Source organism: Benincasa hispida, chromosome 9 (assembly GCF_027475165.1).
Source record: "Benincasa hispida cultivar pf3 chromosome 9, pf3_genome.v1.1, whole genome shotgun sequence".
Lineage (NCBI taxonomy): Eukaryota > Viridiplantae > Streptophyta > Magnoliopsida > Cucurbitales > Cucurbitaceae > Benincasa > Benincasa hispida.
Genome location: NC_143486.1, coordinates 71,950,278 through 72,022,366, shown reverse-complemented (window position 1 = coordinate 72,022,366; position 72,089 = coordinate 71,950,278). Strand labels below are relative to the sequence as shown.

At 34.4% G+C, this 72,089-nt stretch overlaps 4 protein-coding genes across 17 annotated transcripts; 3 read left to right on the top strand and 1 right to left on the bottom strand.

Annotated features, from left to right (window-relative positions):
- Nucleotides 1-15,003: 15,003 nt before the first annotated feature.
- On the top strand, nt 15,004-16,308 carry LOC120086121 (uncharacterized). Its single transcript, XM_039042575.2, has 2 exons — nt 15,004-15,584; nt 15,718-16,308. The coding sequence occupies exons 1-2, from the start codon at nt 15,286-15,288 to the stop codon at nt 16,109-16,111; spliced, it is 693 nt and encodes a 230-aa protein (XP_038898503.2). The 5' UTR covers nt 15,004-15,285; the 3' UTR covers nt 16,112-16,308.
- A 4,529-nt stretch (nt 16,309-20,837) lies between these two features.
- LOC120085845 (pentatricopeptide (PPR) repeat-containing protein / CBS domain-containing protein) lies at nt 20,838-38,652 on the top strand. Its single transcript, XM_090318221.1, has 12 exons — nt 20,838-21,118; nt 21,498-21,680; nt 21,813-21,945; nt 23,230-23,327; nt 23,486-23,647; nt 23,759-23,827; nt 28,437-28,572; nt 28,656-28,888; nt 30,103-30,180; nt 36,763-36,834; nt 37,583-37,759; nt 38,350-38,652. The coding sequence occupies exons 1-12, from the start codon at nt 20,927-20,929 to the stop codon at nt 38,599-38,601; spliced, it is 1,785 nt and encodes a 594-aa protein (XP_090174347.1). The 5' UTR covers nt 20,838-20,926; the 3' UTR covers nt 38,602-38,652.
- A 2,975-nt stretch (nt 38,653-41,627) lies between these two features.
- Nucleotides 41,628-46,060, top strand: LOC120085870 (uncharacterized). Of its 11 annotated transcripts, none has more exons than XM_090318170.1 (9): nt 41,669-42,025; nt 42,920-43,015; nt 43,105-43,185; nt 43,324-43,381; nt 43,489-44,675; nt 44,751-44,801; nt 44,904-45,002; nt 45,132-45,296; nt 45,752-46,060. In XM_090318170.1, exons 5-9 carry the CDS (start codon nt 43,518-43,520, stop codon nt 45,893-45,895), a joined length of 1,617 nt encoding a protein of 538 aa, XP_090174296.1. In that variant the 5' UTR covers nt 41,669-42,025; nt 42,920-43,015; nt 43,105-43,185; nt 43,324-43,381; nt 43,489-43,517; the 3' UTR covers nt 45,896-46,060. The 11 variants fall into 11 exon arrangements, with proteins under 11 accessions (XP_038898038.1, XP_038898040.1, XP_038898034.1 ...); XM_090318171.1 differs by having other exon boundaries at nt 41,812-42,020; XM_090318166.1 differs by lacking the exon at nt 43,324-43,381 and adding an exon at nt 42,323-42,454 and having other exon boundaries at nt 41,822-42,075.
- A 2,088-nt stretch (nt 46,061-48,148) lies between these two features.
- On the bottom strand, nt 48,149-51,005 carry LOC120086522 (uncharacterized). Of its 4 annotated transcripts, XM_039043221.2 has the most exons (3): nt 50,489-50,861; nt 49,251-50,206; nt 48,149-49,115 (listed from the first exon to the last, which is right to left on the bottom strand). In XM_039043221.2, exons 2-3 carry the CDS (start codon nt 49,969-49,971, stop codon nt 48,715-48,717), a joined length of 1,122 nt encoding a protein of 373 aa, XP_038899149.1. In that variant the 5' UTR covers nt 49,972-50,206; nt 50,489-50,861; the 3' UTR covers nt 48,149-48,714. The 4 variants fall into 4 exon arrangements, with proteins under 4 accessions (XP_038899149.1, XP_038899147.1, XP_038899148.1 ...); XM_039043219.2 differs by having other exon boundaries at nt 48,149-50,206; nt 50,489-51,005; XM_039043220.2 differs by having other exon boundaries at nt 48,149-50,326; nt 50,489-50,832.
- Between the last annotated feature and the right edge of the window lie 21,084 nt (nt 51,006-72,089).

Here is a 72,089-nt window from a genome sequence, read left to right as displayed (position 1 = left end):
CCCTAGGCATGTGTTGAGGAAGAAAAATTTGTGGGTAAAGAAAAAAAAAGGAGAAGAAAGGAAAACGTGGGGAAGGAAAGGAAAGTGAGGGAAAAGGAAAAAGTGGGGAAAAGGATTTTTTTTCTTTAAAAAAAAATCACTTTGGCTCACGCATATTTGCGTCGGGCTAAGTCCTCTTTTGCGTCGGCATATGTCTACAAAAGAAATGTATACATTGCTCCATTTGGGTCGACGATTGAAGCTTCATTGGAGGAAATATTTTGCCGACGAAAATGTATTCATCGAGAAAAAAAATGTCGAAACAGGTAAAAATTCTTGTAGTGTTATATAACTGGGACAAGTTCCACGATAATTATCGCATAGAAATGTTATTGATTATAATGAGACATATTCTCCTATGGTAGATACAATATCATAAGATATCTAATTTATCTGGTTGTGTATGAAAAGCGTAACATACATTTTATGGATGTAGTTATTATATATTTATATGTTCTCTTAATAATTATATCCCTGAAGTGTTAAAGGTACCAAATTCATATTATTCAAATATTAAATAATTATATAATTTTATATATGTGTATGTATATATATATATATATATAACATTCTTGACAAATGTGATATAATCATTTATTGAATATTTGTTGATACGAGGGTATATAAATGACCCCTATTTGTCTATATGTTTTTATAAATAAATCACAACATGAGATTTACTATATATTATTTATATATATTGATAATTTGAGCATAAATTTTTGAAGAGATTTCAAAGGCAATTAGAGTTTCTTAAGAAATAAATTGAGATGATAAGTTTTGCCTTAGCTTACAAATAAAGCATAAAGCAATGGAATTGCATCAATTTATGCATATAAAATCTTATATGGACTAGTTCCACCATTGAACATTTCTATGATGATCCATCACTTGGTATAAAATTTTGTATCATCTAATATCGTAAAGATAGTAAGAACTTTAGGTCCTAAAGAACAAATTTTTTTGGAAATAAGTGCATTTATATCTTTACTAGTTTATACGCTACGTGTCGTAGTATAAATATAATATTTCCCGAAAGATATTGGAGTAGAGTTAAACATATGCTATATTTTTATTTGAGAATTAATTTACACAAATTTATTTTATTCTCATAAATCTAATTGTGATCTAGTTGATTGTGAAGATATAGCTTATAAAGCAGATCATAACAACTACTTTAAATTATATTAAAATCTTGATGAAGTACGAGGCTAGTCAATAGTGTTCTTATATGAAGATGATAAAACATAAAGTACCGACATCACTATTTAACGAATTTCTTCAAAATATGACTTGGTAGAGACTTATTGACGAATGTGTTACATGCTACAATATTTGAGAAGTTAACACAAAACATTTGTATGTGACAACCAAGAGTATCAATTGATGTTTTCATGAGGAGAGTAAATGTGTTACACTTTTTTCCCTTGACTATGGTTTTATCCCATTGGATTTTTCTAGCAAGGTTTTTAATGAGACAGTTATTAAAGTGCATGAATGATGTACTTTTTTCCTTCACTAGGTATTTATCACATTGGGTTTTTTTAGTAAGGGTTTAACGAGGTGGATTCTATACACTATGGACATCTAAGGGAGACGTTATAAATATTTCAAATTAGATATAGATGTCAATAGATTATATATCCCTAGATATTATTTTCAAATATATTTCCCATTATCTTCTTTATATATTTACCTTTTTCATATCTTGTAAACTCTATAATAGTGGTCATTGGAACGTTTGAGATATACAATTGAATAATGAATACATTCGCTCCTTACTTTCACTTCTCCTTACTTCATTCTTTATTCTATTGTTTTATAACAAATAATAATAATAAATAAAGTGGATTTTTTTTTTCTAACACATTCACTCTTATCCGTTTTTTTTTAATTATTTAACATAATAAACATCTAAAATTTCCCACAAACGGACAAGGTGTATCAATAAAAAATTTATTGATTTAATTTTCAATTAAAATATCTTTCTAAAAGAATAAAAACGAGATATAATAAAAAAGAATTAAATACATAGTTTAAAATGAAAATAAAGAAGGGTGTATTCCAAAAGGAAGAAAATAAATAAGAATTTATGTGCGGGCGTGCATAAGTGCATGTGTGTGGAAAAAGAAAGGTTACAAAAGTGAAAAGATAATACACTCAACACAGGAATCCACGAAACTCAACCCATGTTTACATAGAACATCCAAAACTCTCAGATGCCCTTAATAAGAGTATCCAAGGATATCCGAAAATTTTCTAGATGTTCGGATATCTTACACTACTACAAAATAGACGGGATAATTCCACCAAACAAACAACCCCTTAAACTTAAATATGCTATGACATTTATCTTAAATTTAAATGTTTCTGACATTTATCTTAAATTTAAATAATTATTGTAGTTTTTATCCTTTTAATAAGTTTCATTTTGTTAAAGAAAATTCCAGCCATGTTATGAATTCATATGTTTAATGTAACATTTAAATCAAATAAAAATATGTTTAATAGAAATTGATACGGATTTAGAGAACGACATTTAAAGTAGCTTTCTTTCAAAATATATATATATATATATATTAAAGTTTATGAGCTATGGGTTTCCCGTTTCCGACTATGGGTGTTTAAATTTTCCGACTATGGGTTAAATCTTGACGTTGTTTCTGATGTGGTTTCGACTATGGTGTTTAAAGTTTCCATTTTTTCTCCCTGTGGGCAATCCTCTTTAATGAAAATATGGACGAATTTGACTGAATTTCTCATATCTTTTTTGGATAGTTTTTTCTTTGAATTTCTGAATTTGAACCAATTCTTGATCCACCCCTCTGTTTCATGCAACCTCTTAAATTTCAGTTCCGCATCTTTTCTTGAGGAATGGGCTTGACCCGGACTCGTAATGCAAGGATGTCTTTTTTTGTGTCTCCAAGAGTTACACAACTCGAGCCAGGTTTTGATCCAAGGTTTCCGCCTTTGCCTCTAAAACCACAAACTTTGCCTCCCCCTCTTTCTTAAGAGACTGAGGTCGAGGTGGACTTAGGGCAAGTGGATTTCTTGTTAATCGTCTTGATCCTCTTTTAGGGTATAGTTCTTGACTCGATTCTTTGCCACTATGTCTGTCCATCTCGTTGTAACCTTAAGTATTTCTTTTAAGTTTGATAAGGTCGTAAACTTCTTCCTAATAGACGACGCCAATTGTTGATGGTAAAATTCAAACAAGATGACTCATTTGACCTTTACGTGCCTTCGACAGAGAATTTATAGCTTCAGGGAAGGAAGATAACCTTAAAAACAAGAAAAGAAAACACTGGTGTGGTGCTTGCCACAGAACCTCCGATGCTTAAGTCAGTAGTTAGCAAAGGGTTAGAGCAAACTAAAGATGAGAGAGAATAACTTACCTTTGAGTGTGCTTATGACCCCTATTTTATAATGTGGTGGATTTGGATCCTAAACTTAAAAGGGATTAAAAAAAGTAAAGGAGAAAGGAAAAGTATATTCGGGTCAGCCAAGAGGACTTGGACCTCTTCATCGAGTAGGGGGCAAATTGGGCCATTAGGCCCAACCCGCCTCGGTTGACTTTCCTCGGCCTCAGTGCGTAAGTTGGGCCTTTTGGCCCAACACCTCTCATTTTCTTTCTCCCTCGGCTCATTGGTCTGTTTCTCACATCCTTTACGTTTTCTCAAGTTCGAGATTCTTGGTCCAAAAATAATACATAACATTAACTTTTACCTAAGTTTTCTTATTGATATTAGTTGATAAATTAGTAAAAAAAATCTACATAACAAAAGGAATTCCAACAATTATTTAAGTGTTGTTGATATCGAATTTTGGTACCAATGGTAAATCTGTAATGTTTGGGAGGACTCAAATGATCATTTGGCACAATAGAGAACTTTGAACTAGTGTGGTGTTTGGCCACCAACACTTTAATGATCCAGTTAGTAATTGTTTAGAGAATTAAAAAAAAAAAATAGCAAACCACAAATGTTTCCAACACTTTTGATTATATAGAAAAATGGTTTTTTGTCACTTGGCTAAATAATTTTTGGATAATTGATTTGACTATTGCCCTCTTAATTTGATCGTTACAAGTGGATCTACACATAGTTGGCTTAATAGACGAATGTGGGTTGACTTCCTGACTTAGACATTATTTTTCTCTCACAGTCGATCCTATAAATCGTCTTTCGTGAAGTCTATTGAATCGGCCAATATGGTATTGTTTGATTGTTGGGATACATTATATATAAGGATCGAATACATTGTCAAACTGATTAAACTTCAACTAGAAACAATACATTCAATGTATAATTGATATTCAAACTCAAGAGAATGTCAGATGATATAACAAAGCTTATATATGAAAATAATCAAATACTTGAAAAAAAAAAAACCTCAAGACCTTTGGAGATTCAAAACATAATCGAGACACGCTTATGATAAACGTTACTATGCGATTGTTTCAGTAGGATAAAATAACAAACTTTAGTAGAACTGCAATCGTAAACTACTCAAATCTGGCAAATTGTTGGATACTTGCTTCAACTCAACTCAATAACAAAAAAAGAAAAAAAGAAAAACGAGAGAACTCTTCAATCTTGGAATGAGATGCTATAAAGGAAGAACCAAGTTGCTATTATAGACTAGCAACTTAGTAACTCTCCGAAATACAAAATAAAATAAAATAAATATAAAATTGAAACATTTGGCCAATCAAACTCGATTGAGTTGTTACTTGATCAAAATCAAACACAACTCATTCAAATTGAATAAATTACAAATTTAATTTTCATACATGTTAAATTTATACATGAAACGTCATCTTAATTTTATTGAAAGTTTTTTTACCAATGAATTTAATATACACTATTAAATCCATTTTTATGTTTCAAATAATCATGAAAGTTTCATGTTCTTTCACTATGAGTACACATATCTAACATTGATTGTCATTGGCCAATAGCCGACCCTCTCAATCAGCTTTTATGGTTCTTGTTGACCTTATGATAAAAATTGATTTATTTAATTCTAATGGTTGAGTCTATGGGTCAGCTATCATAGTTAACTAAATAAAGACATTCTCTTGGTCGGGGTCATCCATAGCCATCTTTTTTTTTTTAAACCCCCAACAAGTAGAATTTTTAATTCCAATTGAGTTATAAAATTAAAAACATTTCTGTAATGTATTTTTAAAATGATAGTTCAATTTTCAATCATAAAACGTGAAACAAGTGTGTGTGTAACTTTGTATATATCATTAAATTTTTGCTGGAATTAGAAGTAATGTTTTTACGTGATCTTTTTTCAAGTGATTTTACGTGAATAAGTTAATTATTTAAAAGGTAATAAAGTCACGAGTGATTTTTTTTCCTCCAAAGAGCCTACTGATTTTTAAATGATTGAAGTATATATTGTCACGGTCAAATATTTACTCTCAAACGTTAGGGAAATTCTTATACATAAACAAATCTAAAAATATATTTATACTTTAAATTCTAAAAGTATTTTTTTTTTATATTTAAAAGGGCCTCCAAACATAATTTTAATAATTTAAAAAATAAATTTAATATTTCAGTTTACACTTTCCATAAGATTTTCATACAATCAAAATCAGTTTGAATCATTTATAGCATGTTTGAGAGTGATTCTAAGCAGGTTAAAATCACTTTTATCATTTTCAAATTTGCTTATGACATGATTTTTAAACCTAACCTAATTGTTCGGGTTAATTTCTTTAACACAAATAACCTTATTAAAAAATGAACCCAACTATGAAATATTTTGGTTGTGTTGATTCGGATTACTCAAGTTATTTATTTAATTTTTTTAAAACAAGTAAAATGTGAATACATAAAAATCTGGTTTAATTATTTTCATATATTAAATTAATATTAACAACCCAATTTCAATTTATATAATAAAAATTTACTTTTCAAATTATTAAGAAACTAGTTTTAAGAGTTGTTGGAGAATAAATTATTCAAATAATAATAAAATTAAATAAAATTAAAATTGATAGACGTATACATAATTGTATTATAAGTAATAAAAAAATATATATTTTAAAGTTAATAATAAGTTCGGGTTGGTTTGAGTTATATTAGGTGAAATCATGAATCAATTAAATCCATAAAATTTTCATTTACTTGAAGCCAATCCGACCTAAATGAGTTGATAACTCAACCCAAATAGGATTGGGTTGATCCGTTTTTTCAAATCATCGGATTTTTTGATCCCCTAATTGTATATTTGAGAATGATTGTGAAATTGTTAAAAATCACTTTTACTATTTTCAAACTCACTAAAAAAAATGCTTCAAATCATTCAAAATCACTAATAAATATATTCTGTTTTTTCTACTCAATCTTTGACTTTTTAACGTGATGTGAAATTAAAAATAGAAATGGACTATTTGGGAGACTGGAATATGGAATATAATCAATATTACTAAGAATCAGAGAAATGTTAAAATACATGAGGAATCAAGGATGGAATAAAAATGAGATCGTGAAGCGTAAAAATGATAAGAAAGAAGGTTGAGTTTAAAACGGTAAAAACAAAATGAGTTTTGTATTGTAAATTAAGTCCAAAACGCTCCATTCAGACATGATTTTTTTTATTACATTTCATTATAATCCAATTTCATTACGGTACCTCGAAAAGTGTCATTGAAATGAAGCTTTTTAACAGTTTATAGTGATAATTAAAGGTATGAAAATGGCCAGACTTTACGTTTTCTTTTTCTCCGGTTATTAACTTAAAACTTTACCATCTTTATTTAGAATGCAAAATTAAATCATAGAAAATAAGAAAATTGACAAAAAAAGAAAAAAAGAAAATAGAAAAAAGAAAAACAAAAAACAAAATAGTTTAGTTCATATTTTATTTACAATAAGGTTGGATAATTTTGTCAGTGACATGACCACTCCAACCTCTAGTTTTTAAGGTAAATATATAATATCTTACCGATTAACCTACACTCAAGTAATTGGTAAATTTATTTTTTATCACTTTAGTCATTGATTTTAATTGACTTTGTCATAGAATCAATTCAGTTCTTTTTTTTAGTATAATTATTTGACCGATTTAGTTAGCTTAAATTTGAGAAACTAAAATTTTAACGTCAGGTATTTAAAAATTATTTTTAAATGATTAATATATTCAATTATATCTTAAGACAAGAAAATTAACCCAAAATCAACTTGTCTGCACCTTTAGCAATGTCAATAAAATATTATCACAAAAAAGAAAAATCAATAAACACTATTTTCATCCCCTATTGCAGTCTCAACTTCCAAAATAAGAAAAAAGAAATTATTCTCTAGATATTCTCCAAAGATTCTTAAAACCCAAACATATAGGGAAAAAAAAATGGAAGCAAATAATAATAAAGTTTTCAAATAAAAGGAACACATTAATTGGGTATATACCAATAAATATGCCTTTGTTTTTTAAAAGTTACAAATAAATATGCCTTACCTAACCTTACCCAGCTCCATCCCCTTGACCATATATTGTCATTATTAATTAAGACTTCACCATTAGTCTAAAATATATATTTCTCTCTAAATTTAGGGACATTATTTTTCATCTTTTAAAACGTATCAAAATTACTTTTGAAATATTAAGTATTTCATTAGAATGTTTGATGAAATTTGAACCTCCGAATACTGTGATACTGACTTTAAATGATTGGATCAAATTTTTGTTCCAAGTCATCGTGCGTCACCATTTTAAGTTCTAGATTTTATTTAATATTATTATGAATAATTATTATTCAACAGTCTTGAGAAGTTTATGAAAGGTCTACGTCTATAGCGGTATTACAACTATATATATATAAAAGGTATTATGAATATTATAATAGAAAATAGATGATCACTGCTTAGTGTCACAAAAACCATATGCAACCCTTCATATTGTCCATGTGTCATGTAATTATTCATATTTGGTGTCACTTTACTCATAAATAGTGACATTTGGTAGATCTTAAGAACGCACAAACATTTGTGAGATTTCCACTTCCACCAATTTCCATATTATCTAATTTTATGATTTTTGTTATTTTATGTTTTAGTTATTTTATTTTATAATTTTAGTTTTTATTTATTTATTATTATTATATAAAAATATTATTATATTATATTTTTCATATCCATATTCCCATTGTGCTCCTTAATTTTTATAACACGTTATCAGCACGAGCTCTTGTCGTTTTCCCTGCTAAAGGTAGGTTCTAAAGGTATGTCGGTTTTTCTCTCTTCGTTATAATTAATAAATTTAATGTTATTTTGCATAATCAATATCTATTAGATTTCTAACATAAGTATAATATTTTATGATAGTGTTGATATGACAAATCTCACAAACTTAAAATTTGTCGCCTTGATATTAACGGTAATAATTATTTGTCATGGGTATTTGATGTCAAAATCCCCACCTGGATGCTATGAATCTTGGGGAAACTATTAAAGAAGGAAATAAGACATCGTCAGGACAAAGCAAAAGCTATAATTTTTCTTCGTCATCATATCCACGAAGGATTGAAAATGGAGTATCTTACAATAAAAGATCTTCGTATCTTGTGAAAAACTTTAAAAGAGATGTATGATCATTAAAAAATAGTTATTCTTCATAAAGCTTGTTATGAGTGGATGTACTTAAGGTTACAAGATTTCAAATCAGTAAATGATTACAATTCCGCATTATTTAAAATCAGTTCAAAATTATTGTTATGCGGAGAGAAAATTATTGATGCTAGTATGTTAGAGAATACATTTTCTACATTTCATGTCTCGAATATGCTCTTGCAACAGAAATATCGAGAGAAATGTTTTAAACAGTATTCTGAATTAATTTCATGTATTCTCGTGGCCGAACAAAATAACGAGTTATTGATGAAGAATCATGAATCTCGACCAACCGGAACAACACCATTCCTTGAAGTGAATGCTGTGAATTTTAATAATAATCGTGGTCAAGATCGTGGTCGTGGTCGTGGCCGTGGCCGTGGAAGATGAATAAATAATTATTATTTTCGTGGTGGTCGTTCTAATCATTTTAAATTTCAAAAGAACCACACAAAATGATGATCACAAAGGAAAAGCTCCACAAGATAAAAGTTCAAAGAGTGTTGAAAATAAATACTTCCAATGTAGAATGACTGGGCATTGACCACGTACCTGTCGTACGTCAAAACACTTAGTTGACTTCTATCAAACTTCCCTGAAGGAAAAAGAGAAAAATGTGGAAGCAAATTTTGCATACTAAGATAATGACATATTTGACACATCCCATATGACAAATTTGGATATGACGAACTTTTTTTAATCTCCTTAAGAGAAGACTGGCACAGCTGGTGACACGTCAAGTATTATTTTATTTTTTTTACTTTGAGAATATTTAAACTTAATGTTGTTGTTTTTTTTTTTTTTTATCTATCTTCATATTTTTTTCAGTAACTTTTGTATATTATAAGTGTTGTTCTTCTTATTGTAATTATTTTCTTTGAATGAAGAAACATGGATCATTTTCATATGGTGGGTGTTTAAAAAATGTGCAAATAAGATCTATGTCTGGCAGACAGTGCAACTACACATACAATACTTACAAATTAAAAATATTTTTCCAAATTGATAATGCTGAAAGCAAAAGTAAATACAATATCAGGTTCTGCAAACTTGGTCGAGGGTTTTGGAAAAGCAAATATTATTTTGTCTAATGAGTCTGGAACATGCCAAAAGCATGGTAGACCAGTGGGTTCCAAAGATAAAAATTCTCGAAAACAAACAATAATTAATAGTGAAAAATATTTGGTTGAGGATGTAAATACCCAAGAAATCCTCGACATGATTAGTGAGGAATGTGAAATACCTAAAGATAATAATGAGATTCCAATAAACTATGTCATGATAGGAAAAAGATGGAATCAAACTAATGTAATTGTTGACAACATTTTTGTGTATAATGTTGCTCTTGATATTATATCTGAAAATGAGGATCCTGAACCAAAATCTGTTGAAGAATGTCGACATAGAAAATATTAACTTCAGTAGAAATAAGCAATCGAGGCAGAATTAAACTCACTTTCAAAATGTCAGGTTTGTTGACTTGTAATCCGAACACCAGAAGGTGTTAAACCTGTGGGATACAAATAGATATTTGTGAGGAAAATAAATGAAAATAATGAGGTCACAAGATATAAAGCAAGACTAGTTGCACAAGGTTTTTCACAAAGACCTTGTATTGATTTTGATGAGATGTATTCTCCGGTGGTGGATGCAATTATATTAAGATATTTAATTGGCTAGATTGTGTATAAAAGTCTGGATATGCATCTTATGGATGTAGTCACAACATATTTATATTGATCTCTTGATAATGATATTTATATGAGAATCCCATAAGGATTTAAAGTACCTAACACATATACATCAAATTCCCGGGAATGGTATTCGATAAAGTTACAGAGATCACTATATGGATTGAAACAATCAGGACGGATATGGTACAATTGCCTAAGTGGACATTTATTGAAAAAAAGATATCAAAATAATTCAACATGTCTGTGTGCTTTTATAAATAAATCACAATCAGGATTTGCTATTATAACTGTATATGTCGGTGACTTGAATACAATTATAACTTCTTGAGAGCTTTCAAATGTAATGGAATATCTTAAGAAAGAATTTGAGATGAAAGATCTCGGAAAAATAATTTTGTCTTGATTTGCAAATTGAGTATTTAACAGATGGAATATTTATTTATCAGTCAACTTATACAGGAAATATTTTGAAAATATTTTATATGGACAAAGCACATCCATTAAATATTCTAATGGAATTCCGTTCATTAGATATAAAGAAAGATATATTTCGACCTGGAGAAGATAATGAAGAACTTCTTGTTCCTGAAGTACCATATCTTAGTGCAATTGGTGCACTTATGTATCTTGCTAATAATACAATACCAAATATTTCATTTTCAGTAAATTTATTAGCTAGATATAGTTCTTCTCCTACAAAAAGACATTGGAACGGAATTAGGCATATACTCTGTTATCTCCAAGGAACAAACGATATGAGTTTGTTTGATTCAAATAAATCAAATTTGGATATAGTTGGTTATGTAGATTCTGGATGTTTATCTGATCCACACAAAGCTAGATCTCAAACAGGATATATGTTCACAAGTGGAGGATGTTATATCATGGTAATCGGTGAATCAAACTATAACGGCCACTTCTTCAAATCACGCTGAAATTCTTGCAATTCACGAAGCTAATCAAGAATGTGTATGGCTAAGGTCAATGACTCAACATATTCGTGAAACGTGTGACTTGTCTTCTAATAAAAACCTTCCAACAATATTATACAAATACAACACAACTTGCATAACCCAAATCAGAGGATGATATATTAAAGGAGATAGAACAAAGCATATTTCACTGAAGATAGAACAAAGCATATTTCACTAAAGCTTGTCTACACCCATGATCTTGAAGAAGATGGTGACATCACTGTACAATAAATTTGTTCGAAGGATAACCTGACAAATTTATTTACAAAGGTATTACCAACCACAACTTTTGAAACACTGGTGCACAATATTGGAATGCAGCAACTCAGAGATCTCAAATAATGTTTTCATGAGGGGAAGTAAATATAGTGTACATTTTTAGGAATATGTATTATATGAAATATGTACTTTTTTTTTTCACTAGGGTTTTTCCTAGTAAGGTTTTAACGAGACATATTTCATATATATACGGACATCTAAGGAGGAGTATTATGAATATTATATAGAAAATAAATGGTCATTGCTTAGTGTCCCAAAGGTCATGTGTCACCATTCATGTTGTTCATGTGTCATGTAGTTATTCATGCTTGATGTCCATGTAAGTCCACATCCTACTTGCCACTTTGCCTATAAATAGTAACATTTAGTGGATCTTAAGAACACACAAACACGGGTGATATTTCCACTTCCACCAATTTCCATATTATTCAATTTTATGATTTTGGTTATTTTATGTTTTAGTTATTTTATTGGGTTGTTTTTAAATATAGAAAAACGAATCAAAATATTTACAAAACATAACAAAATTTTAGAACTATGAATGATAGACGCTGATAGACACTGATAAACTTCTATTAGTGTCTATCGATGACATTGTTAGATACTAATAGAAGTCTACCAGTGTCTATCAACATCTATCATTGATAGTTCTGAAATTTTGCTATATTTTGTAAATATTTTCAGCAGTTTTACCATTTAAAATAATTTTCTTATTTTATTTTATAATTTTAGTTTTTATTCGTTTATTATTATTATATTATTTTTTTATATCCGTATTTCCATTGCGCTATTCAATTTTCATAACATAAAGTTATTTTTATCAAAAGAGAAAACCACTTTATTATTACAATATTATCTTATTATTTAATACCTAAACCTGTATAATAGACCATAAATTGGTTTAACTCTTTAGCAAATACAACTTTCATGTCAGATATTATATTTTGATCAGTTTTTTATTCTATAATGAGAGGGAGAATATTGTTATAGTAAACCAAGCTAAGCAACTAGTTTAGATTAAATGAAATATATATATATATATATATTTTAATTATGAGTAACTCAAATTCTATCTATGCATATATTCTCTAATTATTTTTTATTCCCGTTGTTTTTTTTACTTTGTATTTTCTTAGCAATATACTAAAAATTTCACAACTACAAAATCCATTTTAAAAATTAAGAAATAGCAACCGTTAGATTCGTTTGATAATCATTTTGGCTTTTGTTTTTGTTTTTGGAAATTAAGTCTATAGACACTACTTTCACCGCCATATTCATTCATTTTTTATATATTTTTCATCAATGATTTAAAAAAACTAAGCAACTTTTGAGAAGTAAAAAAAAGTAACTTTTGAAAAATTATGTTTGTATTTAGAATTTGGTTAAGAATTCAATTATCTTACTTAAAAATTATATAAACCATTATAAGAAATGTGGAGGAAATAGACTTAATTTTCAAAAATTAAAAACAAAAAAATGAAATTGTTACCAAACAGAACATTAGTTTTAGAAATTTTGTTTCTAATGATTGTGGATATACTTTTTCATAGTCGTGTCTATTTAATATTAAGGGCAAATATTAATTTATACTCTTAAATTTTGGAAATTGTATCAATTCAAACCCTAAACTAAAAATTGTATCAATTTAAACTTCAAGCTTTAAGAATTGTATCAATTTAAACCGTAAACTTTGGAATTTGTATTGATTTAAACCTCAAACTAATAATTATATCAATTAAAACCCTGAGCTTTTATACATGTATCAAATTAGGTCTTGAACATTCACAAGTGTATCTAAATAAAACATAATGGAGGGCTTAAGTGGATACTATGAAAGTTTAGGATTTAAATTGATACATTTGTTAGTTTGAGATTTAAATTGATACAACATTCAGGAATATAAACTGATATTTGCCCTAATATTAAACTCGTTTCAATTCCGTCATTTTAATAATACCATGTCGACAATATCATTAATTACATATTATAACACTATACGATACACAAAAATAAGTAACATGAATAGAGACTAGTCAAAACGTTGAATTCCAAATATACCTTACATTTTCATTGTAATTTCTTTAATTCTACTACTTTACTTTTTTTCACATGGACTGTTTTTTTTCTTGCCATTCTAAACAATTATTTATTTATCTAATTAATACGCCACGTCATGGTCAAATGGATACTTATTTGAATTAAAATGGTTTAAGAATGTATTTAAAACATTTTTAATATGTAAATGACACAATTAAAGTTACAATTCAACGGGGAAAAAAAAAAAAAAAACAGTTACATACAAATATCATAATTTCCGGTGGAGAAAAAAAAAAGGATAAGACAGGATAAGACAGATGGCAAAAAATACTATTATTAGTTTTTTTTCTAAAGGGAAAAAAAAAATGTTGAATTGCCATGTCATGGCGAACGTGTCCAAGGCGTAGATACCTAATAAACCGCAAGCGGAGTCCACTATCCCGTCTCCCAAACACCACCCTTCATTTTTTATTTTTGTCTTTTAAATTTATTTTTGCTTTTTTTAAGGTTGCATTAATTTGTTGTGTTTGTGGGTGCAAAATGTCTGCTCGTTCCTATCCATCTCTGTATCAATGCTTTATTTATTATTTTCTTTTCATTCTAAAAAAAAAAAAGTAAAATTACATTTTAGTCCACTCTTGAATTTAGGTCTATTATTAGGAGAAAAACGTGTATTATAAACAGTTTTTTTTTCAAGATTTCAAACATACTAAAGAGAAAAAAAAACAAACATAAAAAGCTACTTATAAAATAAAAATGTGAGAATTAAAAAATATGTTAAATGTAAATGAGTGGTTCATATTGTCATAACATGCGATATCATACCCCTTGACTTAGAATCATCCAATATTTAACATGGAATAAATATCCATCGTCGAGCTCTATAAACTTGAGGTGTAATTTATAGAAGAAAAATTGTCCTAAATAAATGACTTACCGATAGATAGATGATGGAAAAAAAAATTATATTTGTTCGAAGGAAGAATTATTGAAAATAGAGTCGAAGTCTCACCACTAAATAATAAAATTATTATAAGTATACAAGTAAGGACGATAAAGTGTTGTGAAAATATGTGATAGTTCACTTTTGTCACGTTTAAAATTACAAGTAAAACATGGATTTTAATCATTTAAAATTAAATTTGCATATTTAGCTGTAATATTTTATATCATCATAATCGATTTTTTTTTAAAAAATGTCCTTAAAGTTCATAAAAAAAAGGAACTTGAAAATTAGTATTAAAATTGTAATTTGACCTTTTATTTTTTTTCCAATATATTTCGTTCTATGTATTTTTTTTAATTTCTAATTCACTAAAAGAAGAAGGGAAAAAAAAAAGGAAAAGAAACAAAAAACAAATTCCAAACCAAATTCTCCCCCAAAACTCTTAAAATATCCCTTTCTCTGTAAAGTTCATAGAGACCCCTCTTATCTCTTTACTCTCTCTCTCTCTCTCTCTATCTTCTTTCTCTCTCCACCAGAAAAGTCAGTCCAATCAGCCAACCGCCGCCGGTTGATGACAACGAACCCTAATTCTAGGGCGTCGCCGGCGAGGAGAACCACAGCGGAGGAAGGTCGGAAGCCCGCCCCATCTCACTAGTGGGACGGACTCGATCTCCCGCCGGTAACTGATGGAGGTTTTGTTCGGTCCAACGTTCAGCATCGAGGTACCGCCGCCCACGGCGTTCGCTGGCGTTTCTATTCCGCTGGAGAATCCATCCCCCCCCGAGACTCAGAATCGAGCCCGGTCGGGTTTTCGCGAGTCTGGATCTGGTAGCTCGATTGGGGAAAATTCGTCGGCGAGTTCGTCGTCGATTGGAGTTCCTGACGCCGATTCCGATGACGATGGAGACACTGATGAGGTACAGAGCAAGCCAATGGAAGGAGGATTATGCGGATTGGAATCTCTCGAAGAAGCTCTTCCGATTAAGTGAGTTTCTCAATCCCTAATTCTTAAAATTTCCCCTAATTTATAAACTAGAAACCGAAAATCGAAGGCGAATTAGCAATTGAACCTGAAAATTTCCAATTAATCACGCAATTTTAATGTGATGAAATTGCAGAAGGGGATTATCGAGCCATTTCTCGGGGAAATCGAAGTCGTTTGCAAATCTATCAGAGGTGATTCAAGTGAAAGATTTAGAGAAGCCGGAGAATCCTTTCAACAAGAGAAGAAGGATTTTAATGGCGTCGAAATGGTCGAGAAAAGCTTCATTCTACAACTGGCCAAACCCTAAATCGATGCCTCTGTTGGCACTGAACGAAGATGAAGAAGAAGATCGTAAAGAAGCGAGTGAGGAATCCGATTCAGAGGACGGAGATGGAGAAAGCGATGAAGAAGATGAAGAGAAGGAACGAAGAAGACGAACACTAGGGCAAAGATTCCATGATCGAAAGCTCGTGAATGGCTTCAAATCCAAGAGCTGTTTTGATCTGCAAGAATATGAACAACAATGACTCGTAATGAAATGAAATCCTCTAAGCCCTTTGTTCTCGACTTTTTAAAGATTTATCGTTCTGAACGAAGAGGAAGGGAAGAAAGAAAAAAACTTTTTTTTTCTAATTTTAATTTTTATGTTTCATGAGTCCATGTAGATAAATTAATAATATAGGTTTTTATCTAATTATTAATAGTAATATTATAATTATATATATATGTGTATATGTATATATGGTTGTGTCATTGTGTGTATGATTTATGATATGATTGTTTGAGGGAGATGGAAAGTGACGGTGGAAAAAGGATATAATCTTCATATTTCATTTCATTGCTATTTTCACTTTTTTTTTTTTTGGGCAATGTGTAATAGAGTAACAAATCTAGTTATAACTTTTATAGTTGAATCAAGTTGGTCTTTTAATTGATCGATCAGATATAAATTTGAATTTTATGTTCGAGAAATTTTGAACTATCAATTTTGTATCTATGAAATTTATAAATTTCAAAATATTGGATAGGTCAAGATGCGAAATTGAGAATTCGTAAATATATGAGATACAAAATATAATTTTTAAATAATTTTTTCTAGTATATTTAGAGGTAGAATGATTCAAATCATAGATCTTGTGGTTGTTAGCATCGCACGCTTTTAAAAGTATTTGACTGTTCTCTAAATTTACAATTGTTTTTTTAAATAAATATTTGATTAAATATAAGGTTAGATTTTATGTCTTAAATACTCAACCTAATCTACAATTTTAAAAGTTCCATATCTATTATTAAATACAAGTCCAAACATTTAAGACTCCTAGACACGTGACTAATAAAATCTTAGGTATAATGGAGTTGGGCAAATAATGAAAATTAAAATATATATATTGAACTACTTTTTTTAAATGATAAAAATGTTTATGTATTTTTAAATATAGTAAAATGTCACTATCTATTATTGATAGATCGTGATAGATATTTATCACTGATACTTATAGATGTCTATCTTGGTATATCATAATCTAACGTGATATGTGATTGATAGATAGTGAACAAGATAACAAATTAGAGACAACATAAACTAAAGAGTTTAATTGATAATTATTATCTGAATAATTAAATTATCTTGGAGTTAAATTGTCTGTGTTTATTTGCAGAGTTGAATTGAGTTAGTAATTATTGTTTGTGTTTGTTGTGTAGAGTAGAGTTGAGTTGAATTGGGGGATCTGATGCAGTTTTTTGTGAATGAGATTAGTTTTATTTTTGTCTGTTTGTTTTTTATTTCATTCTTTTATTTTTTTAGTTTTATGCTTTGTTATTGTTGATTAATTTTCAAATATACACTTATTTTCTCAAATCATTTATGACATAGGCTGAACAATCTCACATTTTTTTCTCAATTTGTAGAACATGATAGATTGTTTTTCATATATTATTTTTAAAAACTGTAATAGTACTAATTCTCTTCAATCTGTAAAACATATAAATAAAATACATTTCATATCGTTGCTCAATTAATTGGTATATTGTATATTGTATGTATACATATCGAAGGTAATTTTCCTAATTACTAATTGGTATATTTTATGTATATATATTGAATTTTGCTAACTTAACATTATCATTTCACATATCATACAGTTTATTTTTATATAATATGGATAGTATATTTGGAATTGAAATTGTACATGTGATAATTACCTTTCATTTGATTATGGTGGTGAGAATGTGACGTAGTACAATAACATTTTTCATAAGATCACAAAAATAACATGAATCGACCGAACATGTGGCTGTTTCCAAGAAAAATTCACAAAATATATATTCTTTTCGATACTTATGATATTCGTGTCATAATACAAACATAAAAATTACATGTCATGACGTATGCAAAAGTTATCAGTCTTTTCGACATGATAGTCCATTTTCCATTTGTTGTTATCCAAAAGAAAAAATATAGGGTACTGGTTCAAATATCAGTGGTCAGTCTACATGTTTCTTCCTAGTAAACGGAGGCAATACCCCTTCCATACGTGTTTTGGTACTGCAATGAAGCAATCTGTCTTCTAAATGTTTGTGACAAGAAGGTCAATAAGGGTGACATGATCACCCTCATGAAACAAATCATCATATCAATTTTTTGTAAAATATTTATGTAATATAACACAAAAAAAAAATCTATTAAATTAGCTACCAAATTTGAAATGAAAATCATATTAGGATGTATACAAAAAAAAAAAAATGTAAACAAAAGACAAGATAAATATGAAAACATGAGGGAAGAAATCGAAAAATATAACAAAAATTCGAAAAAAAAAATAGCAACAGAAAGAAAATGGAAGAAGAAAAGGGACGCGGAATAAGAGATGAGATGAGGGAAGAAACCAAACCGTGGGAGAAGAGAGAAGATGCTGGAAGAAACCGAACAACAGGGCATCAGAAGAAGAGAGAAGGAAAAATGACGTAAAAAACACCAGAAGATTCTTGGGGGATTCCGCCTTGGATGAAAGGAACTGAGAAATTGTTAATAATGGCGGCCACCATGGGGAACTTTTAGAAAGTGACGATCCAAAGGTTTGATGAAAAAAAAAAAGATCTGGAGAAGAATCCAGACGGCGAAAATGAGGGAAGAGAGAAAAAAAATGAAAATATCACTGATTTTTAGGGTTAGTTTTAATTGGGTAAAACAAGTGGTTTTAATAACCCACATTTTTTCTTTATGAGCTTAACAAATATGGGCCCACCCAACCCAACAACTCATACCCATTTATCAAACACCCCTAAATCAATTTCAAGACTTTCGGTATAAATCCAGTCCCTCAATGACCCGCCAACTATCTAACACAAAATTTTAAAACATCTTCCAAAGCTCAGTATACGCACGTGCATGTTTATATATATATAAATGATATATTTAAGACACCGTTTGGTAACCATTTTATTTTTTTGTTTTTGTTTTTAAAAATTAAGCCTATGAACGCTGCTTCTACCTCAAAATTTCTCCATTTATTATCTACTATTCATAAATGATTTAAAAAACCAAACCAATTTATGATGATTAAAAAAAAGTAGCTTTCAAAAAATTATTTTCATTTTGAAATTTGGCTAATAACTCAACAATCGTACTTAAAAAAATATGCAAATCATTATAACAAATGTGGATGAAATAATCTTAGTTTCAAAAAAAAAAAATCAAACGATTACCGAATGAAGTCTAAACTTTCGAAGGTACTATTTTCCTATTGATTTGAAAATTACCAGGTTCGATTATTTTACTTTATATATTATTAAAAAACGAAAATAAAAACTAATTTACCTTATAATCTTAGGGTAACACTTGTCTTTGAACTTCTAAGAATTAGTGCAAGGTTAATTGGTAAGTAATTGATTTCTTTTTTTCTTTGATTAATGCTAGTGGCTTTTGTTTTAGTTAGTGTCCCCTAGATAGAAAGACAGAGGCCTAATGGCTTAGTGACATTGATGAAGGAGAATTTAAGTTAATGTTAGAATTTGAGGATTGGTGTATTAGTGGTTAGTTTTTATTTGTTTGTAAATATTTGTAATATTTCAATTTCAATGAATATCGAATTTAATTGAAGGATTTGATCCTCCGTACTATATTTATTTTTTGTTTCCAACTTTTGTTCTCTTCGTTTGTAGTTTTTTTTGTTACATGAATTCTACGTGGATTCATCTTTAAAAGCTTAAAGGCTCGTTTGTTTCGTAGATATTGCTATGAGATTTCAGACAAATATTTAATATGTTTATTTGTTTTACAGGATTTCACTTTTTAAATACACGATCTATGAAACTTTACAAATCTTTATGACATGAATTTTTACTACCTTCCATACCTGGGAAATTTTTAACATCAATTAATCATTACTATCACGTTCAACTGATACATCTACCATTTATATTTTATGTTATTTTAACTATTTAATATAAAATTTTACCGTGGATTATTAATATTATAATTATATATTTATTTTGTTGATTTTATTAATCAAATAAAATAATTTAAATACTATTTAATACAAATATTAATCTAATAATAAGTAATTAAATAATTAATCAATATAAAAATATATTACATAATTAAAATTTAATTATGATCAAATTTTGTTTTCCCATATTTGATTAATATTTAGTTTGGGTTTTCGTATATAAAATTGGCAAATAAAAACTTTTAGACAGTAATTATTTTATATATCCATTAATTATCTCAGACATTTAAAACTTATACATTTAATATTCAAACCCAAGAAACAGTTATTTTGCTATCCGAATGGACCCTAAGGATCAATTAGACACAAAATTGAATATACAATTTTAATCTTTGAACTTTGAATTTCTTTTTATTGTCAAATTTTAGTTTTGATATTTTCAATCAAATATTGAATTTAGTACTTTAAAGTTAATTTGTATTAAAGTTTGTTTAATAATAATATTAAGAAGAAGAAATGTCACCACGTAAAGGGAATGCTCTTAGAAATTAATTTTGTTGAGAAAAATCAACAATAAACTAATAGGAACTAATTTAAGTTTAAACAATTGACTAAATTAAACAAATTTCGAAATATATAACCAAAATGTTATGTATTCCATGTTTTACGTATTCCAATTGGGCTGGGCCTCGAATTACCCACAGAAGTGCCGTAAAACGGGCCAGGCCGTATCCCGAAAGATTGGGCCGAAGGGCCCAACTCAACGACACCGTACATTTGCCGCCAATTTTACGTCGTGTCGTCATCCACTTCTTTCAGTATCTCTTTCGCTCCATGGCTGATGGTTAGTTTCTCTCTGTATCTTATCGGCAGTAACAACTACAACCGGAGAAGATGCTACGGATCACATCATTCTCCTCTCGTCATCTGGCATTAAATCCGTCCGACTCAACGAACGTATTTTCTCGTTCGCTTCCTTCTCGCACGGCCGCCGCCCGGCGTCGGAGAGACTCTCATCGGAGTCCTAATCTCAAGCGGCTGACCTCTCGTGTCGTCAGACTCACCCATCGCAAGCAGCTCCACCAGGTTTTACTTGTTTCTGTTCTCTATTTACTTTGATTTATTTCAACTGTTAATTCTTAAGAATGTGAGAAAAAAGATGAAGGACTCCAATTTGTAGTCATGTTATTGCTTGCCGTTGTATACGAAATTTCACTTTCATGCCACTTCAGGATAAAGGCGAGTTTGATAATTTTCAATGTCATCTTCATTTTAAGTATCGGTAGTTCATGAATTCTCATTGATTAAATTATACTGTCTCACGTAATGGATTTGTGTGGTATAGTATTTTCGACGTTAGAAATTAGTGGTTGGATTATAAGTGAGGGCTTTCATCGAAGGGTATCATTCTTGGCAATTAGGTGAGTTTTCGTCTTTGAGTTCTTATCGTCATTTACTTTCTCAGGTATTTAAGGAAATTGAGATCGCCAAGAGACGTTATGGAAAGCTGAATACAATTGTTATGAATGCGGTCTTGGAAGCTTGTGTTCATTGTGGTGATATTGATTTAGCTCTGAGGACTTTTAATGAAATGTCCAACCCAGATAATTGTGGTCTAGACAATGTCAGTTATGGCACGCTATTAAAGGTACTTTAGTATAGTTAAACTATTATGAGTTTTAGATTCCTAATTGAGCTACGTGGAAAATCGTAATTGTAACAGTTGGGAGAGTCGTGATTATTTATTTTTCCAGTTTCATCTTGGTATTTTCTTTGCCAGGGTTTGGGTGAAGCTCGCAAGATTGATGAAGCATTTCAAATTCTTGAATCTGTGGAGGAAGGTACTGCTATTGGGGGTCCAACATTGTCAGCACCACTTATTTATGGTCTTCTAAATGCTTTAATTGAAGCAGGTCAGTTTCTACGAGAGGTCACTTGTTAAGCAGTTTTCTGTATCGTTCCTGTGTTTATCTAAGCTTCAAGGATCAGATTAACGTCTCAAGAGTTTAGGGAGTTAGTCTATGGTCAACTTATTTGTATTTTGTTCAGATTATTAAGCTTTCAGGTATAAATATTTATATTTTACTGTATTACATTTGCTGCTGTAACTCACTCATTATCATTATAAATTCAACAGTCTCACCTTAATTGATGGTGGTGAGCATTATACCGTTCTCTGTGTAACAGTTTAGATATATGTATATTACTATGTAAGCTTTGTACATTTTAATGGAAACATGAAGCAACTAAAATCAGCGTACAATGAACATTGCAGTTTAATTTGGTTGTCAGACATGATCATGTATCTATCTATGTCATTTATTCATTTTTAAAAGGCTTAAAAGGTGGAACTTTTGACTTTCTTTTTAAGGCATTCAAATCTTAATTAAGGCCAGAACCTCCTAACATACGCATTTGTTTATTTATATATAATATATTTTCATTCACATCTCAGGTAGTAAGTGACAAGACTGCGTCATTTTCTTTAAATTAAAAAGAAAAAGAAGAAAAGAGAACAAAAAGAAAACTCTTACAATTTAAATACAATTCACTTTTATATCGAAATATTTAAACAGTGCTTTGTAGCACTACTAATAACTCAAGACATCAGAAGATTGTAACAGTAATATATATTGTGATTAGATTTCGGCATCATCAGTATGTGCGAAATTCCAAATTTGTTCTTCATACTTTCTAAATTTCAATAACAAACTTTAACTTAGAAAACTATTATACATGTAACTACGGATATATATATTTTGCATGATATATGCAGTACGAAAAAAAAAAAAAAAATCTTATAAATTTAATTTTATAAAGTTTGAACTGACCCCATAAATGGACATGATTCAACGACTTGTGTTCTAATAGTTCTACTGTTATTATTATTATTTTTAATTAAAAAATTATTGATCATCTCCATGTCAGTCTGTAGATTTGTGCATATTTATGTTAGGATATATTTTTCTTGATTTTTGATGATTGTTTGTTGCTAAATGATATATTAGAGATGCACAACTAGTTTTATAAAGTTTCTTTGGTAGTTGGTTGTTTAAGTTAAATGTTACGGAAAAATAATGTAGAATGAAGAATCAAATCAATTGTAGGGAATTTTCTGTAAAAAGATTTGTTCATTATAATTAGATATCTTTTTTAAATGATATATTTATGCTATCATGTTGATTTTTGTAGTGCAGGAGACATGCGCCGTGCCAATGGTCTAATAGCACGATATGGGTTCTTACTTCGTGAAGGAGGCAATCTCTCTATATCAGTTTACAACTTATTGATGAAGGTGTGCCCACAGTTCTAGTTCTGCAGGATAATTACTAATGAGAAATAAAAATATTTGTTGCATTGTATCAAACTATCAATGTCTGACCTGGTGTGGCAATTGGAGAAGCCAGCATTTGGATTACATTGCTTAGTAATTTTCTTCTCATGGATTTTCAGGGGTACGTATGCTCAGGTGTTCCTCAAGCTGCTTTAGCCATGTACAATGAGATGCTAAATCTGGAGTTGAAACCTGATAGGCTCACATATAATACATTAATCTCTGCTTGTGTGAAGATCAACAAACTGGATGCAGCAATGCATTTCTTTGAGGAAATGAAGGTCACAAACATGTATTGAAAGGCCAGTTTAGAGCCTCCGAATACGTTTATTAATTGGTTGAGCAATCAACCAGTGTTTGTATTTTGTTACTCATAATTTCATTTTTTTCAGGAACAAGCTGATAAGTATGACCAGGAAGATATTTTTCCTGATGTTGTGACGTACACTACTTTACTTAAGGTCAGTGAACTTTTCACTCGCTTTTCTTATCATGTAAAACAATTTATTCTCAACAAGTTACATATGCTTATGATTTTTTGTTTTTTTTTTAATAAGATCAACGATTTTTGTTGAGAAAAAATGAAAGAATACATGGGTATACAAAAACAGCCCACAAAAAAGGGGAATCCATCTGCAAGAAGGGACTCCAACTATGCAAAATCATGTTCATAGGATAATTACAAAAAACCTTAGAAATCGAAGCCCAATGAGAAACGTGAAAACGAATAAGAGACCATGTATCTCTAGTATCCCTCTCAACTCTACTAAACACCCTTCTATTCCTCTCATCTCACAACACCCAAACAATAGCACAAACACTAGCCAGCTAGAGAAAACGACCTCTCTCCCCAAATGGCAGATTGAAGATGGACTCCTCGATCATATTTCTAACGTCTCTTTGACAGGCACACATCATACCAAACGCCTGAAAAAAAGAATCCTAGACAAAGCTTGAAAATCATAGTGCCAAAGAATATGGTCCAAGTCTTCCTTCGCCTTCCTGCAAAGAATGAAACAAAAAGGAACCAACGACGACATTTTCCTAACAAGCCTATCCAACGTACTAATACGGTTGTGGAGAACTTGCTAGGTAAAGAATCTCACCTTTTTAGGAATTTTAATCCTTCGCAACGATGAGAAGACAGACTCACCCACAAAAGCAGGGTTAACCAAACAGTGAAAAAGCGATTTACACGAGAACCCTTTCAAAGGATTAAGGCTCCAGACTGTCACATTTCTCCTCCCAAGGCGAAAGGGATGACTTTCAAGAAGAGAAATGAGGTCACCCACATCCATCGTTTCCCTATCGGACAGAGCACGACGGAACTCAAAGGAGAAAGAGCAAGAACTCATTGTCCAAACGAGAAAATATCACAAAATGATTTTTAAGAGATGACAAATGATACAACCGAGGGAAAGAACTACAAAAAGGTCTCTCCCCCACCCAGTGATCCCAGTGATCTTCCCAGAAATACGTCTTTCTCCCATCCCTCACCACATAACGAACCCAAGGAACAAAAGTAGAGAGCTCTTTCGCAATATCTTTCCAAAGATTCCGATAAGTCTCATTAATCCCTTTAGCCAACCACTCAAAAGGATGGGGACCATTTTTACTAGCAATAACCCTACGCCACAAGGAATTGGGCTCGGAGGAAAAGCGCAACAACCATTTGGCTAAAAGGGCTTTGTTTCAAGCCATAAGGGTCCCAATATCAAGACCCCCCAAACACATGGGTTTCTCGATGATCTCCCATTTAATAAGATGCAAGCCGATACCTTTCCCTTCATCAGCCCCTTCCCAGAGGAAGTCTCGCATCAACCTCTCCAAACAATTACACACCTCCCTTCGGAGCTCTAAAGAGAGAAAAGACATAAACCGAAATGCCACTTAGGATGGACTTAATGAGAGTAAGACGACCTGCTTTAGAAAAGAAAGTCTTTTTCCAAGAAGCCAATCTATTTCAAACTTTGTCTATCACAGGGTCCCATAATGAAACACACTTCAAACTATTCCCAAGAGGAAGACCAAGGTAAAAAGAGGGAAACTTCCCACCTCACATCCAATCCACTCAGCCCACCTTTTAATCTTTTCATCCTCGCTATTGATACCCATGACACAACACTTACCCCTATTTATCTTCAGGCCTGACATCTCCTCAAAGAAAGTAAGAATGTGATTCAACATTGAAAATGAATTAACATTACCCGAGCAGAAGAAAAGGGTGTCATCCGCAAATTGAAGATGGGAGAGAGAAACCCTATCCTTACTCACCTCAAAGGGCTCAATTAGGTTACCTTCGACACACTTAGTCACCAATCTGCTAAGCACATCCACAACAAGGAGGAAGAGAAAAGGGGAGAGTGGGTCTCCCTGCCTCAAACCTCTCGACGCCTTCACATTACCTCTAGGGCTCCCACTGATTAGAAAGGAGTAGCTCATATTCCTCAGGCAACCCTAGATCCTCATACGCCATTTATAACCAAAGCCTTTCCTATATAAAACCTTATCCATAAAGTTCCCATCCACATGGACATAAGCTTTTTCAAAATCAATCTTAAACACCCCTTCCTTCTTTCTAGCTCTCTAGTCCTCAATCGCCTTGTTGGCCACAAGGTCTTGATCCAAAATTTGCCTCCCTGCCACGAAGGCCTTTTGCTTATCAGATGTAGTTGATAGGAGCACCCTCTTCAGACGATTCGCCAGAACCTTTGCTAAAATTTTGTACACTTGTGATGAGACAAATTGGATGAAAATCTTTATCTCTTGTCACATTCTCCTTTATTTTCATAAGTTCGTCTGGACTATTATTCAAAAGGTCAAATAATTAGGGATCAAACAGATGTAAGTTTCCAACATTAATCTATTTAATCCCCCTTTCGTTAAATTAGAGATGTCCACGGGGTGGGGTGGGGCTGGGGATGGCTTCCCCGTCCCCCCTCCCCATTACCCATTTCAGTCTCCATCCCCGTGAAATTCCCTGCGGGGATCGGCGGGGATTCCCCATGGGTTCGTCGGATGGATGACCCTTTTTCAAAGGCTCTAATGTAAACTGTGTACCTTTTTAAAAGTGAATGAAAAATGGCCTTTTGCTTGTGTCAGCACCCTGTGAATTTACCAATTCGACCTTGAAAACCATCCACGCGCTTGCAACTGAGAACACCTCTCGATGCTCGATGCACGATACACGACACTCCATGTGCTATGCTCTACACTCTATGTTTTATGCTCTATGCTCGATGCTCGATGCTCGATGCATGATACACGATGCTCGATGCTCGATGCATGATGTACAATGCTCCATGCTCGAGCATTGTGTATCGATGCACAGTACACAATGCTTGATGCTCGATATACGATGCTCCATATTCTATGCTCTACGTTGTATATTGTATGGTCTATGCTCGATGCAAAGAAACGCAAAAAAAAAAAAAAAAAGAAAAATAGGAAGAAGTAGAAATGCAGAGAAAATGAAAAAAAAGAAAGAAGAAACACAGAAAAAAGACGAGAAAAAAAAGAGAAAAAACCGAAGAAGAAATGCAAAAAAAAATAAAAATCGCAAAAAAAAAAAAAAGAGCTTTAAAAAAAAGAGAAAAAGTTAGAAGAAGAAACTCAAGAAAAAAAGAAAAAAAAAGGAAAAACGTTGCAAAACGAAGAAAAAAGAAGAATGCATTTGGGGTTAAAGTGGTAATTTCATACAATGATGACATGCATAAGACCACTTTTCATTGGTTTTAAGAAAAGAACCCATTTTTCATTTGGGCCTTTTATTTTAGAAAAATTTTGGAAATTCCCTGCGGTGATCAGAGGGGGAAGGTGGGGATTCCCTCGGGGAATTTGGGGGGATCGGGTTCCCGTCCCCATCCCCGTTTAGCCAATGGGGAAAATTTTCTCCCCGCTCCCTCCCCCATTCCCCGTCTAATTGGGGATTCCCCACCCCGTTCGGAGGACCCCGACCCCGTGGGTTAAATGAACATCTCTACATAAAACTTTTGGAACACTTTGACCAGGTCCTCCTTCACAAGGGACCAATTCTCTTGATAAAAAGCCATTGTAAACCCATCCGGCTTTGGGGTTTTCGAACTATCGCTTCCAAAAACAGCCCTTTTGATCTCCTCAACAGTAAAAGGCTCGGACAAACTATCCTTATCCTCCTCAGAAATAGGGTTCCACTCAATCCCTTGAACAAAGGGTTTGGCTGACACCTTTGGACCATATAACCTAGAGAAGAAGCTAATAACTTCCTCTTCGATCTTCTTATCCTCCATAATGACCTCCCCTGAATCAGAGACCAATGGGCCAATTCTATTCCTGCTCTTTCGGCCACTCGCCACCCGGTGGAAGAGAGTAGAGTTGCAATCCCCATCCTTAGCACACACCGACTTCACTTTTTACCTACAGCTACAAGTCTCCTTTCAGATAACCTCTGCAAAAGGACCTTAAGGGCGTCCTTTCGAATATTGTTGCAGTGTCTGAACTCGGGTAGTTTCAGTGTGGGTCATTTGGTAGGTAGGTTATTTTGTAGTGTACTAGACTTCCTTTTAGTTGATACTGGTATTAAAAAGATTATGGGTGTATGTAGTAAAGTTTCCAGGTGAAGTGTTTGGCTTGATGGGTCATTTGGTAGTATTGATGTGCAATCACTTTGACGAAGAGAAATTTTTGGGCTTCCCTATGGTCTTGTAGAGGAAAATATAATCTCAAACAAGATACTGCCTATTTGATACTGTTTCTATCCTTCGAGAGTGATGCGTAGATCTTCTTTGTTTTACCAGTTGATACTGCATCTGGAATTCTTCTTTAGTTACTATGGATGCATGCAGTCATTGTTCACAAACCATGCGAAACCTGCATCCAAATTAATTGAATATAGCCATAGGAGCATATTATTTACTGCCCCACCCCCCATTCTGGTCTGACCCACAATAGTTCTTTCATGTTCTAAAATTTTCTCGAGTGGTTCTAGGTTCTAGCTCCTTTGGGTAACTAGAGCTACAAGCTGGTGGATCTTGATTTCCTTTCATGACATGAACTTTCCATTCATTAATTACGGTTATATTTTTGTAATAGGGTTTTGGGATTCTGAAAGATGTCTGTCTTGTTCACAAAATTGTGCTGGAAATGAAGTCTTCTCATGATTTGTTGATTGATCGAACAGCATACACCGCAATGATTGATGCTTTGGTTAACTGTGGCTCTATTAATGGTATGAGTGTATACATAACTAGTAAGTGGTAGAAAATTTTGGGATTGAATTGTACTGAGTAGGTAATTTGTCCATGGTAGCAGGTGCTCTTTCTTTATTTGGGGAATTATTGAAGCTTTCGGGGTGGAATTTGGACTTACGGCCAAAGCCACATCTCTATCTCACTCTCATGAGAGTTTTTTCTAGTAGAGGAGATTATAGGATGGTCAAATGTTTGCATAGACGCATGTGGCTGGACTCCTCTGGAACTATTTCTCCTGCATATTCGGAAGAAGCTGATCATCTTCTCATGGAGGCAGCTTTAAATGACAACCAGGTACTGTCCATTTTCTTCTGAGATTTAAATGTATTGGAGAACACGTGGCTTTTTTCCTTTTAGTGCTAAAAGTTTGCTTCCTTTATATTGTAGACCACAGCATATACGCCCTCAGTAGATAGAGATGGACTGTTGATTGTTATACAAGTTATTGAGCTAATACAGTGGTAGTTTATCCAATTTACTATAGTTTTTACCACAATGAGGGTCTGAGTGGCAAAGAAACAAGTATTTTCCTTTATGTATTTGGCAAGATTTTAAGTTGCAAGTTGTCAAAAGCCACCTGGAAGCAAAAATCTTGTTTACATGAATTGTTGTTTTGGTTGTTGGTGTATGTACAGTACATATTTGGTCCTAAAAAGGGCCTCCTCCATGCCATTTTTCCAAATTGATGTTTTATGTGCAACTGTAAGGAAAAGCGAGAGAATTACCGTCCATTAGTATTTTAAGGAAGCTCATACACATTTTGGGTCCATCCCTATGCTTTTCATGAGATATAAGGAAATCTACAGTACAAAATAGGGGATTTTAAAAAATAGAAAAATAAGTGAAATTATTTACACAAAATAGCAAAATTTTAATCTTCTTTGATAGAGGTTAATAGAAGTCTATCAATGTCTATCAGTGATAGAAAATAATTTAAGTTTATCACTGATAGACGCGGATAGAAATCTACCCGTGTCTATTATTGTTTTTTTTTTTTTTGCTATTTTTGTAAATATTTTGACATTTTTTCTATTTGTGAAAACTTCCCTACAAAATATTGCATCACCATCTTTTTAAGCATACAGGTGGGATTATTTGGAATGGCTCCAGTGAGAACACGTTGGAGCTAATTAGTTCTTTGAGCTCTTCGTAGGTTTCTATTACCAGCTGTTATTATTATTATTATTTAACATAATGGTTCCTTGCTTTAATAAATCCAATTTGGTTAATTTCTTTTTGTCGGCTCCCTTGGACCTGCCTTGAGTGGGAGGATATTTTATTTTTGTCGCTTCGAAATGTTTCTTTATCCAATGAAGTTTCTGTTTCCAGTAATAAGCAGAATCATGAATGATTAGACTCGTTAGAGTGCTATGAAGGTGAACGGCAACTTTGCAATCTTGATAAAATCATGTTAATTTTAGAATCTGCATACTTTCACATTTGGTTAATCTTCTTTCATTCTTTTCTTTAAGATATTTTATGGACTTTGTGACATATGCCCTTTGCAGATTGATGTGGCAATAGAGAACCTTTCAACAATTATTAAGAAATGGAAAGGAATCTCATGGTCTAGTCGAGGAGGCAGTGTAAGTAGATATATCTTACTATCTTAATTATTAGGATAAATTTTTTGCCATTTTGCAGCGTCAACTTCCGTTGTGAATGGATTTTATTTATATTCCCTATATTTAAAAATACATTAAACATTTTTATCATTTAAAAAAATTAGTTCAATATATATTTTTTAATTTTCATTATTTGCCCAACTCCATTATACCTAAGATTTTATTAGTCACGTGTCTAGGAGTCTTAAATGTTTGGACTTGTATTTAATAATAGATATGGAACTTTTAAAATTGTAGATTAGGTTGAGTATTTAAGACATAAAATCTTTGCCCAACTCCATTATACCTAAGATTTTATTAGTCACTGTTTCTTCCACTCTTTGATAAGATTTTATTTTATTTTATTTAAATCTGTGTAAACAATTATTTTAAACGGATGAAAATAATAACAGAGGAAAAACACAATATTTACGTGGAAATCCTAGACCAGGGAGAAAAACCACAGTACAGATCTTTTCTTTTATTATTATAAAACTAATACTTTGAATACATGAGAACAGGGTGAATAAATAGACTTGTAGAGAACCCTAGGGTTAGAGGCAATTACAAAAATACCCCTAGAGTAAAAACCCTATTTTCAACACTCCCCCTCAAGTTGGTACATAAATGTCGATAAGACCCAACTTGCTGAGACAATAGTCAAAATTTGGTCTAAGCAGCCCCTTGGTGAGAACATCTGCCACTTGTTGATTAGACGGAATATAGGGAATACAAATGCTCCCGTTATCCAGTCTTTCTTTAATGAAGTGTCGGTCAATATCTACATGTTTGGTCCTGTCATGCTGAACTGGGTTGTTCGCAATGTTTATTGCAGCTTTATTATCATAGAACAATCTCATTGGAAGCTCCCTGTCTTGGTAAAGATCAGTCAACACCTTATTTAACCAGATTTCTTCACACATTCCCAAATTCATTGCCCTGTATTCAGCTTCAGCACTACTCCTCGCCACTATTCCCTGTTTCTTACTTCGCCAAGTGACAAGGTTACCCCAGACAAAGGTACAATATCCAGAAGTTGATTTTCTATCAATAACAGAGCCTGCCCAATCATAATCTGTATAGGCTTTAATCGTTCTTTTCCCAGATTTTTTAAACATTAAGCCCTTACCGGGGGGTTCCCTTCAAATATCGAAGGATACGCTCAACTGCATTCATATGTTCCTCATACGGAGCTTGCATAAACTGGCTCACAATGCTTACTACATATGAAATGTCTGGTCTGGTATGGGATAGGTAGATCAGCTTTCCAACCAACCTCTGGTACCTTTCCTTGCTCACAAGAATCTCGTTGTTTGTAACACCAAGTTTTGCATTATACTCCACAGGTGTGTCAACAGGTTTACAGCCAGTCATGCCTGTCTCTTTGAGTAAATCAAGTGTATATTTTCTTTGCGATACTGAAATACCTTCTCTTGATCGAGCTACCTCCATTCCCAGGAAGTATCTCAGCTTACCAAGGTCCTTAATTTCAAATTCTTTGGCCATTCTCATTTTAAGCCTCAAAATTTCACTCTCATCATCACCGAATAAAACAATATCATCAACATACACTATGAGAACAGCAACCTTCCCGGAAACCGATCGTTTTGTAAATAATGTATGATCTGAGTGCCTTTGGTTGTAACCTTGTGCTTTAACAAATGTAGTAAACCTATCAAACCAAGCCCTTGGGGATTATTTCAGTCCATATAAGGATTTCTTCAGTCTACAAACCTTGTGCTTGAACTGACTTTCAAATCCAGGAGGCGGGCTCATATAGACCTCTTCTTCAAGTTCACCATTAAGGAACGCATTTTTAACGTCCAATTGATACAGTGGCCAATCTTTGTTAACAGCAACTGACAACAACACACGAATAGTATTGAGTTTAGCTACAGGAGAGAATGTTTCAGAATAATCAACTTCGTAAGTCTGGATAAAACCTTTAACAACAAGTCTGGCCTTATACCGATCAATCGTCCCATCTGATTTGTATTTTACAGTGAAAACCCATTTGCAACCAACCGTCTTGTGTCCTTCTGGTAAAGGCACCTGTTCCCATGTACCATTTTTCTCAAGCGCCCTCATTTCTTCCATAACAGCCGATTTCCATTCAGAGTTCTCCATGGCTTGACGGATATTGCTTGGAATTATTATGGTGTCCAAGCTAGTGGTAAATGCTTTAAACTCGGAAGACAAGTTATTATACGTCAAGTAGCTATGCATAAAGTACTTTGCACATGAGCGAGTACCTTTCCTTAGTGCTATCGGAAGGTCGAGAGAGGCATCATGATTTTCCACTTCTCTCGGTATCTCAGCATGATTGGTCACCTGTAACTCGAGATTTTTAGTAATATCTTCCACTCCTTTGTCAACAACAGGACTTTTATCTTCCATTTCTTTGTCAACAACAGGACTTTTCCCTTTATTATTCTCTCTTTCAGCTGTTTCTTTATCTGTCACATATTCGATATGGTCATTTCGACCTCCTTCATCTTTTTCGTCCCTGCACTTGTCAGTCTCCATACATATATCAACTTCATTAGTTTCAGGAATACACGTACTTGAACCAGATGCCGGTTCTGACTCCTGGACCTGAGCCGACGGATTAACAGGTGGAAATTCTTCCTTTCGACGATTCTTCCTATAGTAGGTTATCCAAGGAAGCTGGTTGGTAGGGAGAACAGGGCAGGCTCTTTCAGAACTAGTGGAAAGGATCAGAGTGGAATCCCCTAAGGGAATAGCATAGGTGGACCAGTTAGGCTCTTCACTTGGACTCTCCCCCTGAAGATGACTAACGGGAAAGAAAGGTTGGTCTTCAACAAAGGTAATATCCATGGATACAAAATATTTTCTAGAGGATGGATGATAGCATTTATATCCACGTTGATGAAGGGGTTACCCAACAAAGACACATTTTTGAGCACGAGGGTGAAATTTTGTGCGATTTGGGCCATGAGAGTGGACAAAAGCGACACAGCCGAAGACACGGAGGGGTACATCGGAAATCAGATGAGTAGTCGGAAAGGACTCTTTGAAAAGGTCTAAGGGATTATGAAAGTCAAGGACACGAGAAGGCATACGGTTGATGAGGTGAGCTGCTGTAAGAATGACATCGCCCCATAGGTAGGACGGAAGAGTAGCAGACGACATTAAAGACCGGGCAACTTCCATCAGATGGCGATTTTTACGTTCGGCTACTCCATTTTGTTGAGGAGTATAAGCACACGAGCTCTGATGAACAATTCCCTTAGACACAAGAAAGTCATGAACAGAGGTATTAAAGAACTCTCGTCCATTATCACTCCTTAAAATCCCAATTTTGGCATGGAACTGGGTTTCAATCATAGTATAAAATTGTTTAAAGGTAGATGACACCTCTGACTTATCGGCTAGTAAGAACACCCAAGTAAGACGTGTATGGTCGTCTATGAAGGTGACGAAGCAACGTTTACCAGTAGAGGTAGTGGTTGGTGATGGTCCCCAGACATCACTATGAATAAGGGAGAAGGGACTAGATGACTTATATGATTGAGAACGAAACGAAATACGACTTTGTTTGGCACAAATGCAAACATAACAAGTTAAAGATGCTATATCAATATTGCGAAACAAATGTGGAAATAAATATTTCATATACTGAAAGTTCGGATGGCCTAAACGATAATGCCATAACATAGTCATTTTTCAGAAGTAGAAAACTTTAAAGACATAAAACCAGCGGTGTGATGCTCCTTAGAAGAAGTCTCTTCAGAAAGAAAGTAGAGCCCTCTATCATGCCGGGCAGTGCCAATCGTCATCCCCAACTTCTGATCCTGAAACACAACAGAGTCAGGTGAAAAAATAGCTTTATAGTTCAGATCTCTTGTAATTTTACTGACCGATAAAAGATTATATGATATTTGTGGCACATGAAGAGTATCACGAAAAATAAAACCATCAAAAGGAAAAGTATTCCCTTTTCCTGCAACTGGGGCAAAAGACCCATCTGCAATTCTGATACGTTCATTCCCCGCACTCGGACAGTAAGTAACAAATAATTCTAAAGAACTAGTGAGATGATCTGTGGCCCCTAAATCTACGATCCAGGGTTTCTTGCCATTAATGCTAACAAGACCAAGAGCTGAGAACGTACCTGATTGAGCAATGACACTTACTTCGACAACACACATTGGTCTTACTATGGGCTAAAGACTGATGCTGTGAATTTTCAATAACTGGATCACTTATAGAAGTACGTCCGGAGTTTGATCTATCATGGGACTGTCGTTTCTTACTGTTCGGGGGCCTGCCATGCAGCTTCCAACATTGGTTCTTTGTATGCCACGGCTTCTTATAGTGCTCACAGGCAGGTATGGGCTTTTTGTCACTGTCAGAATTGGACGTCTTTGAGACAAAGGCTGATGCATCAACAGAGGCTATCACCAGACTGTTCATAGCCTGTGATCGGTCTTCTTCTAGACAAATCTCGGAACACACCTCTCGGAGAGACGGAATAGGTCGTTGACCCAATAAGCGACTTCGAACACTATCATATTTTGGGTTCAATCCGGCCAAAAACACATAAACCCGATCTGCCTCTTCAAGCTTCAAATACTGTGCCCTATCCTGTGCGCAGTTCCAGATAATCTCTCGGCACAAATCCATTTCTTGCCAAAAAACTAACAGCTTATTGAAGTAGGACGTAACAGTCATGTTTCCTTGCTTGCATTCATGGACTTGTTTATGTAAAGTGTACAACCCGGATGCGTTTTGTCATTGTGAGTACAAGTCCATGGTTTCCTCCCAGATATCTCTTGCAGTTGCTGCATATAGAAGAGGCCGGCCAATCTGGGGCTCCATACTGTTGATAAGAGCAGACCGTAGCAAAGAGTCCTCCCCTTTCCAGATTCTTTCTTGAGGATCACCTGGGATGGGTTTCGGAATTTCTCCTGTCAGATATCCAAATTTATGCCTACCTTCTAGAGCCATTCGAATTGACTGGGACCATGAGAAGTAATTCTCCCCATTCAGTTTTTCTCCAACCAGAACTCCTGCAGAATTGTCCACTGAACCAGTTAAGTAATTTGTATTGGGCAAAATAGATAACGAGTTTATCGGATTCTCTGGACCAGTAGACGGTTGGGAAGTTGTGCCAAGCATTGTATCTGAAATCTGCTGATGCAAAAAGGCCAACCGATGTCTCACATCATTGGAGTAATGAACCGAACTACAACCGGCTGAAAACCGAGTTGCCATGGTCGCCGGTGGGACATTGGTAGCCGGCTGAGAGATCGCCGGTAAATGAGAAGGCCCCGGTCGGCTGCGCTGCTCAAGATGGTTGCCGGAAAAACTCTCATCCCTCTGGTCAAACGAACCGAGAATAGAATCGGAGAGATTCTGCTCTCCTTGCCGGACGGAGTAACTCACCGGGCCTGTCGCAAGCGACTCCTTGGGTGTACATCGGCGGCGCGGTCGTGTTTCTGAAGGAGGTAGAAGATCGGAAAAACGGCGTTGCTTCATCGATCGGCAAAACGGGTTCGACAGACGACGAAACCCCATAATCGGCGACCGGAAACTCAGATTGCCGAGGAGGAGCGATCGGAAGCTCGTCTGTCGCCTGCACATCGGAAACGCCTATGTCCGTCGACGTTCTTGGGCTGTTCCTGATCGGCGACTGTGATCCCGTTGCAACTGGATGGTTTCTTGAAGAATTGGTTGCCTGCAATCGGACGACGGAGATTAAGTCTGGTAGGGCAGCCTGAAAACACTCCTTAACCGCAACCCTAATAGCGGTTTGCATATCAAAACTTGAAGATTCACCAGCGGAAGGCGATTGTGGATGGTTTTCTTCCATAATGGCTAGAATTTTGTCCCTTTGCTCTGATACCATGATGAAAATAATAACAGAGGAAAAACACAATATTTACGTGGAAACCCTAGACCAGGGAGAAAAACCACGGTACAGATCTTTTCTTTTATTATTATAAAACTAATATTCTGAATACAAGAGAACAAGGTGAATAAATAGACTTGTAGAGAACCCTAGGGTTAGAAGCAATTACAAAAATACCCCTAGAGTAAAAACCCTATTTTCAACATAAACTTCATTCTGGTTCCATTTTTCATGTTTCGTTGGTGATATGCCTCAAGGGAATCCTAAGGCCTACTATGGGCTTGACTTGAGATAATTTTATTCGATCTGCATAAACAAAAGCAACGTAAGTTATTTTTAGTTCTTTGGTTCTTCAAAATCTATTTATACACTTCTCAACTCTCCTAAGCACTTTAGCTTCTTGATGGGGCTTGACTTGAAGATGCTTATATGCTGCCCTAGAATTCAGAAGAATTTATAATACCATCTTATACTTCTAGAACTTTCAAAGCGTCTATAACCATGAGAAGATTGGCTTTTGAGCAGTCCAATGCTTGAAAGTTGAAATGCTCTAACCCCTTTCCCTTCTCTGCATTGAAGCCTTGAAGCGCAGGTGTCTTTTATGAAATCGGTTCATTTTCCCATGACTTGTTGCACTTTTCTTTATTCAATTAATGTAATTTCTAATATTTATGTTTCTGCTGATCCAGGTTGCTCTGCGTATTGAAGCATTGCTGGGACTCACCAAATCTTTCTTCAGTCCTCCTTGCATATTTCCTCGGGTTTGCATTTTCTCTGTTTACAATGATCCGGCTTGTTTCATGTCTTTAAGATGTGTATGTGCTAAGGATAAATCAGAAACGTTATTATGGTACTTAGGGTCATTAGTAATTAGTTGGAGTGGTTATGTGATATGTTATAAAATAAAGTGGTTAGGAAAGGGTAAAGGTATGCATCAGCGTAGATGGTTTAGGCTTGAATGAACTCAAGAGAGAGAGGAATACAGTACCTTGAACTACTTGGGTTATCTTATGGATCTTTATCTTTCACATTTCAATGCCATTTGGGTTTTATTAGTGTGTTAATGCTTATAAAAATGTTTGGATGCTTAATCGTGGACATCATAAATTCTTGAGAGAAGCGTTTAGTCATTTACTTCTTTAACTGTTAGTGGGTGCGTGATAGACCCCGATTAAATACGTGTATAGGAGGAGGAAGAGGAAGAAAGAGAATTGGGAATAAGAAATTGTTAGAGTTGGTTATGTGGGCTCGAGAGTTCGTTATTGTAAGGAGTGGTATATATTTTGAGTCTAGGGCTGGGGGTGGGTATCTTTTTGCTGATTTCTTGAGATGGGAGAGAAGGGAAAGCTCTCTAATTCTTCCCTTGGCAATTACCCTTATTGATTAATAAATTCGGCTCTCATTTTTTAGAACTCGAGTCCTAGATATCTGTCATTTCCATAAATTTTAGTTAATTATTTGATCATATGGAAGTCTTCTCTTTAGTTTACTTGTACACACTCATTGCAGGTAAATCCTGGTGCACCTATTGAGAGTGTCATGATGCCATTTAAAGCCGTTCAGCCATTAAATGGAAGCTTACAGTTGAAGGAAGTGGTTATGCGTTTCTTTGACAAATCAGTTGTGCCTATCATAGACGACTGGGGTAGATGCATTGGACTACTGCATCGAGAAGACTGTACTGAGGTGAATCTTCTTTCCATGACAAATTACACCATACAGAGAATTCTCTATGACTACAGATGTTATCTTTTAATCTTTTGGAACCATATTATAACTCAAAATGGCATAAATATACTCAATTGTTTGAAATGAAATCTTAAACCACATTTGTAATTACAATGGATGCTTAATTGAATAAGACAGGCTCCTCCAGGAATATTTATGGATAATAGTTTTTCAAGAACTACTGGAGTACCATTCATGTGTAAAGAAACTTTAGATCCTGTTTTCCATTCAAAGAGATTTCCTACAAATTGTAAAAATTCGTCCAAAAAATTAGTTCATTTTATGATTCTTTTAACATAACCTTCCATGATAATGAAGAACAAGCTTTGATGGGCACGTGCAACCTTCTAGTTATTGTGACCATAGGCTATTTGTTTGATTTTGATTAAGTGGAGGGCAAAGTTTTTTACCTTGTGTACTACTACCTTGTATGGATTTTTCGCTTATGAAGAGACCGAGTAAAAACTAGCTATATTAACTGCAGGATATGATCATTTGGTTGAATGATTGTGAATGTATAGAAGAATAAATATCTGTTTATGGTGCAGTTGGATGCTCCCCTTTGGAAAATGATGAGAAGCCCTCCTCCTGGTGTAACGGCTACAGCATCCATTGGACATGTTGCAAATCTAATTCTACAAAAGAGGTACAAAATGATTATTGTTGTAAGACATAGCAAGTTTAGTACCTATGATGCCTCGAGATTGAGGGCTGTCGGTGTTTTTACTACCGAGCAATTGTATGGCTTCATTTCTCCCACTCCGATGCAGCCTCAACCGAACATTCCATGTAAGACGTAACAGATGAAAACAACCCTCCATTTTTGAAAAAGAAATTAGCTTTACAGAAAATGTCTACGTGCATCTATCGGTTTCTGGGTGGTGTGAGGTAGTTTAATTGAACTTCTGTGCATTGTGTCTATTTATTTTCTTTCCTTTAATATATTTAGATTGCTATTATGTTATGCTAGTTTGTTTACTCACAGTCAGTCATGGTAATAACCCCATACCATAGGGATGGACATCGAAATGGAGCTTTTTTCGAAGGTAATGATCGACCGAGTTGCGTGATAAATTTGGTTGCTGGAGTTTCCATTGCTGCCTTTCGCTTGCAAACCTCCATTTCTTTCATCCTCAGTTTTATGCTTATAACGATTAGATCAATCAAAACCTCCCTTATGCCTACTCCATTTCTTAGATCTTCATTTTGAGATGTTCAACTTCCATTTTTCACACCTTAGATTTTTGGAAGTTACATTTTTGGAGCTTCTCATCACAATGGTCGTTAGGTTTTGATAAACTCGATCTCGGTTTGACGGTTTATATTTACAGGATCTTGCTACTTATCTCATGCCTAACCATCTTCTACCAAACGCAAGAACTAAACCCTGTTTTTGGCGTGGTGGCATTTTCATCACTTTTTTTTTTGGGTTTGAAAATGCTTTCTATTTAGTCTTGCATTTGCTTTGGCAGGTTTAAGTCCACTTGCAGTGCAGGCCACATTATTCACAGCCAATAAATGTTGGTGGTTGCCCCACCAACTGAAACTTTCAAATTTAATGAGGCATACAAGCCAATCCAAGAGAGCAAAACACAGATTTCTGAAACTTTGCAACTTTTTTGGTCACAAATTTCAAAGAAATGGCTTCATCAAGGCAGTATTAAAATATCTCTTCTATGAAATATTAGGGGTGCAAGGCAAAATCGAAAAAACCACTTGAACCGACTGAAACTGCTCTAAGGTTATTTTGGGCAGATTGATGGGTAAGTGCTTTGATACACGAGGTCGCACGTTCGAATTCAGGGGAGCTCTGGATTTTGTTTTAATTTCAGATAAAAGATGTTGCCATCCCTTTCTCCAACATCACGTAATTCGGCAAATCGATAGTCGAACTGACCAATTTGCCGGCCTAAGCGGCTCAGTCAGTGCAGATTCTCAAGGAGTTTGGTTTGGTTTTGGTTACTATGTTTTTGTCACCAATTAACCGGTTCCGTTCTGATTTTTTGCTTAAATCGAGTCAAACCGAACCCGTGCCTATGATAAAAAAAAAAAAATTGAAATTCATAGGATATGGGTGACAATGTGAGAGATTAGGTGAGACTAATGGGATAACTACCAAAATTGAAAGTAGCTTAAACCTCAATCTTGAGTTAAAGCTTGGTGTTTTAATTGGACATCACTTTCCACAAAGACTGGCAGAAGATAATTGTGTTTTGAGAAATTTATTGCCAACATTTCATCTTCTAACCCTTTCTCTCTCCATATATTAGGTAATATAAATCATGCTTAATTGGACCATCACCACTCCACAAATTAATGTATTATAAATGCTTTAAAATGGAAACAAAGTATGGTATAATTGGTTATGTTTGACCTAAATTGACACGACGAATATTGAGTTTATAGTTTATGTTTTGCTTTTTTCACTAAATCTCTTTTCGAATAAGTTTTATGTTTTTAAAAATCCAAACTTCCACTACATAAGTTTAATAATAAACTAGTTTTTTATTTTTATATAAAAATTCTTTTTAAATTAAAATTTATGTGATATAATTTTTAATTAGCAAGAATGAATAATTTTATGAACGATACGTAAAGAGGAAGCGAAAAGAAATATGGCCCACGCGGATAGCGAAACCGGGCCCACTACTGCGATAGCCATAGTCGCTTACCAAACTATACCACTCACTAAATGGGCCGCTGCGAGTGAGGGCCCATTAAAGAGGGGTCAGAATGACGCTTCTGCCCCCAATGCTGACAAAAACATTTTCTTTCACTAAATTATACTAAATATCTCTAAACTTTTTAATTTTGGTCAAAAATACCTTTGAACTCCTAAAAATTTCAAAGGTATCATTAAACTTTAAAAAAAAAAAATTAAAAATACATTTACCGTTAGTTTCATTAGTGCTTTATTTTACAAATATCTATGGACTTTTTAAAGTTTTAAAAACATCCTTAAACTTAAAAATTACCCTTGGTGTTAATAGATGAACACAAACTCTTAATATTCAGTTAAAAATATTCATTAAAACTTTGAAAATTACGTTAATACTCCTAAGCTTATAAAAAAGTTTAAATTGTTCATACTGATCATTTTGTTTGAAGTTTTCTTGAATTTGAAAAGTATCAATATTAAAATAATTTATATAATATATATTTTTTTCTTTTATATATATATTCACTCACAACAAAATATAAACCAAAATTTCAAGTTAAAACATAAAATCTTATAATCTCACAATATTTTAAAATCAAAACCTCACCTAAAAAATTACCAAATTGATAAAGCTAAATATATAAATGTATTTGGCTATTAACGTATTAAATACTAACATACAATATTGTTAAATAATTTAAGTCTTAAGGTTTTCTTGGTGCTTCTATTATTCTCATTCTCTTTGTATTTGTATGTGTGTGCACACGCATGTGGGGAAGTGTTAGGTCATATATTGAAGTAGGGAAGAGAGAAGAAACTGCCGAAGAAGGTGATGAAGTGTAGATAAACAGTAACAATATTTTTATTTATTGATTTATTTTTAGTTTAAGATACAGATATAACTTTTAAAAGTTGAGACATATTTTTGTAACGAGTTATTAATAATTTCTATTGATACATGAACAATAAGGATATTTTTGAACTTTTTTTTTAAGTTCAAAGTATTTATGAAACAATATACCAACAATTTACATCCAAAACTAGCTATCAAATTGTTTTTGAACAATTTTTTTGTTTAAAATCTCTAGAAAGCTCGAAATTATTTTTGACACTTTTTTTTAATTATTATATTTTTAATATATAATTTAGCCTTTCTATTTTTCTATTGCTTACACCTCTTTAAATTCTTACAATACAATAATTCAGTCAGGGCACTGACTGACACCGTTGTAGGAAATGATGGGCTGAAACTTTAGAACGTTCCTCAGCCGTCGATCATCAACCGTACAGAACACTCCGATCCAACGGCCGATATCGCAGAAGCCGCCATTTCTTTGTTCTTGCTGCTTCTGAACGGCACCATTGTTGAGAGTCTTCAGTTGAGCTTCTAAGAAACGAATCTCTCAGTATATCGATCTTCTTTCTCTTTCGTTCTCTCTTTCACCGCCATTTTTGCTCCAAAGAGAAACTGAAGAACGGCGCTTTCAAAAAGTTCATCATTCGTTCTTCTTTTCCTCCACAATTTTTCCCACAAGGTGGTGAAGACGCGGTAGAATTGAAGTTCGGTATTGCCATTCTTCTGTACTTTTTTTTTTCCTTCTACGCATTCAATCAGGTCGAGTTTCTAAAGCTTTTCGACTTTTGTGAAGTTCTTTGGTGTCTTTATGATGAATTCTGTTCTGCTTTTTCTTCATTTTCTTTAAGGAGGCAACTACAAAAGATCTGAATGTTTTTCTTTCTTTTTTCTTTGGGTGTCTATTCGGATTTTGGCTATTTCCTTTTGTTTGGTTTGTTCATTTTAACTTTTTCCCACTCTTCCATTTTAGTTGATTGAGATGCATTGTAATCGGATTGCTGTTCAGGTCCTTAGCTTTGGAACAGGAACATTTTGTAGAAAGCAATCGATCATTAGAAAAAATACATTGAGATCCACCTTCTACAAGGACGGATTATTGCATATGCCCTTTGGATTCTTTTGCTCTATTCTTTTAATGGTATTGTTTTTCAGAAATGTTCTTTGAAGATCGGATATTCGGTTCCTTTTCTGTGCATTATTGTTTGTAGGCATTTCCGTAATTTTGTATCTGAGGTATTCAATTGTACGTCCCTTTCACTTAGTTGTCCTAAATGATTCTGGGGTTTCTCCCTTTTTTTCCCCTTCTTTTTGTAGTATTTTTTTGTTCATCTTCTTTTGAGTATCATCCAATATCCACTTTATACTGTTATATACAATGTCTTCTTGTTAATTAGCTAATCATTCTTTCTGACTCAATAATTCCCAAAGCCTGCAGTTCTAGATTGTGACACAAGCACAGTAGGACCTATTTTAATATTGATTTTCTCAGGTTCAATTAATCATGATCATACGCGTATTTAGCATGCTTTTGGACCTTAGTACTCTATCTTGTCCATCTTGTTTATGTTTGTTTAACATAAAAAAAGTTCAACTCATTTTCTAGGCTGAGTCGATATCATTGAACAGAAAAACGAAAAGGAAAGAAGGAAGACAAAGAAAAGCTTCTTCAGAACTGCATGACTAGTGATACTAACCTCGGGTAATCACTGGTTACTTTTCCTTGAGTCAGGGAGTAAGACCACGATTAGCCGAAAGGGTTCTAATATATAAATGTAATCATGAGTGCAGATTTGATCAAGTGCAAAAGCAAAAGCACGTCATCTTCAAGTTGAGATTAACAGTGGTGGTTCAGCGCTGAAGATATTTCAGGTATTATTCATATTTTCCATAAAGCTTTTTGGATGTGAATTTGCGACTTTCATAGGCTGCTTTTTTCTCTTATCTCTACATTTGGTATCTTCACTGTAGTCTAGTCTGTTTTTCATAGTCCTTGTATTTGTTATCCAGATTCTTGTGCTAGGTATTTGATAGGGACACTGATGACTGACCATTGGTCTAATTGAAGGTTTTTCTTTATCAATGAAATATTTCTTATCAAAAAGAAAAGAAAAGGTCGAATTGTACGTTTTTAACACTCATAGTAACTCCCCATATGTTCCTTAATTGGTGCAGATTGGTTTATAGACTGCAGAGAGTTTCTGATGGATGGGTATTCCAGTAAAAGAGTTAATGTGGGAATCCTTTCTAGGAAGGGACCTGGTGTAGTCTTGAGGGATAACATGAAGCACCGAGATCAAAGTAATCAATATGGTAACCGATTTGGCTGCACTGGTAGGATATGCTCGAGTAGTGGTACACAAGTTGGCTGTTCAAATAAATCCAGCTCAAAAAGACCATTCCGCAGCTCAAGTGGTAAAGAAGTTGTTGGAAGTTCCTCAAGGAGTTCCTCTGCAATCAGAAATCTCAGGAAATCTTATCCAGAGCCTTTTGGAAAGCAATCATCTAAGCTTGAATTAGATTCATCTGCAAATGATAGCATTCATGATGAGTTGGAAGAACTGGAATTCATTTCACCTCCTGGATTGTTCCATACAGGGCATCATGCAAAATCTGAAAGTTCGGTGCCTGCTGATGCCATGTTGATGGAAATGGGAAGCTGCAGTATGAACTCCAACAATAAATCTAGGAGAAACTCTATTCAAAGATATGAAGTGGACAATGAAGATACTCATGCTTCATTGCAGCCTACAAGTCTTTGCCAGACATCAACTGGTGGTTCCAGTAGGTTCAATTCGAGAAACCTCGCATGTGATTCAGTATCTGAAGCAGATAGATCTTTGTTGGAGCCAAACCTTGTGAGAAGGATGAATGTAACAAAGAAGATGTCATATGATGGTGAGAATAGTTCCAGTTCTAGAGGAAAGAAGGTGAGTGGAACTTCTCGAGGACAGAAGTGTATCTATCGGCATGGGATCTCTATTTCTGATCAAAGACCTGGTCGAAATGTGTTTCACAGACAAAATATTCTTTCATCACATGGGACTCAGAGTTTGACGAGTGTATGTAGTGGGGCAAGGCATTCTTACCAGGCCATTAGTGATAATTTGTCGTTGCAGGATCCACTAGCGACAATTTCATGGACGCCTCAGACTAATGTCTCCAGTTCCTCAAATGCTTCTACTTCACTTCAGTTATCTTCAGAATCGCACTCTAGGCACCGGACGACTTACCCTGAACCAGAAGGCTATAGTCAAAGTCTACGTGACATTGGACAAGCTACTCCTGCAGAAGTTGGTATCTCAAGCCCTTCAACAAATGCAAACAGTTATAGATGCCACAATGTTGATGGAATTGCTGAGGTATTTGACGTACTCTTCATCTCAATTTTATGGTTCCGAGAAAGAGTTGTCACTTAATTTTTATACAATTTACAGGTACTATTGGCGTTGGAGAGAATCGAACAGGAGGAGGAGCTAACTTATGAGGCATGTAGTCTTTAGCTTCCTTTCAGTCATTTTTGTCATCTCACTAAGAAAAAGAGATAGAAAGATAAGAGCTGTTGACACGCCTTCATTTTTGTCTTGCAGCAAGCCCTTCTTCTTGAGACGACAATGTTGCTCAATAGCCTGAACATCTATGATCAGCACCGAGACATGAGGCTTGACATTGATAACATGACATATGAGGTTAGCACTTTTTGAAAGCAAAAATTGGTTGGAATACATCTGCAATCTGCACTTATGATATATAATGGTTTTGCTGAATACTCCTCTGCAGTAGTCTTCACCTCTTTTCTGTCTCCTGTTGTTAAACAGCAACTTTTGGATTTAGAAGAGAGAATGGGGACAGTAAGCACAGCACTGTCTGAAGAAGCACTGACAGAATGCCTTAACAGAAGCATCTATCAGTCCAAACCTAAAGGAGGAACAGCCACGGGTTCGGTCGAGGATTTGAGCGATGTCAAATGCTGTATTTGTCAGGTTGGAACTTCCTTTACTGTTATTCATTTGGTTGATTATAACACTAGGAAGACCGATTTAGTGTCTAGATTGATAGAGAACAAATGTGAAAATGACTTAGAAAACTGATGAAGCAAACCAAATTTCATTTTGGATTTGAGAATAACCTAGGCAACATATGCACATATTCAAGGTGTAAGGAATTCAAGTTATTGCTCTGTTCTCTATTTTCTTGAATCTTCACTTGAACAACCAGTCAATCACCTTGTTTTCAGGTCATTGATTTTCACCTCAACATTATGTCTTAATCTACCAACTTGGGCGAGATTATTAGTAATATAACATACCTAGAAAGTCATCTTTTCCATCCTTTTTTGCAGGATGATTTCTCTCATTGAAACTTGGATAGATTTTTTTTGGTATGCCAGTGATAATCTATATCTCTCTGCCCCACCCCAAAAAAACCCTTTTTGCAGGAAGAATACGTGACTGGAGATGAAGTTGGGAAACTGCAATGTGCGCACAAGTATCATGTAGTATGCATTCAACAGTGGTTGAGGTTGAAGAATTGGTGTCCCATTTGCAAATCATCAGCAGCAGCTTCTCACCCTTTTAAATAAAGATATAAAACCAAATCAAATTTTAACATCAGATAGTTTCCACTTGATAATGTTTCTGTGTACAATTACATCTGTTTCATCCCCATTCACCAACAGACCCAAGCAGTTGATCTCAACTCTCTATTGATTTGTGAATGAAAATTGTCCAGAAGTTCTGATTGGAAATCAATGATTTTATCATTTATATAAATTAATTCAATTATTGTAGTTTAAACTAATCTAGTTAATTTGTTGTAAACTGATTTTATTTTATACCTTGATTTCTAATCTCTAATGAGTTTGGTCTTCCATGTCGATTTAAACAAAATTGGTTTATATGGGTCGTTTTTTGAGGTTATATTATACGAAACCATTTAAAGATTATTCCATTTTGAATGCGATTTCCATGGATTATTTTTCCAGGAAAAAAATTAGGCTCAGTAGTTAACTGGAGGCACTAAGCTCTTTTTGACATGTTTAATGGTCAAATCCATCTACTTTCATGAAAATAAAAGTTGGTTTACAACAAGAATCTAAAGAGTACCCGAACTTTCAAAACATTTTCGGTTCTGTCACAAATACGATAAATTATCGATCTAAATTTAGTGACAAGACACACATTACATCTCAATCATCTCAAAAGCCAATCACTACATCTCAAAAGTCGATGATTTGCTCATACACTTGCTAAAAAAATGATAGATAAATTGTACATCCATACTTTAGAACAGTCTGATGCCACACAGAGATGTACAAAGTTGAGCAAAGAAGAGCACATATGGGCAAAATGATTAAATATTAGCATAGAAATGAGCTGAGTTCAACAATGGCAGAAATGGAGGATTAAACCATTAACCTTCAAAATGATTTAAAAAAAGAAAAGTGCCTTCAACTTCTGAAAATTGGAAATGTGCTAATTAAATAAAATCCTTCCAATGATAATAATAGCCAAAAGTCCATGAACCAAACAGTAGGGAAGGTTTGAACCAACAAGAGTGAAGCCATCAGAAAAAGATCATTACATAGGGCTCCTGCCAATCCAATGCAATAAATTATACTCACCCAAATTAGGCTCATTTTGGAAAATGAACAAAACAATCTCCATCTTCTACACAGCCATTGGTTTACACTTAATTACAGGAATAGAATACTTGGGGCATATACAAACCCTATACAATTAGAAGCACATCCATATCCAAGACAGATATTCTACTGTGTACATAGCTCATACATATAGGCATCAAATACCATTTCAAAGATCGATGGATCGATCTCCTACCCCACAGCTGTTGAACCCCGAGAAAAAAAAGACCATTTTTTCCTTCTTTTAAGTGCTATGATACTGTGATTTCTACATCATTTGAGTGGCTCCTTGATGCATTAAAGTCTTAAATTTAAAGAGCGCATACAGGTATATAAACATTAGATTTGCTTAGCTAATAACTATGGTACACAACTTTCATTGTTCACACATCATCACATGTGGACTGGTGGGTTCCTCATAGTTGGTGTTGCGGTGCATGCAACCATTTTTATGGTAAGAGACTATGATCCCTTTCAACTATCAAAAAGCTTCCTCTAGCCCACAAACAAAACAAGAGACATTAACATCAGATATCAACTTAAATGAAGCAGAAAGTCTAGGCATACTGAATGAGTAAAATGAAACCAGAATTCTTGCTGCACAAAGCAACATGATCATCCTGAAAACCAAAAGCCAACACTGCATATCAATGGGAATTAAGAAACAGGATAAAGCAGAACAGGGATAGCACAGCTGGTCAATATCAAATTTTTCAAAGAATTCTGCATACCTTTATAGTAAGCAATGCTACTGTTGGTATGAACAGCAAGGAACAAAGACTGTAGTTATCACTAAGCCCAGAATAACCAAGTTTTCAACATATTATACCAAATCTTGGATCATTCAGCAGGATAATAGAAATTAGATGAGAGACACTCCTCAAAGCTCGAAAGTATGTTCAAGTAATCCCAAGCCAAAGAAAGAAGATTAAGGCTTTCTTTTTTCTTAATCAACATCATATAAATAATGTATATTCAATTGTGTTGACAGAAGTAGAATACATGTAATCAGTAACAGAGTAAATTGGCTCTTAGCAGACATATTATCTTAATTCTCAACTATCCCTAGTTAATTTTTTTCCCCGAAACAAACCTTGCATCTGCCAGAAAAAAAAATATTGTTATTATATAATAAAAAACCCAAAAAAACCTCAATTATGGGAGTCAAAATAAAGCTTGTGACATGATATGTAAAGAAGGAAAGATACTGTCATATTGATATGGACTTCGCCACTTCACCTTGATTGCTTCATAAATTCCTTCCCTTGTGCATTACAGATTCTGAAGTTCATATTGTACTCAGCAATTGTTACTTCGAAGTTTACTTCATAATATGACTCTACATATTCAGCTAAAAATGAAGAAAATATTTTACTGACAAGCAAAATGACAGTATCCCTGCAAAACTTTTTTGATTCTCTCAAAAATAAGTTACATGAAAAGCTAAGTTACATGGTAGTGGCAAATGGAGCCAAGAAGAATGCTAAAAATGCAACAGAACAACCTTTTATGGGCATTCTGGCTGAAAGCTCCCCCCTTCTTAGTTGAGTTAATTCAACTTCCTCAATGGAGCAGGCAATGATGTTACAATATTTTAGCATGGAAACTTGGAGCCTGAACCAAACGGGAGCGATCAAGTATACCCCAGAAAGAAGGGAAGAAGGGGAAGACATCCATCCCAGGAAAATTTAAAGCCCTAAGGATCAGAACAGACCAGCCTTGGATGGCTGTAGAATAAATAAAACCTTTGCAACTGCTTATTCCTCAAAGGCACGCATACAAATTTTCTCCAACAACAAAGGCCAATCTTCCCCAAGCTGCTTTGGATTGAGCTCCATAGCAACTTTGAAATCAAGCAAGGACACTGAGCATTCTAAACTCTTTTCCTGCAAAACTTCAGATCTCCCATTGCTGTTCTGTACACGTAGGTGGTTAGTAGGCCACATATCATTTACAACCTTCCCTTGATTCTGTTGCTTCTGGATCGGATGCCCCGTATGTTCAAATGTAGACCTTGCTCTCACCAACTCAAGGCAAGACTTTATCAATTGCTTCAGGTACACATCCAGAGTATTATTCAGGATGTTAGGACATTCCATAGAAACACCTTCAAGCCCTTGTGCAGTTGCAATTTGCTCCATGCGTTTTCTCACTGTCCCTGAATCAGATAATCCAATACTGTCATAACAACTCAGAAAATCACTACTGCCACTACTGTTGACTGGCAAGGCCTTGCGTGCCCCACCTACACTAGCTGAACAAAATGGAATACCAAGAGGTGGAAGTAGAGGACCTCGCAGGAAGCTTAAGGGATCTGACTGTTCCACCTCCTCTCCTTCTTCAAGAATAGCTGCTTCCGTTGGATGTATCCTCGGTTTTTCTGATGGCCGGTGAACTGCTCCATCTATGTCATTTTCAGGTAGCTCAGCTACTGCTTGGAGATGCTGTACTGGTCTCTGATAGTCACACATGGTTACATTACCATTCTCTGTAATAACTTTGCTGTTGCTATCTTCAGTACCAGTTGATTGATACGAAAGACATGTGATTTTTCCATTTGGACCAAGCGGACTTGGCCTATCCCTAAACTTTCCACGTAAGACAGATCTACCCTTCCGTGGGGATACTGGAAGAACTCCATTTGACCAAATTGGTATACTCTGATTCTGATTTGGAAAGGCAGATCCAGTTTGTTCAGGGCCATCATCCCTGCAAGGCGAGATGTTTGAAGGTTGTAGGACAGATTGTGCATGTCCTGAAGCATTTATTGATGGTGGGGTCTTGGCTACACATGCATTCTTCAAGATTGACCTTATCAATTGATTGTGGAGCTGAATATTCTCCCTCCCAAGCACACGAACACACACCTTATCAAATTCAACCTTGCTCAGCTTCTGACCCAAGAATCTGCTCAAGTAAAAGAAGTACCGCTTGGACCTGTCATTTCCAAGTTTTTTAACTATCTGAGCTTTCAAGTCACCTAAATCAATTCTGGAGCTGTGCTGAGGTTGCATTTCTCCAGAGGCCGGTTGGGTTCATACACTATAAACTGTAGCTCCAAACCCCCAGTCACTCCAATTGAAGCTGAATTCTGGTATTGTACCAATACAAAATCCCCCAGAATTTATACTTCCACGTCATTCAGAACAAATCAAGTCTAAAAGGCCGCACCATTTGGGGGAATATATATACACACACATACATACATAATACGTGCACCAAGCAGAAAAATTGCGGGTGTAGAGCAGCCTGAAATCATAATTCCAGCAATGACTAAGTAACATTTAATTTGGAAGGATTCCTCAATCAACAACAGAGCCAACAAGCATAAGAATGCAAACCCAGATCTATACTCCGAAAACCAAAACCCTAGAGATCAAAGGAACTAAAATCACTAAACCCCAGAAAGAGAAAAGAGAAAAATCGAGCTGAGAAAGTCGTATTGATGATCGCGAGAAATCAAAGCCCTAACTCGGAATTGGAAAAAGACAAAAGAAAAAAACACAAAAACACAAAAAGAAAACCACCTACCTGAAAGGAGAACGGGAAGAGACGGGAATTGCAAGTGAGTAGGAAATAGAGGAAACCCTCGTCGGTTAAGCGCAATTGGGGATGTGGGGTGAAGTTGGAAGTAGGAAATTGGAAGTAAAATGATGGAGATCAGTAAAGTGGATGAAGAAAAGGGGAAGTTGGAAAGGGAATTGATTGAAGAAGAAGAAGAAGAAGAAGAAGAAGAAGAAAGAGGGTGAATGAAGAAGAAAGAAAGAAGATTAGAAGCATGTAAATGGAAAGAGAAGATGGGGTTTAGAAGAAGATGAAGATGAAGAAGAAGAAGAAGAAGATTGTATGAATGAAGTATGAAGAAGCTCTGACCTGAACGAAAAAAAAAAAACTTAGTTGAAAGAATTGCAGCGAAAAACCAAAGTTCAGTGAGTGGGTCCCAATCCCCTCCCCACCCAACCCTTCTTGCCTCTCTCCCTCCAGGTCTTTTCTTTTCCTTTCTTTTTTTTCTTTTTTCTCTTTTCTATTTTCCTTAACATATTACTCCTAACCTTTTTTCCCCCTTTAAATATATATATATATATATATATATATACACACACCCACACTTAATATATATATATATGTAGGGCCATTGCAAAAACTATCCTTAAAGTTCGATGCTACTTGCAGTTACATTCTTAAACTTTCAATGGTAAAAATTGAGCTCTCAAACGTATACAAGTGTTAAATTTTGACTTAGAACTTGAACCTTCAAATGTGAGGGCTCAGTTTTTACAATTAAAAGTTTGAGGGTATAATTGTAATTACCATCAAGAGTACTTTATACAATTTGCCTTAATATATATCATAAAAGTTAAAAGAGAGCAAATTTCAACTAATATTCAGTATTGATACGCGCAAGCGCACGCGTCGAATAATAATATAGTTTAAAATGGTCTTGGTTAAACTATATTATTAATCTTTTAGTTATTCAAAGATTCTTCCAGGTTTATTTAGAGGACCGACTTTGATAAAATCAAATTAAACTAATCTAAGAGACGTTTTAGAGAATATATTTTATCAAAGATATTATTAAACACAATTACTTTAACTCTTGAAGTAATTAACGCAACATCTAGATCTAGAAGTCTTTTATCCGGATTGAATATTTGAAAACAACATTTTCTTTTACTTAATTACTAGTTGATTGAAACTAGATAATTAAGCAAAGCATTAAGAAACTTCTTCAATAATCTCTACCGTTATTTGACTACTCTCTGGGTGTTCAAATAATAGTCTACCATGCATAAGCTAATTGAAAGCCTACTCGTCAAAGCAAGATTTCAATCGTAGAGTCATTCAAACACACATTCAAAAACATTAACAATGATCATGCTAGAAAACCTAAATGCAAATTAACATTCAAGAAGCAAAGTGTTCAACATAACTAACCTTAAAAATTCATCTACCTTAAAACTATGACAAGTTTAACCTAACATGACTTCTATAGACAGGACCAACGTTAGAATGCCATAATACAAAAAATAAACTAAGGTACATAAGGGAAAAGAAGAGTTATCCAGTGTTCTAGTCGCGTCTCCTTGATAAACTTGATCCTTCCATGATCTCCCGTCACTTCGACATCATGGCAACTTCATATTCTATTCAAAACCATCTCTCTAGGGATTAAAAACTCTTAATGTGGTAGCTGGCCAAAAAACCTAGGTTAAATAGGCAAGATCTTTCAAAAGTGGAGATTTTTTTTTTTCAAAAATAACCTGGCACCACGACGCTCTTGGATAACACAAGCTTTGCCTGTGTCTACCAAAGTGTAGTGCTGCACTCTGATGAGCACAACGGTGCAACATAATTCCCTTACCTCTCGGGAAAAAGTGTCGAGGGTCAGTACAGCTGCGCTAAGTGCGACACTACCCTATTTTCAACTACTTCATGTTTTGTTTTCCTCTTTTCTTTCCAGCTTTCAATGTATGGCTCGAGTTTGACTTATTTGGACATTTTTAGGCTCTTTCTAGTATTGAATCTTCTCTTGAACATAAACCTAAAATCCACTAACAAACACATAAGATCTAACAAAATTATATTATAAAATATCCTAAATTAAGGGCAAATAACACACGTTTTAAGTGCGTTTCAAATATGTATTAGCGACCAAAAAGTTTGTGGTTTGAATCTCCTACACTATTATACACAAATCTCCTACACTATTATACTACGAAAAACTCTCATTAAAATTAAATATAAAATTTTCTTACACTATTATACTACGAAAAACTCCCATTAAAATTAAATATAAAATTTTATTGTGTAATGGTTCATTCTTTATAGAATATTTGGTTTCTAATCAATTTTCGATCTACATAGACAAACAATCTCAATTAGTTTTAATAATATATTTCATGATGGGTAAATTGTTATAATTTATCTACAAACATACAATAATCAATTTGTTAATATACTGGTGTTTAGTCTATGAACATGGACGAACAATGACTAAATTTTAGTTTTATTGGGATCAAAAATGTTTTTTTAACCAAATTTCTATTATTTTGTTTTCTCTCTTTTTTTCTTGTTTGTAGTACTTTAAATATTCGGAGAAAAGTTAAATGGTAAGTTTAAGTCTCTTGAACTTGAACGATCCTATTAAATAGATGTTTAAATTTTTAATTTGTATTTAATTAGTTCTTGAACTTTCAAAATGCTCAATAAGTTGTTTCTAGAAGTTCAATTAAGATGTTTTTAAATTTTTAACCTATTTAATGTTTTTGTAAAAAAAAATTATTGATCTTTTAGACCCAATTAAAAATTGTGATTGATATGTTCATAAATTTTAAAGAAATACTGAATATGTTAAAAACTATTTAACCCAAAATAAAAATTTAGATACTTCTTTTTCAAAAATTAATTTACAATTTTGATCACTCTAGAATGTAAAGTAAGAGTCTCAAAATCTAGTATAATTTTTTAGCAAAATTCTATGTAATTAAACTTTATATTTAATTTTTTTTCCAAATATGATAATAATTTTATAATACAATATAATAATTTATCGTCTTATACAAGTCCTCTATTTCTTATTTATATAATATACAAGTCCTTTATTTAATTCATGTATATTTCTAATATATAAGTTATTTCAAAGTAATAAATATGATGAATAATAATTAAACTTAATAACATAGCCAAATTTATTATAGTAAAAATAATATCACTACCCACAGTAAATGTAAGTATAACTTAGTAGATAAACACCAATAACAATTCTAATTTGATTTTCTACCTCTTAATTTATTGACCATTTGAAGAAATGCCTATTAATTTTAATCTCAAGAACGCTTTCTATATTGTCATTAATATTTATGATCTAAACAATAAACTTAATATAAAGTTTGTTTTTTTCCTTACAAAACTTTAGTAGTTGAAATCAAGGTTCAAAATGTCGACGTCGACAAAAATATCGATATCTTAATTTTATGAAAATGCAGATAAAAATATCGATGAAAAGGTGAAGTCTTATTTCTGAAAAATTATAAAAACTTAAACTAAACTAAAATAAATAAATAAACCTCTTATGTTTTTTTTTAAAACAAAATAACATGTCTATTATTTATATTATATTTACATTAATGATATTTTGTTATTTATTTTTTATATTTCATGATTTTTCTATGATATAATGAAAACATCGATTCACCTCTTATGTCGATGTCGAATTCAAGAAAATGTGAAAATTTCGATGAAAATATGAACATGTCAATGAAAAATTAATACTATCTTGAAACTTATATTTTGTAATGAAAATATATAATATATTAATTAATATCTTATATTATGAATGAATCTGAATATAATTTAACTAGTTAAAATTATTTCATCTACTAAAAGGTGTTTATACACCCATTATTGAACCAAATATTATGAAAATTTTATTAAGTTTAAAGTTGCTTTGATTCTGTGAATTGTTTTAGATGCAATATCATTATAACAAAATAAAAGAATAATGATTTTAATTTTTTTTTAATATGTATTGAAGGTGGATAGTTGAAGGGATGAGGGATCTATGTTTTATTAATTAAGCACTCTTCTCAACCATAATAACTGTCCTGACTTGTGGCTGCTAAAGGGGACAAAAAAAAAACTGCCCCATTTTTGGTAGTTAATTTCTTTATTTCTCATTTTAGCTTTTCTTTTCTCAAACCTTTTTTCACATTAGACTATGTAAGCAGATTGAATAGCAAACTTTGAATTATTATACTTTATTTAGTTTTGTTGGTTAAACCCAAATTCCAATTTTTCAAAAATAGAACTTTTAAATTTAGATCTTGTTTTATAACCATTTATTTATTTTTTTAATTTTCGAAATTGTGTTTTTCGATATAACATTTAAGATTTTAGTCAAATTTAAAAAATAAAACGAGTTTTTTTTTTAAATTCACGTAATTTTCCATAGTCATTTGTTTTTATTTATACGTTCTTGAAAATTTTACATTTTCTCACCATTTACTTATAATGTCCTTCATTTTTCCGACGATAATATTTCAATTCAACCAAATTTCATAAACAAAACATGTTAATGTCATTCAAGTGACTATAGTGGAAAATTTATAATTTGAAGAAGAGATGATCAGTAAAACAAAGAAAAATGGCTCCGATGTCAAAGTCGGAGATGAAAAACTATAGAATGGAGATGAAATTAAAAATTTTAATTACCTCATATAAAGTTATAATAATGTATTATAACTTAGGATCAGAATATAAGTTTTCCCTAATATTGAGCAGGTTAGGATTAAATCTTAATTAGCCTAATGTTAGTTGACTCTAGGCTAAATTGTACCCAAGTCCACTTTTTCTCAAACTTATTTTCTCAAGTCTTTTTCCAGCCTTTGGCCTATTTCATCATGTTCAAATTCACTCATAACATTAGCCCCTACTACCAACCGTGGTTAAGTGTTTGAGTTGTTACGAGCTAAATGCTTGAAACCCAATTTGGGATTATAATTTCTCTAATCTGCACTATGACATTCTTTGTCAAGTCTCAGTAAGGTTGAGCTTTTTACCTATGTCCATGTAAGGTTCTCGAAGATTGACCCATTGAATATGTAATATTGATTTAAGGTACTTCTTTAGATAGTACTCTAGACTCTAGAGTTACTTTGGTGACATTCCAAGGTGGTTCTTAGATTATCTTGAGGTTGGCCCATGACATCCTGGCAATAGGGTCGAGTTAGCGATTCCTCCATGTTCAATTATGTCGAAACCAATCTCTTTTGGGGGACTAACACTGTACTATTCCTAGGATTACCTATCAAACTCCATAAAGATGAGGTCGACCCTCCTTAGGTTACTGAATCTTGTCAGAAAAAATAAAAATCAATTTCTTTAAGACTATAAACACCTTTTCGAGAAAGATGAAAATTGACTTCTAAGTAGTGTTATGACAAGTAGATGACTGATAGCACGTAAGCATATGTATCGCAGTAATAAATCCCGAATGGGGTATTGTCCTCAAAGATTGGTGTTGAAAAGTTTTTTTATTAGTTATTGTTATGTACTTGCTAATTTTATTTGGATACTTGACAAAAAGGTTCGTTGTTGAAGCTATGTAAAACAATTCAATTAATTAGATATCATTCAATGAGAAAACGATTCTAGGATGTCGTTCTGTTATGAATTTTTAACCCGTTATTAACAAACAAATCGATTAATTATATTGAATGAGCTTGGAAGTCTAAATTCTGGACATCCTTTGTCAAGCTTAATCAATTCTAGCATGAATGTACAAATTTGAATTTCTTCCTAATATTTACACCAATGCTGCATCCTTCAATTTCAACTCCTATATGATAATAAAGTTAATAATCAGTTCAATATGAATTCATAACATGAACAACACCCTAGAATTCAAAGGATTAGCTACTCATGATTGTCAAAATGATAGATCTAATATAGAGATTTGTCATGGAATGCAAGAAAGAAAGATAAATAGGTAATCTCGATCTCCCTTCATCGTCATCGTGTTGCAATCTTAATCTTTTGACTCTCGTCGTTGAGCTCTGAATCGATGTCCAACAACAGCTCTCTTGCTCATACGTCTCTTTTTTCTTTTAGGTCGAAATCTAAGAGAAAAACTGTTGTCCCTCAATCGGCAAAAAACCTATTGTTTAAAGAAGTTGTTGCAGCGTCAACACTTTGAGATAGAGTTGCGGCGCTGTCTAAATAGGCGGAGTGACACGCATCCTTCTTTTTGGAGCGTAGCGACGCTCTGAGGTACCATTGCGATGCTCCTCTGTTCTTGTCTCTCGAGTCTTCAACATAACGGGGCAGCATAGCGATGCTACGCTTTACGCTGCCCTGTTTTTTATACTTAGCGATTTTTTTGACCTCGTTTTTCCATTTCTCTTTGCATGGTTGGTCTTAGAGTCTTTGTAATTAGAAATTTTCATCAATTTTCGTCCAATTAAGCTTGAATTGCTTTCGTGACTCAATTTTCTGAAATTAACTAATTTAACCATGTCAAAGCACACAAACTAGCAATATTAGCTCCAAATATGAAGATAAGAAAAACACTTTTTAGGTGCCTTTCACCACCCTAAGCTTAGAACTTTACTAGTCCTGAGCAAAGAAAGAACAAGATTATAGGAAAATTCAAACAAGTATACAAGTGACTCAAAACCTCACCATTCCAAATAAATATATTAGAGCCATTAGCAGAAACATTTCAAGCACATCATACCATTAAGAGATTTCAAGGTCGTCCTGTGTGTGTGCGCGCAAGCATTTTCAATGAGGTCCTAACTAGCTTGTCATGATTTTAAATGAATCTCTTCAGTTTTTTCCCTACTTTGGTTCAGTGAAACTCATTAGATTTTTCTTTATTCGTTTGTGTAACAAAAAGACAACTAGATCGATAATTTATTCTTTTTTTTTTCCAAGCAAAAGAAGAACTTTTCGAGACACGCCACCTCCGTTTTGACTTGACAACTATGGAGTGCATGGAGACAACAAACTATGAGCAATATCTCAATTGAAGTGCCTAAACTTACTCACTTGGAAGGAGGATTAATCTTCTTTAAAAACTATTTTTCTTTTTCCATTTTTCCATTTTTTTTTCCGATCATACTTTTCTTTTCCACACAATCTAGTAACAGAACTAAATAATACATACATAATTTTCTAACTCATATCAGGACCTTTCGAGATGACAATTTGATTATTTCAAGTAAACACATGCTTTACTAAAAAGAACCAAAAGAAAATAGCTACGTGCTCAAATATACAAAGGATCCAAAGAGGGACTTAAATATAACTAATTTAGGAGTATGATATCCTATTTCCATAGTAGATCATCTAATATACAAATTTAGAATAGCTCACAAGTAGTCATAGTCATTACATACTCGTAGAATTTCTCAATTAAAGCATAAAATCATCTTTTCTCACTTAAAATTAAAAAAAAAAAAAAACTCCAATATTCAGCTACTCAAAATATTTAGTCAACAAATTAACATGCACAAATCATTCAAATCAAATTAATATGCATATTAGTTAAATAGACAACACAAGCACAAGTACCAAGTACTCCGTATGCCCTGCACCCCAAACTTAAAATTATGTAGTCCCCAACATATGAAAAATAGAACAAATCACAATAGATAAATGATACAAGCCTATGCATAAGCGGCGATCCACTAATTTGGATGGCGGACTAGTACTTTGAGTGTACTTGGGCATCATCACAATCCTGGGAATCACAAAGGAAAATCATGAGATAGCTCTCCATCCTAATAAAAAACACAACAAACTAAGTAGAAAAAACTAAAAACACTTGGGTTGCCTCCCAAGAAGCGCTAAGTTTAATGTCTATTAGTTAGACAGAGCTCACAAGTCAAGCAGGATCTCAAGATGATTTCACTATTTCCTACATTGGACCACCTGAAATCAACGATTCTTGCACACAATGGCATTTACATAAATAATTAGCAGTATTACAATTGACCAGAGTCACATTATTCAAATTTTCCAACAAGATATTCTCAAAATTATCTTTAATAGAAACATAAATAGGATAAAAAAAACACAATTTCTATCAACAAAAACACAATCCAAACCAACTTCAGAATTAGCAGATATAAAATCAATTTTCAACAGCTCAATTTTCTTAAGATCAGAATTATCCAAAGAAAATTTCTTAGGAGGATCAGAGAAGATATGAGTATTCTTACGTGCAACATACTCATCAATATTATCTACCCTATAACATTGACTTAATTCATCCTGGTTTTTAAGGGACTTGTAAATATCAAATGCTACCTTCTGATCATTAAACATAAAGGCCAACTTACCCTCCTGCACGTCAATATGGGTTCTACTAGTAGCCAAGAACGATCTTCCTTCCTCCATGTCAAGCACTATAAAGTCTTCCTGAAAAATAAACTTATCGACTTTAACTAGCATGTCCTCTACTACACCACAAGAGTAAGTAAGAGAATGATCTGCTAGTTGAAATGATATAGCTGTTGACTCTACTTCTCCTATGTTCAACCTAAAGGAACTCTTATACGAGAGTACCTCTGAGTGGAAGCGGATCTTTTCAAAGACATTGTGACAGAATTACCACATTTCATTCAAACAATAGATATGCATCAAACTATAAATTACCGACATGCTTTAAGAATAAATAACAAGAGAACAAACAAACTTACCAGTTGAAGAACTTTTCTCCTCGACAAATCTCGCTCTCTTCAAGGGAACAGGTGCTCTCGCTGGAACGTCAAGTTATCGTTCACCAACACCCGATTGTCTACCACGAACGGTCTCTACACAAATAGAAGGAAGATGGGGATGACACCACCACTTGGAATCCTCAGTATTCTTGGTGTGAGAATCCAAAGAGTGGGCTCTGTTCGAATTTGGTAGAGGGAAGGTGTAACAACCCGACCCCTTAGGACACAAGTTAGGCAGTTACTAAATACGTGCATGCATGGAACTTAAAACGACACCCTTTTATGGTGAAATAAATGCTAAATAAATAAGGTAAGATAAAAAATCTTTCATTAAATTCAAATATTAAAATAAACAATAGGGCACCCATAAATCATAAATGAGATCAAATAAGTCTGAAAACAATTCTTAATAGTAAGTTTCAAACATCAAAACTGAAAGTTGAAAAAAAAACATGAAAAGAAATATAAATATCATGAGCGGAAGCATAAAACTGGTCCCAGTGGCTTGATCACGGATTCCGCTTGTCAATCGTCGATGCATCTCTACCTTTACCTAAAACAACAACATGAGAAAGAATGAATATAAAATACTCAGTAAGTAACCCCACTACTAGGGTCGGGCTAGACATCTATGCCCTCTAGATGCCTACCTCTGGTGGAACATAAAAACTGCTCTAGTCCTCATGGACACATACATACATGAAAAACTGGTTTCTATCCTATTGTAGTTAGGTATGCCCACTACATCTGGTGAATCCCGAAGGAAACACAACCCCTGGTGAATCCCGAAGGAAACACAATATCTGGTGAATCCCAAAGGAAACACAATCTGGTGAATCCCGAAGGAAACACAATATCTGGTGAATCCCGAAGGAAACACAATCTGGTGAATCCCGAAGGAAACACAATACCTAGTGGGCATCTAACTAATCAGTAAAGACACTATCACAGTCTCAACATCACAATTATCACAATATGGTTTTATAACATACATATACCCCTCAACGTCATGGCTATACAATATGCATATACGCCTCAATATCCTCATATCAAATACAACTTCAGTGAATCAAGTATCATCTCTTACTAGCATGCAAGTATCTACGTGCACAAATAAATCTTTCAGATTCTCATACAAGAACATATATCGGTCATACTATACTATCCGTTTATCACGCTATCGTTTTGTTCTGATATTCATCTATTATGCTAGCATATATCTAGTGTCTGACCCGTGGGCAGTTCCAGTAGTAAGATTACTTACTCAAAATTATGTCTAAGCGACAAGCAAATTAATCTTCTTTCTAGCTTAGAAAATCTTGAATCAGGCCTAAACATAATCCAAATTTATAATTAATAAAAAGAGCTTAGTTCCAATAACCAAATTAACCAAATAATTTCCAATAATCTTTCCCAAAGTGTGTTGGTCCGAACATCACCTCATGCTACAAAATCAATACAACCTAACAACTCTAGTCACAAATTCAACCTTTACTCTTGATGGACAACCGCTTTGAACCTTCAATTCCAACCTTCTATATCACAATAGAATCAATAAATAACCCATTACTTAGTGGGTATCTAAAAATGATCAACAAAGACCCCAAAACTTACCTAAAAGCTTGTCGAAACCACTTCCAAATCCTCTTGACAGCATACTTTTAACTCCAACGCTTCTCCAAAACTCGATTTTAAAACCAAACAAATGCGTATCAATAGATTGAAGCAAAACACCATCGGCCAAGAAATCCAATTAAAAATAGCACAAACTTACCCAAACAGATCTGACGGCACCCAAGACGATGATAGGGGTGGGACAGCGCCTGATGAACGCGGACGACGGCGACGGATCTGGTGAGGTCGGTGTGCAGAAGGGCGCGTGGTAAAAGACATATGTGATGGAGAATCTGGACGAGCGGCGGTGTGGCGCGGCTTCGCATCTGGGAGGTTGGCTGGGCGAGCGAACGACTGGCCAGGCTGAGGCGGCGACTTCCAGCATCAGCGAATGGGGTGGAACAGCGGGTCGCGTGGCTCGACTGTTTGGCGAGTGGAACGTTGGGCGGCGCGACTGAGACGCGAGGAGGGACGACGGTGCTGGGTCACGAGCGAACGCAGCTTGGCTGGGTCATGGGTGAACGAGACTTGTTAGCAAGGATTTGACTGCGATATAGAGATGGAATCAGGGGGGTGTTGGCGGAGAGGGAAGGAGGGGGGTGAGGGAGAGAAGAAGAAGAAGAAAATAAAAATATAAAATAAAAAAAATAAAATGCTTTATTTTATTCTATTATATTTTATCTTATGTTATTTTATTTCTTCCCTTCAACACTTATTATTAACTTTTTCTTTTTTTTTCCTCCAATAATTTCCAATTCAAAACTCAGCCACTTTTCTCCAAAATGACTTCAATTTTTGACAATAACTCCAAAATTAAATTCAGATGACAAAAGTCCAAATTTCACTATTTTCTTTGATTAAACAATTAAAAAACATCATTTTATTAGTAATTACAAATCATTAATCCAATTAAATTTCTAAAATTCCAAAAATGCCCTTTAATACTAGAAATTACCGAAAGTATAATAGGAACAAAAATTTGGGACGTTACATTCTACCCTCCTTAAAGAACTTTCATCCTCGAAAGTTCATTACTGAAAAAGCTCCGGGTACTGGGCTCTCATCTCATCCTCTCATTCCCAAGTGGCTTCCTCGAGCTGGTGATTCTGCCACAGAACTTTCACAAATGCAATCTCCCTATAGTGCAATGTCTTTACCTCTCTGGCGAGAATCTCTATAGGTTTCTCCTCGTAGCTCAAGTTGTCATTCAACCGTAATGGTTCATAGTCCACCACATGTGACAGATCTCTTACATAATTCCTCGGCATCGAAACATGTAAAACATTATGAATTGAAGAGAGTGACGATGGCAATGCCAACCGATAAGTTACAAGACTAGCTCACTTCAAGACCTCAAAAGGTCCAATGAATCGCGGACTTAGCTTCCCTTTCCTTCCAAACCTCAGAACACCTCTCATATATGCCACCTTCGAGAACACTTTACCACCAGTTTAAAATTCTAGGTCCTTATGCCTAACATTAGCAATAACTTTTCTGCCTACTCTGAGCCGTTTGCATACGAGCTCTGATCTTCTGTATTTCCTCATTTGTGGTATGTACTAGCTCAGGCCCTAGCAACTTCCTCTCCCCTACCTTATCCCAACATACAGGAGACTTGTAACTCTTTTCATATAGGGCCTCAGATGGTGACATTCCAATAGTAGACTGGTAGCTGTTATTGTAAGTAAATCCCATTAAATGCAGGTGAGAGTCTGAACTCCCTGAAAACTTTAATGGACAAGTGTACGACATATCCTCCTATGTCTGGTTCAAATGTTTTTTTTTACTACCAGTCTGTGGGTGAAAAGTTGTACTAAAATCCAATCGAGTACCCAATGCTAACTGGAGATTCTTCCAAAAACTAGATGTAAACGAGGCTCGTCACCGTTTGGCATAACTGAAACTAGTATCAAAAGAGGTGTGTCAACCCCTTCCATATATAACTATGAAACTTAAGATGCTGAAAATCAACAACGTTTTAACACGTTCACGTTGAGAACTGTGAAACTATCGTGAGCTTAAGAAAGTCTCATCCACTAAAAATATATATCTGAACCTACCATACTATCATAGGAAAATCTTCGTACAAGCGGTGGAGAAACTGGTTATACTATATAATGTGTCATTTAAAGAAATGTAATAGAACAAGTCAACTGTGATGTATTTCTTAGGGTTTACATGTCTGAGAATAACTATGTCTAATTAAGTCTCGCATTCATGAGAAACTCATCATGAGGCTCTATACTGTCATGGGCTATAAAACTTGCTTGAGCCAATTCTTATATTATTCTTTAGCCTTAAAAAAATCACATATCATTACTTAGACCCTGTTATGGATGAGTCTAAAATTCCATCTGAAAAATGAGGTTTGGAAGTCCCTGGATGCTAAAGCATCAGTCAATTAATAACACATTTCCATAAACTCATAATAACCGTAATTGATCCTTGAAGCCAATCTTTATGATAAAACCTTCTTGATTCATAAGTCATAGCTTGATTTACTCATACTTCCTAGAGCTAGTTAACTCATTGCCAATGGTGACATTGGAAAATCCAACTTACTTACTTTTGTGCATATACCACTTTTGTCTACCTCGAGCTGGATAATTTCCTTTTTCAATCAAATTGATGGTCTTGTTAGTTCATGTTTCGAAATTGCACACTATGTCAAAATCCCTTAAATCTTACTAATGCCCTCAATGATTTACCTATTAACTAACGAAGCCTCAACATACCATGTCAATAGTTCTTGAACATCTACTGTTACTAGTAACTCCAATTTAGCTTATCTCTTCTCAATCTTTTATTTTGGTAACAAATTCTTGTGTTAAAACAAAGTTCCATACCAATTACCTACATAAGCTATCTTTCCATCTAACACATATTGTCCTAAAGTTCCACATGATAATGAAGTATTCTTCTTTTACACCAGAACAAATACCTTGTAACCCCTCATATCAAGCCTCCGAACCATACTCAACTAAGAGGTTTGAACACATTACATTTCTTTCCCTTTCCAAAAGAGTAAACTTTCTTGGATACTTTTCTCTCATTCACACTTATCTTTGATAAAACCACTAAATTCAAGACACCTCCCTTTTTTTTTTCCACTTTCCAAGTTGAACATAATCTCTTTACTAAATTATCTCTTACTTAACTCCTCCATAAATCTTATCTCTCTCACTAAGAATTTCCATCTTGTAGAATTCTTCTTTGCCAATTTGCATACTTTTAAACTCCAAAAGACTTTTGTTTCTTCAAATTTTCCTAACTTGGATCTCCTCATCACAATAAGGCTCTAGGTTTAGTCTAGGTATACTAAAATAATCCTTCAACCTAAACAAATGATATCTTGCTTTATCCCCTTTAAGTCCAAGGTCATGTCCAACTATTTTAGCTTCCTTTAATGACATCAACTTAGCTAGATATTCCAAAAGAATTCTTCATATCATTACACATACTTTACCTAGTCCATCAAGTCGTAGTATTACCCAAGTGATTATGACTTATGAATCCTTTCTAAAATTCTTCTCGAAATATTGGGGTTTTAATATCTCAAAACCTTTAATAAATCCATATTCTCTTCTTCTTGCCCTTTTTATCCATAAAAATTTTTTTAACCTTATTTTCAACAATGTGGTCTATGAAGGAATTTATTTATACTGTCTCCAATTGCACCACAAAACATAACACTAGTCCTTAATGAATTCTTATCAAGACAATTTTATTCCTTAGCTTAAACATTTAAATACCTTCAATCCTAAATTATCATAACTCTACATAGTTTCATCAACCTTTAACATCTCTGAACTGAGGTATATATATTTGTTCGTTTCTAACATAATTTCCATGAGATAAACTAGTGCAAAGTGACCTCATAATTTACACTGTTTTATTTTTCTCCTTTTGTAGTGTTGTACCTGATAATCCTCTTATAATAACTTCTAATAAGTCATTGACCTAGCATTAGAACATAACTGGTGCATTTAAGCTAAACAAATATTTTAATGCACAACTATCATAAAACTTGTAATTGATAAGACATATTTGGCGATGACGAGGAATACGTTCATGGGCCACAGGGACAATCTGGACTTACATAGTAAGTCAGTCTACAGAACCCAAAATATGGGCTCTGATACCAACTGTAACGACCCGACCCCCTAGGACTCAAGTTAGGCCGTTACTAAATACGTGCATGCATGGAACTTAAAACGACACCCTTTTATGGTGAAATAAATGCTAAATAAATAAGGTAAGATCAAAGTCCTTCATTAAATTCAAATATTAAAATAAACAATAGGATACCCATAAATCATAAATGAGATCAAATAAGTCTGAAAACAATTCTTAATAGTAAGTTTCAAACATCAAAACTGAAAGTTGAAAAAAAAACATGAAAAGAAATATAAATATCATGAGCGGAAGTATAAAATTGGTCCCAGTGGCTCGATCACGGATTCCGCTTGTCAATCATCGGTGCATCTCTACCTTTACCTGAAACAACAACATGAGAAAGAATAAGTATAAAATACTCAGTAAGTAGCCCCACTACTGGGGTCGGGCTAGGCATCTATGCCCTTTAGATGCCTACCTCTGGCGGAACATAAAAACTGCTCTAGTCCTCATAGACACATACATATATGAAAACTGGTTTCTATCTTACTATAGTTAAGTATGCCCACTACCTATGGTGAATTCCGAAGGAAACATAACCCCTGGTGAATCCCAAAGGAAACACAACCCCTGGTGAATCCCAAAGGAAACACAATATCTGGTGAATTCCGAAGGAAACACAATCCGGTGAATCCCGAAGGAAACACAATATCTGGTGAATCCTGAAGGAAACACAATCTGGTGAATCCTGAAGGAAACACAATTTGGTGAATCCCGAAGGAAACAAAATCTGGTGAATCCCGAAGGAAACACAATCTGATGAATCCCGAAGGAAACATAATACCTAGTGGGCATCTAACTAATCAGTAAAGACATTATCACAGTTTCAACATCACAATTATCACAATATGGTTTTATAACATACATATACCTCTCAACATCATGGCTATACAACATGCATATACGCCTCAATATCCTCATATCAAATACAACCTCAGTGAATCAGGTATCATCTCTTACTAGCATGCAAATATCTACGTGCACAAATAAATCTTTTATATTCTCATACAAGAACATATATCGGTCATACTATACTATTCGTTTATCATGCTATCGTTCTATCCTGATATTCATCTATTATCCTAGCATATATCTAGTGTCTAGCCCGTGGATAGTTCTAGTAGTAAGATTACTTACTGATGACATGCAGAAATGCACATCATCTTAGGCCTTTTATTTAGAATTATGAAGGTTGTTAAGCAGAATATGCGACGATTATGTTAGGAATTCATGAGAAAATGAGTTTGTGACCATCAGCATTAAGAATCTCAACTAACCCATTATTATGCGTTATTATGCATTCAATTGTCTATCTTTGTAGCTAACGCAGGAAGCAGAGGCATACGCGATAGCCGGGCTATCGCAAAGACGACCGCATGCGGAGAATTTCTCCATCGCAAAGACGAACGCATACGTTCAATGCATGGGTGTTGCGGTAATCAACCGTATGCGTCTATCGCATAGAAGTTGCGATTGTCAAGCGATTGCGGTCATCGTGTAGAAGTTGCGATAATCAAGTGAATGCGGTCATTGTAAGATTGCGGCTACACAATGATAACCATAATAGTGGGATGAACGCAAGGTTGGTGGAATGGAAACATTAACGCATATCTCGGGAGAATCAAAAGATGATGTTGACATTTCACCTACCACGCCGTTAGCAACAGGGATTCAGAAAAGGACCAACGCACCGCGAATGTCAGAATCAGACAGGTCCATTAATGCTATCGGTGATCAAGCTCTATAAATAGAAGCCGATGAACAGAATTTCAAATAATCCAAGTTTCTACCTTCGAGTGGATCCTTGTGATCCAGACCAAAGCGTTAGAAGAAAGCTTTAGAGTTCTTCATCTCCTTCATCCATTCCGAGTGACGATTGGAGCCTTCGTCGGAGTTAGATCTCGAGAGAGTCAGCTTCACCGTCCTTCTATGGCACCACCGACAGCCTTGACACATATTTGCTGGAAGCAAGACATTGCTTCCAGCTAGCTTTTTCCATTTCTCTTCTTTTCTTTTCTTATATTGTATTGTATTACATTTTGGCTTAAGAAATTAATACATTTTGTGATCAATGCATTTCTATATTTCTTTCGATTCCATCTCCATCTTCATTTACTTAGCATCCTTAATCTTCATTGCATCACTTAGTGAGATTGTTAGAGTATCACATACTTAATCATGCGGCATAGGAATACGAAGCATGTAGCAAACCACCGGGAAGTGTGCGTTGCGTGAGTGTTGTGAGAAAACCTTATTTGTGTAGTGTGAAGCTGTAGCAACGCCTGTCTATAGGCGGATGCAACGCTTGTTTATGAGTAAAGTCAGCAACAACTAACTGCCTGGGAGGGTAAGTGGTTGGCGCATTAAGCAATATAAGCAAGTATTCACTAGAGATAGGAATAATCTTATGTCAGCCAAGTTTATGCGGTTACCTTGTCTTATGAGCGCATCATTCATCATTTAGGCATACTTGGGAGAGTAGTCTAAAAACCAAATCTAAGACTCGAGAGAGCGGATTGGAATACATAAGTAAGAATGGGGAACTTAGAGATAAGCTTCGTTTGCTATTACACAGCGTATGCACCCTACGGAGAGGATATTGCATACGTCCAAGAAGTAGGATACGGTGGTATGCGATCATCTTGTTTATGTATGGAAGTACATGAGCAGGAAAAGAGACTTAAAAATAAGGCCTCTCGACACGTCGCATATACATCGCATGCGTTCTAGAATTAGGCTCAAGTGTGTGTAGCATGATCGCATAGCTTGCGTTGGCTGAGGTTGCCCTTGTGGTCAAGCCTAGGGTTGCGATGAAGACATCCTCACATTTTACTCAAGTGTGTGTAGCATGATCGCATAACTTGCGTTGGCTAAGGTTGCCCTTGCGGTTAAGCCTAGGGTTGCGATGAAGACATCCTCACATTTTATCTATTTTCCATGCATTTTACTACGCGTCAACAGTTGAGTAGTTTATAGCTTAAAACCCCCCATCATTCTTTTATTTATTTGCCGCAAACACATTACCGCATACATTTAGTTACAAGTCCCTGAGTTTGACCTCGGATCACCCGAGAAACTTGCGTTCGTGTTATACTTGGCATGAGTGCAAGAAAACTTGTGACAGGAATGCATGGTGGTCGCATATAAGAGTAACACATATTTTCATTCCAACGCATGACCACCGACGCATGATGATAAACACATAACCTAAGACATGCATCGCATATTGCGTTCACCTTAATTTTAGTCATTAAGTCTTTGACGGCTAATTTTATGTCATCACTTACTCAAAATTATTTCTAAGCGACAAGCAAATTAATCTTTCTCCTAGCTTAGATGAATCTTGAATCATGCCTAAACATAATCTAAATTTACAATTAATAAAAAGAGCTTAGTTCCAATAACCAAATTAACCAAATAATTCCCAATAATCTTATCCAAAGTGTGTTGGTCCGAACATCACCTCATGCTACAAAATCAATACAACCCGACAATTCTAGTCATAAATTCAACCTTTACTCTTGATGGACAACCGCTTTGAACCTTCAATTCCAACCTTCTATATCACAATTGAATCAATAAATAAGCCATTACTTAGTGGGTATCCAAAAATGATCAACAAAGACCCCAAAACTTACCCAAAAACTTGTTGAAACCATTTCCAAATCCTCTTGACAGCATACTTTTAACTCCAACGCTTCTCCAAAACTCGATTTTAAAACCCAAACAAATGCGTATCAATAGATTGAAGTAAAACACCATTGGCCAAGAAATCCAATTGAAAATAGCACAAAACTTACCCAAACAGATCTGACAGCACCCAAGACGACGATAGGGGCGGGGCGGTGCCGGACGAATGCGAACAACGATGACGGATCTGGTGAGGTCGGTGTGCAGAAGGTCGCGTGGCAGAGGAGATATGTGACAGAGGATCTTGACGAGCGGCGACGTGGCACGGCTTCACATCTGGGAGGTTGGCTGGGCGAGCGAATGGTTGGCCAAGCTGGGGCGGCAACTTCTGGTGTCAGCGAATGGGGCAGAACAGCGGGTCGCGCGGCTGGGCTGTTTGGTGAGTGGAATGTTGGGTGGCGTGGCTGAGACGCGAGGAGGGACGACGGCGCTGGGTCACGAGCGAACGCAACTTGGTTGGGTCACGGGTGAACGCGACTTGCTGGCGAGGGTTCGACTGCGATATAGAAATGGAATCAAGGGGAGGGGGTGTTGGCGTGAGGCGAAAGGAGAGAGGTGGGGAAGAGAAGAAGAAGAAGAAGAAAATAAAAATATAAAATAAAAATAAAATAAAATACTTTATTTTATTCTATTATATTTTATCTTATGTTATTTTATTTCTTCTCTTCAATATTTATTTATTTCTTTTTTTTCTCCAACAACGTCCAATTCAAAACTCAACCACTTTTCCTCAAAATGACTTCAATTTTCGACAATAACTCCAAAATCAAATTCAGATGACAAAAGTTCAAATTTCATAATTTTCTCTGATTAAACAATTAAATTGAAACATTCTTTTATTAGTAATTACAACTCAGTAATCCAATTAAATTTCCAAAATTCCAAAAATTCCCTTCAATACTAGAAATTACCGAAAGTATAATAGGAACAAAAATTTGGGACGTTACAGGAGGAGGAAAAGAAGATCGTATATAATGATCAAGCAAGTGGGAGAAGGCTTAGTCTATCGTATAGACAAAATGCTTGATCGTTTAGAATAGTGTACACGTTTGTGTAGTAAAAAGACAGCGATTTTCTATGCGATCGTTTAGTAAATGTTCGGCACTAAGCCATCGTTTGGTAAAACGTAGGCGATCATTTAGAAAGAAGTGCGCGCTGTAAGCGATCGTATGGTAAACTCTAGCTATCGTATTGTCTCTGATTTTACTAAGCGATGGGCAACATACACTTCACTTGAGCGAATTCCGTGATCTTTGCAAAATGAAAACGATTTTCATTTTATTCTTCAGTTACAAAAACTTATTAGAACTTCCCACTAACGCACGGTTACAGAGAAAATGGTGTGCACAATTATCCTATAATTGTCAAAATAAAATAATAAATATAATCATATTATATTCATTAACCTATAGTTTAATATCACATATCAACCATAGTATTTTCTCCTCTACTAGATATAAATCATATTTATATCCAATTTCCTCTAATTAATGTATCTCATACATAAAGTTAATCATATCAAATATAATTAACCAGTTCAATCATGTCATATATAATCGAACTCCCTCTTGTCAATTTGAACATTTCAAACTGACCCAAAAACTGATTCTCAACTTGAATCCATTGAGCTACGAAGGGGACCTTATGGACCTATGGCTCGAAACTCTAACGGTATGTGAATAACTGACTAAACTCTTTAGCCATGAGATCCACTATTCGTTAACTGTCAGGCATTCCACTAAAGACCGACAGCTAAACTCTTCTTACTACAAATATATTTATGTGTCCATTGGATATAACCAATCAACAGTACGATAACCCTTCACAGATGCTCGTAAGTACAGCTGAGCCAATTTACGTTTTACCCTTGTAGTTACATCTAACTTCTTAAGTACCACTGATCCCTCTAATGACCAATACAACATAGTCCTACTATGTATGGACATCTCTCGACCCATGAGAAGGTGTGTGGCGCCACATCGTTCAAGCCCCGGAATCAGCCCTTAAGGGAGTAATCTATCTATTTACCCTTACGTTGGGGAAGGAGTAAATTCCATCTTGTGTAGTTGAGTTCCCAGCTCCTAAATAAGACGAATTCCCAAAGTGGTAGGTTTGAGTCGGTGACTTGGCCACTTGCACCCATGCAAATCAAAGGATCATCCTCAAAGACAGGAGTTCCCAACTCACTCAAGATTGAGATCATGTTACCTATGGTCATCCTAGTGAAGTGAAGTCTTTTTCATGAGCGATGTTATATAACGAGACGTTAACACTTCGTGGTAAGGTCTTATACAAACTCTTTGTATAAGACGCCCCTGCTCGCATGTCCTCACATGAATAATCAGGATCAGACCATCTGTATCAAGTTACAACACATGTAACTATTCTACAAAGCGGGCTACATCCATAACATTACTAGGATAAGGTTTTTCTCCTATATCCATATACTACAGACCATTTTGGTTATCACTTAAGACATGATCCATTTGTATGTCACCACATACATCTTAAGTTACATAATGACAACCAGGGATTTTAGTTTATTAGTTTGTGGTAAAGCAAATAAAACATCCAATGTTCAAAGACAAGTAGTGAAGAAAATATAATATATTATACATCACAAACGTTCATACAAAACTGTATTTACAAACTGCAGGACACAAGACTTTAGAGCATCATCCCCAACATAACCGTCTATACAAAGATAACGACATCAGATTTGTTGAGGCTCCCAATTCACAAAGAGCTTTACTTACCGTCAAATTTTCCTATGGTACAGAGGATTATGAAACTCCCAGGGTCCTTCAATTTCGGAGGTGACTTGTTTTATAGAATGGCATGCATTCCTCAGTCAGAATCACTATCTCATCTTTTTCAAATTTCTTTTTCTTTGATAACATATCCTTCATGAACTTCACATAATTTGGTATCTGTTCCAAAGCATCTGCAAAAGGAATGTTAATGTGAAGTTTTTTTTAAGACTCTTAAAATTTAGAAAATTGCTCGTCCAATTTCTTTTTTCCAAAGCATTGGGGATGAGGGATACTATTGAGGACAATAGGTAAGGTATCAGAATTACTCCCTAGATTAGGTGGTACAGGAACATCATCCACCTTTCTATCAACATTTTTCTCAACATCTTCTCTTCTTTTCTCTATCTCAGATTCTACAGTAACCTGCTCTTCTTCTTCATTCACCCTTGGATCAGATACATTCCTCCCACTTCTTAAGGTCATTGCTTTGCATTCTTCCTTGGGGTTCTTCTCAGTACAACTAGGGAAACTACCCTTTTGCATGACATTGATTGCAATTGCCATCTGGCTAAGCTGAACTTCTATGTTTTGGATGGCTTTCCCATGGCTTGTTATATTGGTCTCCAAGAATTTTGTCTGACTCCTTGATTCCTTAATAAAATTTTCAAGTAATTC

What these genes read in the sequence shown, in the direction of transcription:
- LOC120085845 (XM_090318221.1), top strand. Translation starts at nt 20,927, where the DNA reads ATGCTACGGATCACATCATTCTCCTCTCGTCATCTGGCATTAAATCCG. An exon ending in ATTTCTTTGAGGAAATGAAG is followed by an intron (nt 23,648 to 23,758) that starts GTCACAAACATG and finishes CATTTTTTTCAG; the next exon opens with GAACAAGCTGATAAGTATGA. An exon ending in CAGCTTTAAATGACAACCAG is followed by an intron (nt 28,889 to 30,102) that starts GTACTGTCCATT and finishes TGCCCTTTGCAG; the next exon opens with ATTGATGTGGCAATAGAGAA.
- LOC120085870 (XM_039042110.2), top strand. Translation starts at nt 43,518, where the DNA reads ATGGATGGGTATTCCAGTAAAAGAGTTAATGTGGGAATCCTTTCTAGG. An exon ending in ATGTTGATGGAATTGCTGAG is followed by an intron (nt 44,676 to 44,750) that starts GTATTTGACGTA and finishes TACAATTTACAG; the next exon opens with GTACTATTGGCGTTGGAGAG. An exon ending in TCAAATGCTGTATTTGTCAG is followed by an intron (nt 45,297 to 45,751) that starts GTTGGAACTTCC and finishes CCCTTTTTGCAG; the next exon opens with GAAGAATACGTGACTGGAGA.
- LOC120086121 (XM_039042575.2), top strand. Translation starts at nt 15,286, where the DNA reads ATGGAGGTTTTGTTCGGTCCAACGTTCAGCATCGAGGTACCGCCGCCC. An exon ending in GAAGAAGCTCTTCCGATTAA is followed by an intron (nt 15,585 to 15,717) that starts GTGAGTTTCTCA and finishes ATGAAATTGCAG; the next exon opens with AAGGGGATTATCGAGCCATT.
- LOC120086522 (XM_039043219.2), bottom strand. Translation starts at nt 49,971, where the DNA reads ATGCAACCTCAGCACAGCTCCAGAATTGATTTAGGTGACTTGAAAGCT.